At 40.2% G+C, this 72,089-nt stretch overlaps 2 protein-coding genes and 1 long non-coding RNA gene across 3 annotated transcripts in view; all 3 read left to right on the plus strand.

Annotated features, from left to right (window-relative positions):
- Positions 1-10,620, plus strand: part of LOC124292447 (innexin unc-9-like) — an 11,569-nt gene extending 949 nt beyond the window's left edge. Inside the window, exons 2-4 of the mRNA XM_046729529.1 lie at positions 4,560-4,755; positions 5,796-5,936; positions 6,969-10,620. Coding sequence (XP_046585485.1) covers positions 4,560-4,755; positions 5,796-5,936; positions 6,969-7,925 — 1,294 coding nt within the window. The 3' untranslated portion in view covers positions 7,926-10,620. The remainder of the gene's footprint in view (positions 1-4,559; positions 4,756-5,795; positions 5,937-6,968) is intronic.
- Positions 10,621-26,717: 16,097 nt separating this feature from the next.
- Positions 26,718-50,795, plus strand: LOC124292443 (innexin unc-9-like). Its single transcript, XM_046729522.1, has 3 exons — positions 26,718-26,797; positions 49,644-50,401; positions 50,623-50,795. The coding sequence occupies exons 1-3, from the start codon at positions 26,793-26,795 to the stop codon at positions 50,793-50,795; spliced, it is 936 nt and encodes a 311-aa protein (XP_046585478.1). The 5' UTR covers positions 26,718-26,792.
- Positions 50,796-71,758: 20,963 nt separating this feature from the next.
- Positions 71,759-72,089, plus strand: part of LOC124292446 — a 10,563-nt gene continuing 10,232 nt past the window's right edge. The window contains exon 1 of the long non-coding RNA XR_006902455.1: positions 71,759-71,771. This is a non-coding gene — a long non-coding RNA (uncharacterized LOC124292446). The remainder of the gene's footprint in view (positions 71,772-72,089) is intronic.

Here is a 72,089-nt window from a genome sequence, read left to right on the forward strand (position 1 = left end):
ATTACAGGCAAATGCACACTGTATGCGATATTTATTATGCTTAATAGGTCTCGTCATAGATATATTTTCTTAACAATTAGCAATCTGAATTGGCGACAAGTTTACTTCAATGAGATGAACTCTATGTATGTGTATGTATGTATGTATGTATGTATGTATGTATGTATGTATGTATGTATGTATGTATGTATGTATGTATGTATGTATGTATGTATGTATGTATGTATGTATGTATGTATGTATGTTACAGAGGCCCAGATAAGCTGCGTATCCGGGTAAAGTACGCATAGAAAATTTCCAATTACGCATTGAAAAACTAATTGTTGCGTACAAATTATGCATTTACAATGTCAGATACGCAAAAAGTTTAAAACAAATGCGTACGGAATATATTTATAAAAATCGCTTGCGTAATGAAAAAGACATCGCTTGCTATCAAGTTGTACAGTTAGTATAGGACTAGTGTTGTACTGTCAGTATAGGATGAGTGATTTTTTATGAAATCATTTCCATTATATACCTGCTTAGTAAACTTACTCAATGACATAATACTTAGGTGAGTAAAATGACTGAAATACGCACATATCTGAAAGCAGTGGGTAACGTATATGAAATACCCACTCAATATTCATAATACCCACTCCCCAAAAATACAGTGGGTACAGTACCCACATGAGCTAAATCTTATCTGGAGCTCTGTATGTATGTATGTATGTATGTATGTATGTATGTATGTATGTATGTATGTATGTATGTATGTATGTATGTATGTATGTGCTAAAGGCAGAGTCGATTGTACAATTCTGACTATATCATGTGTACGTGTTTGACGTCGCGTTCAGCAGTTTTTACAGCTGTATGACTGTATGACGCGGTCTGTAAACAATGGTGTCTGGACCAGACAATCAAGTGACTAACAACATGACAAGGATTCGCGATAAAAAAAGTGATGATACCAGGTGGATATAAGTTGTTATTTCCGTCGTATTGATTCCGGGTTTGAATTGGTCTTTAGCAACCCATGCATAGCGTAAGAGACGACTAACGGGATCGGGTGGTCATTTTCGCTGACTTGGTTGACACATGTCATCGTATCCCACTTGCAATTGTTGTTGATCACTGGGTTATCTAGTCCAGACTCGAATATTTACAGACCGTAGCCATATAGCTGGAATATTGCTGATTGCGGCGTTAAACAACAAACAAACAAAACACATTCTATTGTATGTGTTTTAACAAAGAGGCTTCCAGCTTCGTTTTAAAAAAACAGTCAAACTCGAACTTTGAAGTGTCGAAGTTGCTGTTGTCTCGGAGTGACTGCGTATTCCTGCTTAGTCAGCATTTTGAGTTGTGCCGAACCTCGGATAACTCAAAGTATTAACGTAGGTCCTTGAGTTTCTTGAGTGTTAGACTGTGATAGATAGATTTAATATTTATAATTTCACCCTATACGTTACAGCAATAATACAAAATATAATTCAAACATTGGCTACACCCTGTGGTGTTGAGAGAGACTATTCTAAAGAAGATTCACATATTCACAATACAGAATAAAACAAAAATGCATTACTGTATTAAACACTTGACTTTTTTGTGGAACATCACAACAGGTTTTGACATGAACTATCTGACAAAACAGAAGCTGGTTTGCATGTAGTGAATATGGCATTTGATTGTTTTAGGGAGATCACCATTTTTACAACGATAGTAGTTTTGTGTTAAAACTGAAATAGACACTGACACTGAAGCATTATTAGGATCGACCAAGCAGCTGACATACGCATGCGTTTGTGTGCGTTTGTGTGCGTTTGAGTGCGTGCATTCATCTTGAAGTACTTCCCACGTAAAAGCTTTTACAACAAAACGATTTCAGCCTGTATAGAGTTACATTTTAACATTTTACACCTTATGTGTACACGTTTCAATAAATTGTTAGTCTGTCTCACAGTCCCTGAACCACATTATTTTCCCCACTGCCAAGCCCTCTCTGCCGTGCTAAAGCCCTAAATAAAGCAAGTCTAGATTTCCTCAGGTTCAGGTTCTGAATCTCTGGTCTCCCTAGGGCTCCTTTTCAATATAAATGGGCTTGTTTGTTACTATCAAAATTATATATATTCAGAGACTAAGCCTTAGTCTAATAAATCGTAAACTTCAAATTCATTTTATCAAGGACTGACGGTAGTTTGGAGAGAGTGTTAGTCACAGAGGGCCCGGGGTTGTTTTCGAACACATTGACCTGTGTGAAAGTGGCATTGCTCTTAGTCACGTTTGCGATAACACTCCCGAAGTCCAACGGGGATTTCCGGAGACAGAAATCAGCGTCCGGGTCTGTTGCAATAACCGACTCAAATAACGAGGTCAAATGACAGTCGGCAAAGCTCGTATATTTCCGACAGGCGTTGGAAATTTCCTTCGCTGAAACATTCAAGCAGTTATGTCGTAATGCGTAACGGAGCGCGAGCGTTTCAGGAGTTATCTCCCGTGTATAAGCTTCAATCTGATGTTTGCATTAATGAACGTGATTGTGGTATCCCTACACACCGTGTATTTCTCATATTTCTGAATCTGTTTCAAGACATGCCGTGTTTTTTATTTGTTTCGTTATTGAAACAAGTGATAAGAAAATCATATTTATATTTTACACACTTTCATTTTCTACGCGTCTATATTTTCATGGAGTACTTTACTAAATTGGGGCAGTGGGGTAGCCTAATGGTTAAAGCGTCCGCTCGTCACGCTGAAGACCCGGGTTCGATTCCCTACATGAGTACAATGAGTGACGCCCATTTCTGGTGTTCCCCGCCGTGATGTTGCTGGAATATTGCTAAAAGAGGCGTAAAACCAGTCTCACTCACTTTACTAAATAAGTTTCTTGGTCGGGTGATCGAAATATTCTCGATTGCTTGTAACATTTCCGGTGTGTTTAATTTTAGTATACTAGTATTTCGAATTGAGATCCCTGCATAGCTCGTCTAGATCTGCGTATTTTTCTAATATTTAGAAATATCATAGGTTCCACATACTTTTCTGAAATTCATTTCCAACATTTCGACATTTCGGTGGAGACAGATACATTTACTAAGAATGTAATGACTCCCCAGTACAACAATGTATGGATTGCATTCTTTAGAGGATAAGAAAACGAAACACATTTACCTGAATCGATTTATATTTAATTCCGACTTGTTTCTAATGTTAGTCTCGTTCCACATGAAAACACGAAATTTAGATAGAATAACCATTTTGGCAAAATAGGTCGTACCTACGTTTGAATAACCAGGGTTCTCATTAACAATATATATTTTATATCTGCAATGTACATTGTCCATAATTTTAAGTGGTAAATTCTATTGTAGTTTATTTTTCTAACCGGTCTTGTCTTTCAATATTTAGTTGAAACTTGAATAAAAAAATGATGGTGTATTTTCAAATATGGGGAGATATTAAAGATGTTTTAAACATATTAATAGTGTTTATTGCGAATGAAGTAAATTCACCCAAAGTTATCTTGAATTCCTTTACCCGTGAAGGTCCGGGTTAGAATATTGATCTTCAGTAACCCATGCTTGTCGTAAGAGGCGACATACGGGATCGGGTGGTCAGGCTTGCTGACTTGTTCACACATGTCATCGGTTCCCAGTTGCGTAGATAGATGCTCATGGTGTTGATTACTGGATTGTCTGGTCCAGACTCGATTATTTACAGACCGCCGCCATATAGCTGGAATATTGCTGAGTGCGTCGTAAAACTAAATCCACTCACTCACTTGAATTCCTTTTCACGATACACGATCTATTATGAACAAAAGATCACAATACATAATATGTGGCAGTGTGTGGTGTGTGTGTGGTGTGTGTGCGTGGTGTGTGGTCCTGTGCATAGCACCCAGGGCCTAGATTTTCGAAGCTCTCTTAGCGCTAAGATAGTCGTAAGTTAATGTTAATGTACGGCACTTACGACTATCTCAGCGCTAAGAGAGCTTCGAAAATCTAGGCCCTTCACTTAAGTTAAGCAACGTTGGTCGGGTGACCGGTCCTTGGATGGGTGACCGTGTTTGGAGGCTTGACTCCTGAGAGTTTCTAAGACCTCTGTCCTGCCCCACAACTAACAAACTCACGTAACACATGTGGTCTCACCCGATGCTAGTGGGTTTGTTTATGAATTGCCTATGTTCGTCCGGCAGTGAATGGGTACCCGGTGGGACAAGTCAGATAACCCTCTAGTGCCTCAGACAGCTTGGTAATCTGGAATAATTATGGCTTTATCATGTACAAGTGTGTGGAAACAGGCGCTTTGGTTATTATCATATCGCATAGTGGGATAGTCGTATGACGACATCTAATTAATTAAGATGATAAACATCATGCCATATCGTATACAGCAGACATGTTGGCCTTCGAACATCATATGCATGTACCCCTCTCGAGTGTATCTTTTCAAAGTTCGAATTTCACCGAGATGAATGATTTATCGAAAAAGGTAATTTAAATGGATTCCTTAAGTGTATACGTCAGTAACAAAATGTGTTTCATACCCTTCTTTTGTTGACGGTTTACCAGGCTTAGTGTGCTCGGATCTTTATTCGGCTCTGCCTCAGAACTTGTGGGGATCGGCGTTCCCTGCGACGACGGCTTCTCCGACCGCCTCAACCACAACTGGACGACATTCCTCCTCACGTTTTTCTGCCTCGTCATCACCACTACTCAGATCGCCGGCAGCCCCATCAAATGTTGGATCTCCAAGGATACCGACCATGTACGTGGGTATAGATAACTGGCAGGGTGTGTGGGTGGATGTGGGGGGTGGGAGTCAGTTTGTACGGGTATGTTACATCAGTGGTGGTCAGTTTGTACGGGTGTATGACGTCAGAGGGGTCAGTTGTACGGGTATACGTCATCGGGAGGGGGGTGGGGGTTGGGGGTGGGGTGTGGGTGTGTGTGTGTGTGCAGTTTGTACGGGTATGCAACGTCAGTGGTGGTGACGTACGGGTGTATGACGTCAGTGGGGATCAGTTTGTACGGGTAAACGACATCAGGGCGGAGCAGTTTGTACGGATATACGACGTCAGTGGGTCAGTTTGTACGGCCATACGACGTCAGAGGGGTCAGTTGTACGGGTATACGTCGTCGGAGGGGTTCAATTTATACTGGCATATGCAATAAGAGCGGGTCAGTTTATACGGGTATACGACGTTAGAGGGGGTCATATACGGATATGTTTACGAATATACGAAGTCAGAGGGGTCAATTTGTAGTGATAACCGAAGTCAGATGGGAGAAGGGGTCCGTTTGTACGGGGGATCAGTTGTACGTATACAGATGGGCTGGGGGCATTTTTGTGATCGGCATACGCCATCGCAGGGTGTCAGTAAATACGTGTATTAATAGTAATAACGGCCAGTTGCACTACTGGCATTCCTCAGAGGTGATCGGTTGGTATGGGTATTCGACATGGGGAATAAGTTTTAAGTGAATATGTTATCAGCAGGTTCATTTAGTACGCAGACACACGTCTTAGCAGGTCAGTTGCATGGGCATAATGTGATTAGAGGGTATTCGACTTAAGTAATCTCATGGACAATCGGACGCACAGACAAACTCACTCACTCTCACACACATGCTCTCTCTCTCTCTCTCTCTCTCTCTCTCTCTCTCTCTCTCTCTCTCTCTCTCTCACACACACACACATACACACACAAAATAAATAAAAAATTAAAAACGTCGTGCAATAATCTTCATGCGACGGTAAGCCTAACTTCACCTCCCAATGTTAAATGCTATATTTCCCACTTTCAGGCGGACTACATCCACAATTCCTGCTGGGTGAAGAACACCTACAACGCCCCCATCAGCCACCCCCTCCCGGTGGAAGAGAAGGAACGTCAGAAGGCGGAACTCAAGTACTACCAATGGCTTCCTATTATCCTCTTAGTCCAGGTGAGTCCAGAGGCTTCTGTGGAATCTCTCTACTCTCTTTAACCGTGTCATCACACTTCGACACATCTTGTCATCGTATCCCAATTGCGTAGATCGATGCTCATTCTGTTGATCATTGGATTGTCTGGTCCAGACTCGATTATTTACAGACCGCCGCCATATATTAGGAATATTGCGGAGTGTGGCATTAAACAACATGCCTGCTTAATCAAGATCACATCAAGGCTAGAATAAACTTTGAGCAGTCGTCGTGAAATTAAATACGCCACGGTGTACCTCCGTCACAGTTAATGATAATACAAAGTCCTTAACGGAACGTCCCTGAAGCAATGCAGAGACACAGGCTACAGAAAATACCAATCGTCAGGCTCAAATTCATAAACACTGTAGGTCTGTAACAACACAAGAAACGCCCGGATAAGGTGAGGTGAGGTGAATTTGGGTTTAACGTCGTGCTTGAGAATATTTCGCTCATATGACGACGTGCATGCGTGTGTATGTGTATGTGCGGCTGCTTGTACTAGCCCAAACTTAAGCTGGTTTTATAGTGCTAGCCCACTGAGATACCACGCCGCAGTGAAGCATGAATACCCCACTCAGACGCATTATACTGACTCCGAGCCGACCAGTCCTTGATGTACCCATTAATGCCGAGCTCCAGGCAGGGACCAACAAGTACCATATTTTAACGTCTTTTGGTATGACGCGGTAGGGGATCGAACCCGCGACCTTCCACTCTCCGCTGGGACGCTCTAACCACTACACCACGGAGGCGGTCCCCGGATAAGGACACAAAATGAGTAATAAACAAATCTATGTCTTCATCGCTGATGACAAGCACATGATGATAATTGAGCTGATCAGATGATGGTGATGATTATGACGACGACCCCGACGCAGGTAGCAGTTAATGTACTCAATCTTGTCCTACCCAGGAAACAGTATAAGTAACGTTGTTATATACATGATGTTTATCGTAAAATCTCAATAGCACAGAATCATAAAGGTATAATAAATCGTTCATATTTTCAGGCTCTGATGTTTAAAATGCCGAACATGATTTGGAGCCTGTGCCAAGGCAACGGTGGAATCAACATTGAGAAGATTACCTCCCTTTCACAGAAAACACAGTATTCAAAGCCAAAGGAAAGAGCGACGACCGTAACAAATATTGCAGCCTATATTCACAGCTGGCTTATCTTTGAACGCGAACGTAGGTACACCATCTTCTCGCGCATGCGCCGGCGGATGTCCAGACTTAGCATCCTTTTCTTCCCTTTAGGATCCCGCAACGGAACGTATTTGGTTGGACTGTATTTCTTTTCCAAAATTCTTTATGTCGCTAACTCAGTTGGACAATATTTCCTCCTAAATGCGCTCCTCGGATTTGATTTCCTCAAGTTTGGCATTCTGGTGCTCAGCAATCTTCTGGAAAATGGCGAAATCACGGACACGACGGCTTTTCCAAGAGTCACCTACTGTGACGTCAAAATACGTCAACAACAGAACGTCAACACCTTCACCTACCAATGCGTCCTTTCAATCAACATGCTATCTGAAAAGATCTTTGCTATTCTGTGGTTCTGGTTTCTATTCCTTGCATGCGTGAACGCAGTGTCAACGCTCGTGTGGTCCTACAACCTCGTCTACAGACGCAACAGGGTGCGTTATGTCGAAAAATATCTGAGCAGGTTCGTCAACGTTGAAGATGAAAAGGAACTGTGTCGCAAATTCATTGACGACTACATCCGCGACGACGGTGTCTTGGTTCTGAGAGCCGTGGCCAACAACTCCAGCATCATGGTGCTAGGAGACATCGTGGAGGCGCTGTGGCACCTCTTCAACAAAAACAGAGAAGTAAGGAACGAAAGGAAAGAACAGAGAAAGAAGGAACTAGAAAACAGAGACAAGATGGAGTTGGAGGTGATTTCAGATGGGAAACATGGCGCTACAACGCACCTCAGGAAATTAAAAGAAGTTGACCTGTGAGTACACGGAGCTCAAACAGGAAGATCATTACTGTATTGACATATATTGAATATTTGTTACATATTTTTCATATTCTGAATGTCTGCAAATTAATAGAAGTTTATGTGCTAATGCAGGGAGGTCATGCACAATTGATGAAAAGGAAATGATATCACTGTATTTACAAACAGCACCAATCGTGTATATGTTTCATGCTCTATATGAATAACATAGTGGCCATGTTCTGGCCACTATAACCTGTAATTACAATATTTAACCCGGGCAATGAAATAATGTTTTCACTTGTTTAATACGACTAGGAGAAAGTCGACTGGCACATCCATTTGGATAAGAACATAAATGAACATGCTCCTGCAATATCAACTTGCCTATCTATTCGTATATTTCAAGAGATTTTTATCTTTCATTTATACCTTTGTAATCATTCGCTGTGTCTTTGATATAAGCAGTTGCAATTATTGGAATGATGTGGTTATTAAGGTCTAGTCTCCGTAATGTAGTTTCTCAAATAGATGACATGAATATGTTTTTCAAATGACACATTAATTGTTTTCGAGATAGTTTAATATATTTTATTATTCATATTCTTCTTACCATGTCAGTAATTAAATTGTGCTGATTCTTATTAACACGTATACGCTTGATGCTGAGCTTATAGAAGGCCGTTTAATGATCCGACCCTTTCCTTGCCAAGCATTTACAAAGTAGGCACAAGTGTGTCTGTGTTCAAACACATTTATAGAGAATCGAAAAATGAACAAAATGAATCTAATTTTTTAAGAACCTATTGCAATTGTTGTCCCGCTATAACCAAAGACTTTATTTTTTGTTGCTCCAAAACATCCATTTACCTTTTCTGCAACGCTTCACCACTGGCTGATACCAGGATGTAGTACATGTAGACCCACGTTTCTTTCATACATATTGTGCTGTTTCCATATCGAGATCGTCATCTTACTGTGATAGTGATTATTGTATTGCTGTCGTAAAACAGCAACATATCATTCAGTTACCCGTTTGCATCTTATATTGTGTTTCGAATGTTTAGGATTTAAAGGATTGTGTGCTTGCGGGGGTGACAGTCCCAGCAGATCTGGTTAAAAAGTAAGCCTTGTGGTTAAAGGGTTTGCTCGTCACACCGAAGGACCGGGTTCGATCCCCCGCAATGGTACAAAGTGTGAAGCCCATTTCTGGTGTCCATCGCCGTGATATTGCTGGAATATTGCTAAAAACGGCGTTAAACCATAGTCATTCACTCACTAATTAACCATCCTAGTACTGCCTTGTCTGGCTGCTACTTCAGATCGTATCTCATGTATCACCCTTACACTTTATGTTTACCCTCATTACCAGGATCCAGTGGCACATGTTCACTTTAGAAACCTCTTTCATATCTACGGCGATCGTAAAGCCCATACCTGTATATGTAGATTCACAATACTCGTACCGTATATGGACCCTGCTCAAAAGAATCTCAGTCATGTATGTGTAATATGTATCAGTTAGTGTATACTAAGTACCAATACAGTGATACCCTGTTAATCAGGAAACCCCCATTTCCGGACAGTTATTTGTCAGTACTTTCATACATATGTGTATAATTGGACAAAACCCCTAAATGCTGATGAATACCTGATGAGGAAATATGTCAATTCGGATAATTCCGATCTGAACTGTACAGTAACGGGGTTTTAGCTGAGCGATGCGTGTTCACGTTGAATCGATGTGTTCCACAATTTCTGCATTTCAACTGTCTAGAAAGATCACACGGTGCTGTTTTTGTTTTCGTTATCTTTTTGTTATTGCTTTTTGTTATTATATATAACCATATTTGTCTCAAAATGGAACGCTCGGAATTGTACGATGGATGTGCACGCAAATATATTCAGTTTTAATTTCCAGCTGATGATATCAAGAAAATGAGGTTCCTGTATATGTGGAGACCGAGCTCTCTTTGCAGAAACCTATGATCGTGGGTTTGAATCTTGTTTCGCCCTGATTATATTTAAGGTTTGTGAGGTCCAAACCACGCTGGGTTTCACCACTTTGGTAAACGTCTGAAACATGCGGGCTTTCCTCCTCATTGAGTGGGTGGTTTTGTAGCCTAGTGGTTAAAGCGTTCGCTCGTCACGCTGAAGACCCAGGTTCGATTCCCCACATGGGTACAAAATGTGAAGCCTATTTCTGGTGTCCCCCGCCGTGATATTTGAAAGCGGCGTAAAACTAAACTCACTCCTCATTCAGCTGAAACGCCGTTAGATAGCTGAAATACTGTGCAAAGCGGCGATAAAAGCACCTTCTTATCCATACTAAAATAACTGTACTCTCATAACTGTGATTAGACTGACTTGTAGTTTAGTTCGAACAATTTCAAGATGAAAGGGTTCTCTCACACCCGCAGGAACAAGAGTGCTTCCGTCAACAGACGTCGCTTGTAAATAATGACTCGCATTAATACTATACGTCAACGGCATTTATACCAATGTGCATTTTCTCTTGGAGCAATACCTCATCTAGTCATTTGCTATGTGAACAGAATTGAAAACAAACTCCAATTTCTATATCATTTGTATAGATGATACGACCTGTCAGTATTATTCCACAGATATGCTCAGATTTTGAGATGTATTTTATTCTTGTTGAGATGTATATGTATATTCTTTATACTTTCTTTACAATAAAACTTTTGCTTTTAGTTAACTGGTATTGTGTTGTTACTAAAATATGGGCATGGATTTACCCCGCTTTAAGCAACATTCCATCAAAAGAGTAATGAACACCATCTTGCACCTAGTTTGGTCTTATGTGATAATAACGTAAGGAATTGTGGTCTGGCTGTTAATTTTACAAATATTATCTGCAAAACATACTTTTTACTCAATGTATATTATTTGTCATAACTTTATTTTCATTAATTTGGTATTACTTACGTATTATTATCCAGCAATCGGTAAAATAAACAATTGAAGTGATACATTTTAAATTTCCGAAGCTTAACGGGTAAGCATAGAAAAACGAAGACACTACTAAACATTCAAGTAACGTTCAAAACACTGAACACTTTATACGAATCAAACTTGTATCCTCCGATCAACGAGTTTGATTTATTGTGGGTTTGATATATATGTAACAGCACGTCAACTTGAAAGGGGGGGGGGGGTGTTTAAAGAAATGATGCAGGTTTCAGGTTGACATTAAGTAGGGGTCAACTGTGCACTCAATTCACTCAACTACCGTTCATAAGCCAAGTGTTTTATGATCCACTTCCGTTTAGTTAAACACTCGGCCAAATTACAGCGAGTGAGTGAGTTGTACCCCGTCTACGGTGCATTTAAAGTATATAGTGTACAGTTAGCTTTGTATGGGAAAATAGACGTAACGTCTAGGTTTCCTCTCCGCCACGAGCACTCGAAGCAGCTTCAGCACAGCCAATACCAGCGGCTTCGTATCGCTAAATTGCATGAGTCTCTTCAGTTAGATGCAGATATAATTATATTTTATTTCTATTCTGACAAGAATAGGCACCTCATGGAGTGAGGAATAATCTCGCCGTTTTAAGTTTCAGCTTAGCTTAAAAGGCCATGATCGACGCCGCTTTTGAGTGACATCCAAAGCACAGGTACATGGTACCTGCTTGCCGTGTGTCATGTCTGCAAGTTAGATCCTAATGTAAACACACCGTTGTAACAGTGTCTGGAGCGAAGACATTATTTATATTTATTGACTCAATACGTATGTAACGGCGACAAGAGCAATGCAGGGACACAGAGATAATGAGATGGTTGCCTTCGTCTACAGAGACATTCCACGTATTAATGGCAACCTTAATGACAACCTTACCCCGACGTTTGAACACCAATGACGTTCTCGGTATTCGTGGTTCCATCAAACGACACCACTGGAATGCCGCCGTATGTTATTACTGCTCTATGGGACAATGCCAGTATTTCATGTGTTTGCCAATATGTATGTTTTACGTAGCAAATATGTTCAACAACTGTTATTACAATGTATGATACCATTTTCATGCTGGAATGGATAATGTTGTATAATACAACGAAAAGAGCTGCATTTTGCAAAGTTCGTTGCTATTTTATCATCTTATATTAATTAAAGGAGTATACACCTGTTACTCATGATGATGACTAGCCCATTTAGGGACGTCCTTGAGAAGGAGTGCTTGTAAACAGACATATGGGCATATGGGCTATAAAAACCAACAAGCTTGACATTGTATCTATTTTTTGGCACATCATAATGTCTCTGAGAGAATAATTAGCCGCGCACCATCATTGCTTAACATACCATGTTTAATGTAACGCTTTTACACAACGGAAAAAGCGGTTATTGATCAAGTCTAGATAATTTACTGATGTTATATCAATAATTATAATGTTAAACATCAGTGAAGAAGCAGAGTACAAATAGAACGCTACGTATACAATAAAAACTGGGAACATTTGAAACGGACATGGGGCCTGTATACGTACAAACACGACGTGCCCTATACAGTCGCTAAAGTGCCTAATACAAACGTACTATATCGCTAGTACAAACGTACCATGTGCTCAATACAAACGTACCATGTGTTCCATTCACGTTCGTAGTTCAGGTGGGGCAGTGGGGTAGCCTAATGGTTAAAGCGTTGGCTCGTCACGCCGAAGACCCGGGTTCGAATCCCCACATGGGTACAATGTGTGAAGCCAATTTCTGGTGTCCCCCGCCGTGATGTTGCTGGAATATTACTAAAAGCGGCGTAAAACCAAACTCAGTCAGTCAGTCGTAGTTCAGGTATGTCCAATCCACTCTCACCATGTTCCATTGCCCCACTTTCCACATGGCAAAGAACTATGCTTACCATGTGCCCAGTTTGAGCATTGCTGCATTGCTGCTACAAACTACAGCACGACAACCTTGTAAGTTAAATCATTTTTATAACTACAACATTCAAATGCACAGCCCGCAAAAATTGATGAACAAAGTTCAAGAGTAAGATCGCGACACAATAAAGTAGCCACGCTTATCTTCTTTAGCTAAGCAAACGTGTTGCATGCCCGACAACTGACTGAATTGAGTGTCTGACGACTGGTATGTCTGATCTAACTTATGACTTTTCTGACAACACGGTGTCTGACTAAAGTTATGTCTTCATGCGTGTCTTCATGTCGTTGTGTCTGACCACTGGAACGTCTGGCCTCTGGGTATCTGGCTACTGGTATGCATGTTAAATGGGCGTCTTATTACTGAAATGTCTGAAAACTGGATGTCTGATTACGGGTATTTCTGATATTCCTTACCTTTATGAATTAATTACATACACACATTTTCATAAGATTAGTATTTCCTTTTTTGTATTTTCACGCTTTTTCGTGTTATATTGTAATAAAGTCGTGACAGTTTTTCCGGTATGATTTCTTGACATATTTTTATGATTACACATATGCTGAGGTATAATGTTCTAAATCTTTGATCATCATGATTTCACAAGCGAGCATATAGGTATAGCGAAAAAACAAAACGTTATGAACAGGGCAGTTATTGTATTTGTAACTCAGGATCAACAAATTCTATCTTTCAAAATTGCCCTTGTTCACCAGCAGAAAATGGGTACCCGGTGGGATAAGTCAGGCGACAGCTTGGGTTATCCGGGGTTATAATAAGATTATGTTTGTGCGTTTTGAGCAGGATATGACGACTGAAATGCGCGTTATAAATATTCTACATTATTGTTTATTACTGCGAGGCAACTCTTCACGGCGGATTTTGACAGTATAAGGATCTAGGCAAACAAAGACATCCTGTTTGAGCCATAATAATAACTGATATTACGACATATTTTGACACGGGGAAAACCACTCTACCTTAAAGAGATCATGTTTCGGTTAACGTTGTTTGTACAAGATCAAGCTATTTCGATGACCTACGCAAGAGTGAGTAATTCCTGGGTCGTCGGTGACACGATTAAAAATATTTGAACTGTTCAGAAAAAAATCAATAGTTATAGTTTTTACGTTATAATAATATGATCAGTGTATATACATTCATTATTTATTACATTATCAGTGTATTTAATTTATTATTTATTATATTAAATTTATTCAAAGTTTTCCCTTAAGAGCGTATTCGCACTTGTAGACATGCACCAGGCTTTGACGTTGATACGAGATTGTATTGTATTGTCAGAGATGTACCACATTTTGAAATGGAATGACAATACGATGAAATGCATAGACCGACGCTCAGCTGGTATGAAAGAATGTGTGAGTGATTGAGTATTGTTTTAGGCCGCTTTTTGATATATTTCAGCAATATCACGGTGGTATGAAAGGGAAGGGAGAGAGGAAGGACGGAGAGAACAGAACAGGTTTAAGAGTGGCAATCTAATGTGAGTTTGGAAGAAAAATTAATAAATATACGTACATCATGTTTCAAAATACGGAGATCATTTTTTATGAATGTGTGGATTTTCGTTGTCACTAGCATGGGTATGCTTGAACCCTTTAATTTTTTTCTATTCACCTTTTTTAAGGTACAAAATCATGTCATCAAATGACAACCAAACATAAACCATACGTTTGTATGCAGAGTTTGGTACACTGACAAACATTTTAGATAGATAGATTGTAATGGTGGGTTTACTTCTTAGTTTAATACAGCAGAGAGGAATGAACTTATATGTGTTTAGATAATTTATGTTGTTGCAGGTGATTAAACGCACAAAGGTTTCAATTGTTGGAGGGTGGGTCTGGTAGGTTGTGAAACACTTCTTTCTTATTTCAGAATATTTGCCACAGATAAATAGGACATAGAGCTCGTCTTTAACATAGTTTGGGCCAACAGAGTGGCAGCAGAGGCAGAGACGTTGACCATAGGGTGTATTTGTACGTCATCCATATCCAGCCCCAAGGACGCCTGATTTTGAAACAGCTCGTATACTGTTTCCTTCTGATAAAAGAATTTCAATTTCTCAATACAAAAATATTACATTGACATTGTAGGAAAAATGGGCACGTTGTACGCTAACTGATGGCACAATCAGACCAGAATCCAACCAATTCGGTAGAATTACTAGCATGGGTATGCTTGAACATTTTAAAGACTGATAAAGAATTTAGATTCTTTATCTTACACCTACATTGGTATACTGTCACGGCGCCAACTACCGTCCAGGGAGACTGGAGGGAAAATGATCCAGACTAGTAAGCCAATACACAACCAGATTGTTGATACAACCATTTATTAAAGCTAAGTACCCGCTCAAGCATGAATGAGCTTGCACCTCAAGCACAACAACAGAGCCGCTAGAAACAACAGGCTAACTAGCTAAGTAAACTCGACTTAATAGACTAGCTAAGGGATCAGACCATATATAGACTTGTGACACCCAATGAGTGGGGGATAATAAGGACCTAACTACTGCCACTTACAGGGAGAGTGTCGGGCCAATAAACATTCAACACCCCAAGTGATCAATAGGTCAAACAGACCAGAACAAGATGTACCTTCACAAAAACGTCTTGAGCTCCAAAGTTCCGCCCTCAGGTCGCCCCACGATGCGTCGATTGACAACTGGTAGCAGGCCCAACTATCCCCAGGTATGTTGGATAACTGGTCACGTCCAGCTATAACGTAACCGCGCGGACGTCGGAGAGGACAATACCCGACGCGAGGAAAGTTTGCATCCAGCCTCTGTCCAGGAAAGAAGTGTGCTAATACTTGGGTACGACTATAACTAACTTGTAAGTGTATGTACAGTAAAGGGGAACACATGTATAAGAAGAGCCTGACCTCTACTACAATTAGATATAGGTGGATATTGAGACAATAGTTTGTACAAGTTTGTAGTTAACAAAACCCCTGATAAAATAAGAGGTATACATAAAGGTTGGAGTGGCATAAATGCTTATATCTCCCTTATAAAAACTGATACAGTGCGGGAGTCACATATACAAAAAGCTAGTAAACTCCTCTACAAGAGGGTACATACATGGGTGGTAAAAGGTGTTAATTACAATGCATAACTAGCAAAAAGTAGCAACAGGGGACGCACGGCTCAACTAGATGAGCTGAATAAACAAATGCGCAGGCACTGACGGCCATGTTGCATGACACACACCAGTCGCGTGACCTATACATCTATGGTATAGAAATATTTTCGTTATTAAATATCCATGATTTCGAAGAATACCTTTTGTAAGCGTCTTCGAGTAGAAAGGTTAATGGCTTAATTTCAGTTTTGAAATGATATTCCTGTTCATACCAAATTTTAAATGTTCCAGTGATAGATTGAACTATATAAATGCAATGGAAAGATAGATGGCGTCAAGCTATACTGATCCTGGTTGTACACAAGTGGTACTGAGACGGCTGACCAGTTTGTTATAAGCGATATTACACATATCATCATAGTTATTATATTTTCAATAATCAGTATATTGATGTGACGACAATAAATTTTGTCGTTGAGTGTAGTCACGACAGGTGAACGTTTATATAGCTTTACTGATATTCAGTCATAAATCGTATTGTAGTCTGAAAATATATCCTTGAAACATGACATACACTTCACACTTTAATATTTTATGGTTATGGTGTTGTGAACAAAATACAGGTAACTTCAATACAAACAATTCGTTCATTTAAGAGAAATGCTGTAACACTGTCAGGTGTTCGTCCCCTTATGTAATTGATGTGTAACTAAACAACACTGTACGTTTCAGCTCATTGATAAAATATCGAAGATGGGGACTGAACAGAAAACGAAGGCGTTGACGTTGATGTTGACGTTGTGGAATTTGGAAATCCAGAAAATACCCTTACTGCACAGCCATAGCTGTTTTGACTCCTCCTCTTAGACCCGTGAAGACCCGGGTTCTAATTGATCTTCAGCAACCCATGCTTGTCGTAAGAGGCGACTAACGGGATCGGGTGGTCATGCTCGCTGACTCGGATGACACATGTCATCTTATTGCAATTGCGTAGATCGATGCTCATGATGTTAATCACTGGATTGTATGGTCCATACATTGTATGGTATTGCCGAGTGTTGCTTTAAACAACAACTAAACAAAACCACGCCCTCATACTCCAACTTTTAAATTTGAATGTGAAGTATTGTACAATATCCTGTGTGTGTTTTGCAATTTAAAAAAATTATATATCTCTCTCATATTTGTGCATGTTTGCATTTTGTTTAAATTGTGGCTTAAAGAAAGGAGAACTAATTCTCTCTTCGTGTCTATGAGTATGCTCTTTTCATTAATATTCGTTCAAGCTTAAGAGCTGTCTGCACTTGTTTACATTCCGCCGCCGCAACTATTGGGGAAAAATGCTAAACTGAATACCCTGACAGATACACTCCTAGTAAAGTTTTACTTTCTCTAGTTATTTAGCTGTGGATGTTTCGTCAAATTATGCTGACTCATGACACAGTCACTTGTCATACTGGTCTGGTCTCATGAATATTCATACCTAAATCCCTGCAAAGAATTGTTGTATTTCGTGAAGTTTTAGTGTCAAAATATAGCACCAACTAAGACTCGGGGAATATAAACTAATACAGAGGGTACGCCAACCCCTAGAGCTCGAGGAATTATTGTTATTATTAAGGATTCTATGAACTAACACAGAGGGTACACCAACACTTAGGGATTAACGATTCGATTCAACACTTAGGGATTAACGATTCAGAGGGTACCAACACTTAGGGATTAACAGAGGGTACACCAACACTTAGGGATTAACGATTCTATGAACTAACACAGAGGGTACACCAACACTTAGGGATTAACGATTCTATGAACTAACAAGAGGGAACAGAGGGTACACCAACAACCCTTAGGGATTAACGATTCTATGAACCAACACAGAGGGAACAGCAACCCTTAGGGATTAAGAATTCTATAAACCAACAACGATTCTATGAACTAACACAGAGGGTACACCAACACTTACGGATTAGAATTCTAGAACCAACACAGAGGGTACAACCCTTAGGGATTAACGATTCTATGAACTAACAAAGAGGGTACACCAACACTTACGGATAAACGATTCTATGAACTAACACAGAGGGTACAGCAACACTTAGGGATTAGGGATTCTATGAACTAACACAGAGGGTACACCAACACTTAACGGGAATAACGATTCTATGAACTAACAGCAGAGGGTACACCAACTATGAACCCTTAGGGAATAACGATTCTATGAACTAACACAGAGGGTACACCAACGATTCTATTAACACAAGAGGGTACACCAACACTTAGGGATTAACGATTCTATGAACTAACACAGAGGACACCAACCCTTAGGGATTAAGAATTCTATAAACCAACACCGAGCTAGGACACACCAACCCATAGGGATTAACGATTTTATGAACTAACAAAGAGGGTACACCAACACTTACGGATAAACGATTCTATGAACTAACACAGAGGGTACACCAACACTTAGGGATTAACGATTCTATGAACTAACACAGAGGGTACACCAACACTTAGGGATTAACGATTCTATGAACTAACACAGAGGGTACACCAACACTTAGGGATTAACGATTCTATGAACTAACACAGAGGGTACACCAACACTTAGGGATTAACGATTCTATGAACTAACACAGAGGGTACACCAACACTTAGGGATTAACGATTCTATGAACTAACACAGAGGACACCAACCCTTAGGGATTAAGGATTCTATGAACCAACACAGAGGGAACAGCAACCCTTAGGGATTAACGATTCTATGAACTAACACAGAGGGTACACCAACCCTTAGGGATTAACGATTCTATGAACTAACACAGAGGGTACACCAATCCTGAGGGTACATTATTTGGGATTAACTAAGATTCTATGAATTAACACAGTGGGAACAACCCAAGAGGGTACGTCACAGGTTGCAACACTTAGGGATATAACTCGGATTCTGTAGCCGCCCCAGACCATGTTTCACGACAAATGATCTAACACTTTTCATAAACATACTCGCAGTTAGCAATCCCTATTATCAATCACTATTTTCAAGTATCTCCCACTTACTACTTCTGCTTCCTGATAAACCCGATGAGCAGCAGTAACACATACATCATTACCAATGTGGACATGCAGGTTCTCGCTTTCCATGGCGCCGGGACAACAGAAGATGCTATTTCCACAACAACTAATGATATGAGCAGATAGGTTTGCATAGCGGCGTGAAATGAACGTCACCATTATATCTGATTACCCTTGTTTTGTTACCCGTGACCGTTTTTGTTTCGATGACAGACTGTAAAATAAATAAACAAACAAAACACATCATGTGAGAAATATGCAGAATAATAATAACAGAATGTGTTGGCACCAACAATTAAACAACATATTAGTATATCACACACATGTGTGTCTCCCATCTCTCAACACGCACGAGCTAGGTAATATGAAGCCACTTTTTGACAACGGTAACGTCTTCGTCAGCAAATGAACAATACAAGACGCACTGTGTCTCGAGTCTTTGTAGCATATGACGATCGACATGGGTAATTGTCCGTGTCTATAATGCACAAAAAGCCATAATATTGGTTACACAAAACCTAATGTTTTTCCAAAGGATTCTGTCGCAACGTTAGATTTTTTTTAAAACGATAACCAAACTTCCCACAGCTATAACACGTGTGCACGTTCAATCTGCATCAAAACCAAGAATTTGACAAGCTTAACCAGTACATTTCCGAGTACGGATCGCAGGTTCCGCACCAAATGTCATCTCCTGAAAATATCTGTAGTCACAGCGAACATAGGTCATCATGTTCAAGACGACGGCACTATATACCGAAACACATGGACCGTTTTCGTTGCTTGATGGACGTATGAATACACAATGACATTCAGAAAGTGGTCAAATGTAATATACTGTGTATTATATCTAGGATTACACTTTCTCAGTCAAGTACCGATTCTAGTACTGTAGTTAGGTTGAGTCTCTGTGTCTAAAACCAACAAACTGTACATAAAGTAATCCAAACACAGCTGCCAGAATGTTTTAATCTTCACTGTTTCAACGCCTGATTCTGATTTGTAGAACCACTAACTAAAGGGCATCCTCATTAACACGGCCTGATTACAGGCTCGGGTACAGCCTTCCCATCAGTGAGCAGCTATTTGTGTCTCTGTCTGTGCTTCTACCCCTGTCTTCCCATCTGTCTACAGTCCCCTGTCTGTGCTTCTACCGCTGTCTTCCCATCTGTCTACAGTCCCCTGTCTGTGCTTCTACCCCTGTCTTCCCATCTGTCTGCAGTCCCCTGTCTGTGCTTCTACCGCTGTCTTCCCATCTGTCTGCAGTCCCCTGTCTGTGCTTCTACCACTGTCTTCCCATCTGTCTACAGTCCCCTATCTGTGCTTCTACCGCTGTCTTCCCATCTGTCTACAGTCCCCTGTCTGTGCTTCTACCGCTGTCTTCCCATCTGTCTACAGTTGTCTGTCTGTGTTTCTACTTCCGTCTACTCGTCTGTCTACAGTTGTCTGGGTTTCTACTCTATTTGTCCATCCGTCTACTTTGGGCTGCCTATGTCTATACCTATGTCTATCTCTGTCTTCCCATGAGGACCTGTCTACAGGTCTTTGTTTATGCTTCTACCTAGATCGTCCCATCTTTCTGCTGTTCTCTGTCTATGTTTCTACCGAGCTGTCTTTCCATCTGTCTAGTGCTGTCTATCTGTTCCTACCTTTGCCGTATCATCTTTCCACTGTACTCTGTCTGTTCCTACCTCTATCTCCCCATCTGTCTAATGTTCTCTGTCTGTTCCTACATCTGTCATCAAATCTTTTTAACTGTACTCTGTCTGTTCCTACCTATCTCTTCCCATCTGTCTACAGTTGTCTGTCTATGTTTCTACCCCTGTCTTCCCATCTGTCTACAGTTCTTTCATTCAATCTACACAGCTTTGTTTTAGATTTTGTTGTTTTGACTATCGTCCCAATTTGCTACTCCGTGGCATCCTTTACTCAACAAAGAAAACAATAAGGTGTTCTAATGATCGCATTAATGGTTATTGAGTGACACTGTCAGTGTCTTGCGTTAAAATGTCTACCTGAACGAATTTACGAATTAACGTTCCCGCTGTAGTAATAAACCATTACTTAAACCAGTAAACCATTTCTACCAGATCAAACAGAGAACACCGCAACAAAGTAACCTACTAACAGGGCACTAGTTGGTCATTGTTATTGAATATATAGAGAATTACATTCCTAGAAGGTATGAAACGAGAACACACTAAGGTCTGGTTTCTCAGGAACAGAGAAATTCGTTGAAATCCCTTTTCCACGAGAAATCCAACTATGCATCAAGTTCATATTGAACGCAGTGAAGTGTTGTATTTATTGTCGGTTAACGTTGCAATAACCCGGCTTTATGACGGTGGTCAATATTCGAACTCCATTTGCGACGACTGATCCACGTCATCAGGGTACGATGACACACATTGATCAATTAAACCATTCGATCCCTTTTCTCGCATCTTAAGAGAATCTAGAAACCTCGTGGTACCCACAATTCGTATTGAGATACTAGGTAGGGCGAGTGAGTGAGTTTCGTTTTACGGCACTTTTAGCAATATCCCAGCAATATCACGGCGGGGGATTCCACAAATGCACCACATTGTACCCATGTGGGGAATCGAACCCGGGTCTTCGGTATGATGAGCAGACGCTTTAACTGCTTGGCTATCCACCGTATAATACATGTGAACAGGTTGACGGAAACATTCCTTTAACGGTGCCAGGGTCGGTGGGGTGGCGTAGTGGTTGAAGCGTTCACCCCTCACACCAAAGGCCCTGGTTTAATTCCCTGAACAGGTATATCTGTTTGGCCCATTTCTAGTGTACCCAGTGATAATTCTTGATGTTTCAAAAAGCGGCGAAAATAAATCTCAAACCGATATACAAGAGCGCTCACACTAAACTGTATGCACAGCCTGATGTCCCTCCCCGACAAACCAACAACATAGCCCAGCCACTTTACCCCATCAATCAATACCCAGATACACAAAAACTCATAATCCATAGAAAACGCCCACAACAGGAATTGCTAACTTAAACAGACCTTAGAAAAATGAAAACGGTTGCCTTGAAGAGAAACTATTCACACTCGTTTTACCCGAAACTGCCATAGAAACCAACATGTATAAGGGTCGTCACATCCACGTGCAGCAGAAAACACGTCAAGTGCCCCTTTATATTACGACCAAACACATATAATGTCCTATTTCTGTGACACATTAACATGATATAGCTTGCTGCAAACCTTGATAGTCTTCGCAACATGTTTCTAACTCGTTTCCCATTCACATTCACCGACAATTCGCAAACTCTCCGTTGTTATTAAAATATATTCGGGGATTTTCTGAGGAGAACTATTCACCGCTACAAAGACGTAATTTTATGTGCATTGACTTTTCAGGGAAACGGCCTGTATTGAACAATCAGCGTTATTATGATATGACGTTCACCCAGACACTGATCGGTTCTATAAATATCAATTGTGATCGTGTGTGTATTCAACTGCTCAACTGGTTGATGCACATACAAAAAATCGATGAATATATTTTACTTTTTTTAACACACGGTTACTCAGTGGGTATGTTGAATCTTGCTCTGCTATAAACCTCATGATAACACAGAATGGAGTGTTTACGGTATACTCGACACAGTAGAACCGTTCGTTCTGGCGGATATATACAAAGACGGTACAGATCATGAAGTATTGGGTTCAAGAAGTTAAATAAATTTCAACGGTTCAACCCATTCTGTATCCACAGTTATACTAATCCAACAGGAACTTGAACTGGCTTGTCGAATACTTGACATAAATATGTAGGGAACCATGACAACGGTCATAAACAAACTTCTGTCACAAGGAGCGATTTGAATCCCATTTTAAAATATGTGTATTTCAGTTTTACTATCCAACGAATTCGAAGTTAAAGAACACCCGGTGTTTTGATATGTGAGTGGAGTTGATATGTCAAGACAAAGAAAGAGTAACGATGGTCATTTGAAAAAATAGGGTGTTCTTAACCCTTTTGTGAGTAACATACGTGCAACATTTTTAATGAATATTTCTACTTATGAGCATATTTCATTCGGACTTTCTTGAAATCGTTACCACACAACATAAAGTGTTGGTATATTCATGCGTTGTTCATTTTTTTCCATTTCATGTGATTTGCGTTAAGTTATAAATTTGAACGAGGTAAGCTAATATTTACTTGTATGTGCGTTTGTGTGTATGTATGTGTGTGAGAGAGAGAGTATGTGTATGTGTGTGAGGGTGCGTGCGTGTGTGTGTGTATGTGTGCGCGCGCGAGTGTGTGTGCACGTGCGTGCGTGTGTGTGTGCCGTTATACTCCAAGTTATCATCATATAAGGGATCGATAGCTATCGTGTTGGTATGGTAATCGCCACACAATAGCATCACTCTTGACATCGTGAATTTCGGCAACACTGTTAAAGTTTAGAAGAATGAAGCCAGTTGAAGGAAAACGTTTTGAAATAGTCAGCGGTACGTTAGGAGCATGGAGTTCATGATACAACACCTGTGAGTAATCAAATCATATACCGGGCAGGAAAATTGTCTGCATTTTGTTTCTGATTTAACATAGTTAGCGTTCAACAACAATCAAAACAAGAACTCCTATACAAATAAAGATGGCAGCCGTAGATACCCACCTCACGTGGGAGGGGATGTTAATACATGCATGTTTATATGCATTATATCGCTCTATGTATTGGCACGTGCATGGGTGTAGGTTGTGTGCATGCAAGGTTATAATGAACTTACACGTTCATGTCAATTGCACTACCATAACACTGTGTATAAACTATGCATTCGCAGATGCAGGGTTATTCAAACGAACAGGTAAAGGACTGTTTTACATAACATCTAAGGGGGCATGGCTATAAAACGAGTGCAGGGTTGTATTTTAGCATGTGCAGACTTCCAAGCATTAGGAAGCTCAGCGTTGTTTGTGTCAACACGTGCAGGGGTATACGTACTAACACATTGAGGGTTATATGTATTAGTACGTGGGGAGTTCGCTATATATATTAGTACGTGCAGATTTATATGCATTTGCACGTATCTCGTAATATGCATTAGCACATGTCTAGTTATGTGCATTAGTACGTGCAGAGTAATGTTCATTTGCACGTGTAGGGCTATATGCATTGACACGTATATCGTAATATGCATTAGCACATGTCTAGTTGTGTGCATTAGTACGTGCAGAGTAATGTTCATTTGCACGTGTAGGGCTATATGCATTGGCACGTATCTCGTAATATGCATTAGCAAATATGTAGTGATAAGCATTAGCAAGTGCAGCGTTATATGCAGTATTACGTGTAGGTTTATATGAACAACAACGTACTGGGTTATAGACAACTGCACGTGTATCACGACAGTAGAGTTGTATATATCAGCAAGTGTATCACGGCGGTAGAGTTGTATATATCAGCAAGTGTATCACGGAGGTAGAGTTGTATATATCAGCACGTGTATCACGATAGTAGAGTTGTATATATCAGCACGTGTATCACGGCGGTAGAGTTGTATATATCAGCAAGTGTATCACGGCGGTAGAGTTGTATATATCAGCAAGTGTATCACGGCGGTAGAGTTGTATATATCAGCACGTGTATCAAGGCGATAGAGTTGTATATATTAGCAAGTGTATCACGGCGGTAGAGTTGTATATATCAGCAAGTGTATCACGGCGGTAGAGTTGTATATATCAGCAAGTGTATCACGGCAGTAGAGTTGTATATATCAGCAAGTGTATCACGGCGGTAGAGTTGTATATATCAGCAAGTGTATCACGGCGGTAGAGTTGTATATATCAGCACGTGTATCACGGCGATAGAGTTGTATATATTAGCACGTACATATCTATAGTTGTATTAACACGTGGGGAGTTTTGTGTATTAACACGTGCGGAGTTATAAGTATTAACACTTCTAAGGTTATTCAGCTAGTGATGTTAACACGTGCTGAGGTGTATGCATGAGACCTTGCTGGGTTATATAACTCATGTACCAAACATGTGCAGTGCTGTCTTCTTAAACCGGGTCATGTGTATTAGCAGTGAAGGATTACAGGTATCAGTAAATACAGGATTGTATGCATGAACACAAGTAGGAATATATGCTTTGAGTGAGTGCGTGAGGTTCTACGCCGCTTATAGCAATATTCCAGCAATATCACAGCGGGGGACACTACAAATGGGCTTCACACATTGTACCCATGTGGAGAATCGAACCCTGGTCTTTGGTGTGAAGAGCCTACGCTTTAACCACTAGGCTACCCCATCGTCGATTGACATTTGGAGAGGTATTTGCATTAGTCGGGTCAACTTATAAATATTAGCTTGAAGTATGATATCAACACGGGTATGGATATATAAATGATATATAAAAGCCAGTATTCTTAAATTCTGCTGATATACACATACAAACAGGAAAATATTATATTAATTATATATCAACACACAAACTATTTCATTGCTAAGAGTTATTTAGCAGTACCCTACTACACTTTTTCAATTTACATTGCGCAATATTTCTTATACATTTCATTCATTCCTAAACTGAACATGGACAATTAAACATGCACAATGAAAAGGTGGAAAGTTGAATATTGTTCAACAACTATTGGCAGTGTACAAGGTCTTTCAGGATACAAACGGTTTTTTAGCAAGTTGTTTACTTAGCAGCTCTTAAGCAAGATAGTTAGTCCAAGGACATGGAGGGACAATAACATTATCTGAATGATCTTTGAATATGAGTATATAAAGGAGATTATGATTGCCACAAGTACTAGTAGCTCGATGTAAAACACGTTTCTGCTTTGGGACAAGTAACAACATGAACAGCATGTGTAGAGCATGATCGTCTCCGTTGTATTCCCAAAGAAACTAAACGAAATATAATGTACAGTTTGTACAAACTCACGTAAAAAGGTTACGTACAAACATGTGAATAGCGACTCAAGCATGAGGCTGTGTAATATAAAACTACATCCACAAAGAAGTGTAGTACGGAATTTCAGTTATGTCGTATACCTGATAAGGGGACAGCAGTTGATTGTAGGATTGGGGTATTTACTGCAAAATTCAAACCTTTGTTTTGACCGCCTTTAGGAAAAACTTGTGTACTTGCTGACTGAGAAAGTGAGTGAGTGAGTTTGGTTTTACGCCGCTTGTAGCAATAATCCCGTAATATCATGGCGGGGGACACCAGAAATGGGCTTCACTCATTGTACCCATGTGGGGAACCAAACCCGGGTCTTCAGCGTGACGAGCGGACTCTTCAACCATTAGGCTACCCCACCGCCCCGACTGAGAAAAATACACAGTTCTATATTTCTGTGTATTTAATAACAATAATCTCATCACTTGTCTGTGTTAGAAGCAATGGTTAAACTCCGTAACATTACAAATTTAATTTACGAAGTAACTTCCCGTTCACAATTTTAGGAAGTGTCTCGTAATATAATTCCACTCCATACAACCAGTTTTAAAGTGCCGTCCTCAAAACAAGTGAACATAGTTTTCGGTGAATGTTATCAGTTTCAAGTTGTTATCAGTTTCAAGTTCAGAAAACATACCCAGGTTTTTTGTATTGGCTGTCGTCCTTGATTGACAGGTGTCACCTGCAAATGAGTTGTCAATATACCAGTAAGGACATGTGGTCATGCTGCGCCTGAAAAGAGGGGAATCCCCTTCAGTGCTAAAAATAACCATGAAGCTTGCATTGAACGCCTGCCTCAGACTGGCTTATTGCTTGAAAGACCGTGAAACCGACAAGGGAAGGCTAAAACATGTCGTAAGTTGATTTCCGTAGTTTTTCTTACGTATTATTACTTTTGTCAAACTTGTTAAATTATTCTGCTTCTAAGATTTATAGGAAATGGTGAAGGAAGCGGTATTTGATCATGTTCAGTAGACAAAGAGCGTTGCCTCCTACTGCACGGGAGAAATGGTATATATTGCTTGTCATGTGGGAACGTGAATGCATGCTTGGATGTGGAGCCCCGCATTGCGGTTTAATACACGGGCACACGCCTTATCGCTCGAAGCGTTTTGACAGTAATGAAAGAAAATACAAGAATTATTTAACGTTGTCTGATATTGTTTAATTCCTTTTTTCTGTACGCTTTCGTTCATTTTATTTAACGCGAGTATCTTTATATATATTTTGATTGTTTAGTTTCATTTATTTAAATATTAGATATCGTTACATTGACGACATGTCATTTAGGGTAATGCATTTCCACATCCGAGCATATGTCATTTTATGCATTTCCTGCGATGTTAGCATCCTTTCAGGTGCATGCTCAAGCACTGAGTAAAATGCTGGGATTCATTACGTTGTCTATTCCCGTACTACATGAATAGCACATCTGCCCATGCGCACAATACACTGAGAAAATATACAAAAAAATTATTAATATATCTTCCATGTCATAAATTGGTTTTCTTGACATGTAGAACCATAGACTTATCATAGCAGCGTCTCCGTCCATGCGATTCTGTATTGAAAAAATTGATGCGAATGCTTACATAAAGAAAATATACTCATGCCAATAATGGTTGTCACCCCCCTCCCACCCCCCTCTCCAATTGAAAAAATTGAAGGGGGTGACAACCATTATTGGCATGAGTATATGTTCATGTTAAAACATGTATTTTGTTACATGCGCGTACAGTGATCGATCTATGTTATTGCATTTCCTCTCGATGTTTTATTTTTATATACATGTTAGTAATTTTTCACCTATGCTCTGTCCCTATGTGGTATTACGTTTGAGATGTGCTCTGAAGATGCTCCGGAATATGTCAAAGGTCTCGATAAATAACGAATCATGGGACTCGTCTCACGATAAAAATACGCAACCGTCCACAAAAAATCCTTTTTAACATCTGGAATCGTTCGTTTCCTGTTCGTTTCTGAATTTCTTACTCCTTCACCTTCTCTTACAATCTGTTAATAATTTAGAGTAATCTTTCAACATACATGTGCTATACTCATTACAACTTCCTACGTTTGTTAGCGAACATGTTACTATCCTCACGACAAATAACAACACCGACAGGCAAGAAAGATATTATCTTCACGACAACTCAACATTTAGTTGTCTCACCGAAGATGAGACAGACAACGGTAAATACACGTATGGTGTACAAAAAGATACCAGTGCTTGAAATAATGCATGTATCAAGTTACGTGTTGCAGATGAAAATGCAATTTCCTGTTTCCCCACAATACCTGAACACCTGGCTGAAACAGTTGAAAAAGAGCAACACACACAAAACACTGATATAACGATCAAAGTAGAATAACCTGACGAGGTAATGTGTTTACGTACAGGTAACATTATATCCTTTGAACTTAGTTCAATCCTACGTGTATTTGGAAGAGTTCCGTAAAAGAATATAACTTAAGCAGTAACTCGAATGTTATACATATAATTATTCCACCACCTTTATAACGAATAGACCCGTGAAGATCCGGGGTAGAATAGGTCTTCAGCAACCCATGCTTGCCACAAAAGGCGACTATGCTTGTCGTAAGAGGCTACTAACGGGATCGGGTGGTCAGGCTCGCTGACTTGGTTGACACATGTCATCGGTTCCCAATTGCGCAGATCGATGCTCATGCTGTTGATGACTGGATTGTCTGGTCCAGATTCGATTATTTACTGACCGCCGCCATATAGCTGGAATATTGCTGAGTGCGGCGTAAAACTAAACTCACTCACTTACGCACTCACTTATAACGAATAGAAGTGAACACGGCAAGAACGAATCGAGATAACCGGTTTTGATAATAGGGGGATGTAGAACGGCCTTGGATAACATTTAACACGTATTGGCTTCAATAGCTTGGACACTAAAGTGCAAAATGACGTACTGGTTTAGTCCGATAGTTAAAGTAGCTAAACTGGGCCCACGTCTTTGATGCGATCTCAGCCCGAAGTCGATCATTACTCTCCTTCACCGTTACAGTTACAGTAAGCTTTTAACATTACAACTGAACGTGTTCAGTGTGTTTTGATGGACACTTGCCGAGTCCCATGTCATAACCATTGGTCAGATAGAGATGCTGAAGCAGATGTATTCCCATCGCTAGGGACTACTTGGATCAATGTCGTTTGGTGGTCCAAACTGGGGATGTCAGTCTGTACTGTATTTTAAGCCATCGGTCAAAACTTAAGAAACAATGTATAATGCTGATTAAAAAAACAAATAAGAAATGGTCATTCATAGGCGATTTGATACAAGTATTATACATTAATTGTTTGTGTTTGGGTCATTAAGTCACTGTTTTGGAGACTATTTTCAGCCTTATTATGTTGGAAAGTTTTCAGTGAAATCCAAGTTTTACTTCTTTTTCCCTTGCAGTTTTGTCTAATGTGCATTCAAATGTAAGTTTTGGCATTCAAGAATTACTTTCGTTTTGGTATCAAAACTAACATTGTGTTTGCAAGACTCATGCTAGTTATGTAAAAAAAAAATTCAATACAAACGGAAGAAAATATTTCTTTTCTAATGATCATAGGGACGTCAAATTGACCTACATCCTGCTACCACGTGACCATTTGGCATTTGTGGAACAAATATTGCAATAATAAATGAAAGCAAATAAAGATCATATGAAAATACTACTGTTCTAAAAATGACATCCACACACGGCTTGACTGAAAACATTTCAATGGGCGGGTCTTTGAGGCTAACACGTTTACGTTGCGTAAACAAAAACACTCGTCTCTCGGAACCGAGTACGCCCTCAACAAGACGGAAGTTTTATCGTATTTTTTGAAATCTCATATTTCTGCTCATCTGTCCCTATCGTTGGAATCTGCCGTCAGGGGTCAGCACTCGGCACGTGCGCTAAGCCAGCTGTTACGTATGTTGCGCGACAGTGAGGATAACCACAGCAGTTATCTCCCTTTGTCTTACGTGTCTTAGTTATTAACCATTTAACGAGACGTATTTTGTAATGTTTTTAATAAGAACAATCTTATAAATGTAGCGTAACAACTCTTAACCTCCCGATATTGGAGTATCTAGTAAATTAAAACAAACGACATGGCGTCTCTTATTTGAGCCTAGCACCATCACGTTCAACATGGCCGTATCCGGTTTCAAGAGAAATGTCACTCTTCTGTGTGTACGACCATATTCTCCAGACGCGCGAGCCTGATTCAGTATCTCCAAGTCGGGGAGCCTAGGCATGTTATCGCAACAGAACATTCCGGTCTCAATGTTTACCCGTCCTCGGCGACACAGATTTACCAGAGAATAGTTTCCTGGTTTATAGTAGGCAAGCAAGACAAACCCATCTGAAGCATATGACATTGATACACGTAGGGTTGCATTGCAGTGAGGCAAAAGACTCAACATTATAAACATCTTTAGGAAACTTCACGTATCTTTATGACGTTTATCAACCTGGTCTTCTGTGTGCATGTTTGGAAATTACTATTATGAACTTTCCTTAGCTATCTGTCTGGGCGTGCCTTACGTTCAGAGTGTTGGGTTTCCAGTTACCATGCAATATGAGCACACTCTAGAGAAAGTCTAAAGCCGTACACTGTGCCTGTTCCTGCTGTTACATGGCAAGATACACAGATGTACAACAGGCGACCTTTTCTGGATCAGTATCAGGACGCACTGAGGGAGTAGTTGTCTCTTATTGTTGGGGTTCGTAGTTTATGGGTAGATGAAGTTAATTAGTAGGAGGGATTGCTGCTGCTACTGCTACTGCTACCAAAATCACAACATCCCATTACTACTTCGGCTACAGCTGCTACAACTACTACCAAACTAGTACAACTACTGTTGCTGTTTTAATATTACTCCCACTACGACTACTACTACTGCTGCTACTACTGCTGCTACTACTACTGCTGCTGCTACTACTACTACTGCTACTACAACTGCTACTGCTACTACTACTGCTACTACTACTATTACTACTACTACTGCTGCCGCTGCTGCTGCTGCTGCTACTACAACTGCTACTACTACAACTGCTACTAGTACTACTGCTGCTGCCGCACTGGTATTGCTGGTGTTTCTGCTACGACTACATACAAACGCTACTCCCCCTACTACTTCGGCTACCGCTGCAGGTACTACTATCATGCCCCTATTGCATCTAGTACTACTGCTGCCGCCGCTGCTTCTGCTACTACAACTTCTACTACTACGTACCAATGTTACTACCACAAATGTCACTGCTGCTACTACTACCAGATCGACTACCATCACTACTACCACTACAACAACGTTTTCATTTCTTCTACTTCCTTTCTTCGCCCGTCAGCATTGTAGGTTTACACCTTATATTTGTTCGTTGGCGAGACGCCATAACACAATTACGACATCAACGACAACTAACCCTTGACAAACGAACTCCAAGAAACCAGAAAATTAGTACGTGGTAACCACCTTGACACAAAACATTAATTTCAGCTGCTTTGGTTAGATTTACTTCCCTATACGAGCAGGGTTTACAGTTTGGACCAGTCCCAAGATTTGAACCCAGATCCTTTGTATGACGAGACCATTCTCTATCATGTCCTGACAGTCATTCAAAACACGTCATCATCTCATTAGGCTGCAGGTATGTGTTGTAGACCCGGGAACGCCTTGTATTGCTCTACGTGTAGCCTCTGTGTATTACTATCACCACGTGGTCAGTAACAACGTGACTGTTACGTTCTATATTTACACACACATCACCCATGGCGATGTTAAAGTAAGTGTGTATTCCCGAGAAATAGTAATCAAACACTGAAAGTTTTTTCTCTGTGATCCAAACACACACCACATAATACCTGAACTAACCTTGAACAAGATACTTGTATCTGGTATAGGTGCGTGTGTAATGCTAAAAAATACCCAGTTCGTCCACAATCAAAACAGTTCGAATACTTGTTCCGGGGGCAGGGTGTGCCGCTTATAAATGTATAGCTTTGCTAATATGATCCAACGATGGTGACTTGGAATACCGATTCCTGTTGATAGCTTGGTATGTTAGCGATAATTTCTGGTTCTCTCATGTGACAGACGTAAAATAGTTTCACCATTTCGGGTATTTTTTTAAACTGGCGTTAATCCAGGCTCACTCTTTAATACTGATGAATATGCATTCAACATATGCTGCAATCATATCCAAAAGATAGGTCAATGTATTTAATTCTTTCCGATACCATTATGAACTTGGCAGGTTTACCAGAGAATCACACAGAATTAGAAAAGACCTGTAACATAAGATGGCGGTACATCTACGTCCTTCACCTTGAGGTGACGTTATTTGATAGTATATGTAACTTTACTGTTATCTGAAATTAACTGGAATCATATCCAAAAGATAGGTCAATGTATTTAATTCTTTCCGACACCATTATGAACTTGGCAAGTTTACCAGAGAATCACACAGAATTAGAAAAGACCTGTAACATAAGATGGCGGTACATCTACGTCCTTCACCTTGAGGTGACGTTATTTGATAGTATGTGTAACGTTACTGTTATCTGAAATTAACTTGAAACATAAGACCAATATTGCACTGTAATGATCGTAATCTTAACATCTGAGAAAATTCCAAGTTCTAATATTATGATGATTTGGTAAAACCGCACCTTTGCGAATTTCTGTTACTCAATAAATTACTCGATCAACCATATTAGTAAAGTTAAAACTCATCAACCCGATCCTCACTGTGGTGAGTATAGTCTGTCTCACAGTCCCTGAACCACATTATTTTCCCTACTGCCAAGCCTTCCATGTAGTGCTAAAGACCTAAATAAAGCAAGTCTAGATTTCCTCAGGTTCAGGATCTGAATCTCTGGTCTCCCTGGAGCTCCTTTTCAATTTAAATGGACTTGTTTGTTGCTATCAAAATTATATATATTCAGAGACTAAGCATTAGTCTATGTTGAGTACTGTGTCTCGTCCATATTAAAGACCCGTTTCGGTACCACATGGCTACAATATACTTCATTTCAAATTGCCATTTCTCTCGAGAATAAATTGTAGCATTATGGATAAACGCCACGTAAGACCAACTGATGTCGTTCCTAGAAACAGTTTCCCGATTAACTCCGAGTGTTACGATGTTATCTGATGTATGTGAGTCTTCGTTAAGCCATGTCGCTTCAAGCCAAAATCAACATGTAGAACTGTTTCAATTAGCGCATCTTCGACGCTGTCAATTCCCCCTGGTATGCCATCTACCTTCCTTCTGGCACAGACAAGTATAAAATGATACTCCTGTATCTTTATGGGAACATCCTTATATTTATGTAGGTGGTGCACTGATAAGGGCTGCCAGAGAGACATCTGTGATGAAAAGAGCAAGGTTGTCTTCATGAAGTCCGATCGTGACTCTGTCTCACATACGTATACACAGGACATCTCGATATCTGTAACTCCATTTTATTTACATAATGATATCTCTCACAACATCTGGTTATCTGGAGCTCCACTTTCTCCATACATCTCTCACAAACCGTCTTTATCTGGAGCTCCACTATCTCCATACATCTCTCACAAACCATCTTTATCTCGAGCTCCACTATCTCCATATATGTCTTACAAACCGTCGTTATCTGAAGCTCCACTATCTCCATATATCTCTCACAAACCATCTTTATCTGGAGCTCCACTATCTCCATACATCTCTCACAAACCATCTTTATCTGGAGCTCCACTATCTTCATATATGTCTTACAAACCGTCGTTATCTGAAGCTCCACTATCTCCATATATCTCTCACAAACCATCTTTATCTGAAGCTCCACTATTTCCATATATCTCTCACATACCCTCGTTATCTGATGCTCCACTATCTCCATATCTCTCTCACATACCCTCGTTATCTGATGCTCCATTCTCTCCATATATCTCTCACATACCCTCGTTATCTGATGCTCCACTATTTCCATATATCCCTCACATACCCTCGTTATCTGAAGCTCCACTATCTCCATATATCTCTCACATTCCCTCGTTATCTGATGCTCCATTCTCTGCATATATCTCTCACATACCCTCGTTATCTGGAATTCCGTTATCTCCATATATCTCTCACATACCCTCGTTATCTGAAGCTCCACTATCTCCATATATCTCTCACATACCCTCGTTTTCTGAAGCTCCGTTATCTCCATATATCTCTCACATACCCTCGTTATCTGAAGCTCTACTATCTCCATATATCTCTCACATACCCTCGTTATCTGATGCTCTATTATCTCCATATATCTCTCACATACCCTCGTTATCTGGAATTCCGTTATCTCCATATATCTTTCACATACCCTCGTTATCTGAAGCTCCATTATCTCCATATATCTCTCGCATACCCTCGTTTTCTGAAGCTCCGTTATCTCCATATATCTCTCACATACCCTCGTTATCTGAAGCACTACTATCTCCATATATCTCTCACATACCCTCGTTATCTGAAGCTCTATTATCTCCATATATCTCTCACATACCCTCGTTATCTGAAGCTCCGTTATCTCCATATATCTCTCGTATACCCTCGTTATCTGATGCTCCATTATCTCCATATATCTCTCACATACCCTCGTTATCTGAAGCTCTATTATCTCCATATATCTCTCACATACCCTCGTTATCTGAAGCTCTACTATCTCCATATATCTCTCACATACCCTCGTTATCTGAAGCTCTATTATCTCCATATATCTCTCACATACCCTCGTTATCTGATGCTCCATTATCTCCATATATCTCTCCCATACCCTCGTTATCTGATGCTCCATTATCTCCATATATCTCTCACATACCCTCGTTATCTGAAGCTCTATTATCTCCATATATCTCTCACATACCCTCGTTATCTGATGCTCCATTATCTCCATATATCTCTCACATACCCTCGTTATCTGATGCTCCATTATCTCCATATATCTCTCACATACCCTCGTTATCTGATGCTCCATTATCTCCATATATCTCTCACATACCCTCGTTATCTGATGCTCCATTATCTCCATATATCTCTCACATACCCTCGTTATCTGAAGCTCCATTATCTCTACATATCGCCAACAAGCCATCATTATCTTAAAACTAAACTCACTCAATATCTCTATCCATAAAACATTTGGAAAGCTTTGCTGAGAGCTGTAGCGTAGTAATCATGATTGAACACATATTGACTTATATGACGCTCTTCGAAATCTTGGTAATAAGAGTGTGCTCGAGTTTTAATGACAAAGGTGTGAAACGTAAATACCCCCCAGCCTGGAGCTGTTTGAACATTACTCGACATAAAGTGAGTGAGTTTCGTTTTACGCCGCACTCAGCAATATTCCAGCAGTATGGCGGCGGTCTATAAATAATCGAGTCTGGACCAGACAATAGAGAAAGTTGACAACTGGGAAGCCGAAATCTTCCTTGTTGTCATACACAACCATGAGAAGAATTATTTGTCACTCTGAATCTTTATGCACAGATCGAAATATGAAACACATGAATGTTGTAACCCTTATCTTTAAAATCGTCAGTAAAAGAGCACTCTTGTTTGTACCTAAAACGTGGAATACATACGCCAATGACGCAACCTTATTCATAATCGATAACATCTCTGTCACAGAAACAGAGAAAGTGTGTTGAAATTCTATTCTACCAGAACAAGTCCAGCGAAAGTAAGCCACACCAAATGTTGACAACATGCATTCCTATGAAGTTTTAAACAATTGTCATCATATAGGGTGATATAGATATGAGTAAGTGTCAGACAAATCCAGTAAAGGAAATCCAGTAAAGGAATCCAGTAAAGGAAATCCAGTAAAGGAATCCAGTAAAGGAAATCCAGTAAAGGAATCCAGTAAAGGAAATCCAGTAAAGGAAATCCTGTAAAGGAAATCCTGTAAAGGAAATCCTGTAAAGATCGGACATGGCCGGAAATATTCTCTTTGTATATTTCTTGGTACTATTAACCCAAGAGAAGTACCTTCAAATCGCAGGTACACAAAGCTATGTCTGTTACAGACATGTCATCGTATCCCGTTTGGGTAGATCGATGCTCATGATGTTGATCACTGGATTGTCTGGTCCAGGCACGATTATTTACAAACCGCCGCCATACAACTGGGATATTGCTGATTGCGGCGTAAAACAACAAGCAAACAGACTATGTCAGGTATATATATATATATATATATTTCCTTTGGCACTGTTCCAGATAGTACGTTTACAATATATTCTGCCTTTGAAGTCATTGATATGTTGGACTTAACTAGTCGACAATACCACTTGTCAAGTTTTCCCAAGGAATGACTCTTTCGACATGTTTTAGCTTGCAACAAATGCCTCTTAATGGGCGTACAGGTCACAGTCATGAGTGCATGACTGTGGAAACATTGTCAGTTGTTCCCAATGCATCTGAGCCATAATAAGAGCTCATATGAGACGCTGTAATCTATGCATCAGAATCATTGTTTTGTATGCAACGTATGCATCTAATATACATAGAATGTATACCTTGTGGACATCTGAGACGCTGTCACAAGTGTCCCTGGGCAAATGGGATATTGTCAGTTGTGCCCCGTACATCTGAGACGTTGTCACAAGTGTACATGGGCAAATGGGAAATTGTCAGTTGTGCCCCTTGTACATCTGAGACGTTGTCACAAGTGTCCCTTGCCAAATGGGATATTGTCAGTTGTGCCCCTTGTATATCTGAGACGTTGTCACAAGTGTTCCTTGGACAAATGGGATATTGTTAGTTGTGCCCCTTGTATATCTGAGACGTTGTCACAAGTGTCCCTTTTGGCAAATGGGATATTGTCAGTTGTGCCTTGTATATCTGAGACGTTGTCACAAGTGTACCCTGGCAAATGGGATATTGTCAGTTGTGTCCCTTGTACATCTGAGACGTTGTCACAAGTGTACCTTGGCAAATGGGATATTGTCAGTTGCCCCTTGTACATCTTAGACGTTGTCACAAGTGTCCCTGGGCAAATGGTATATTGTTAGGTGTGCCCTTGTACATCTGAGACGTTGTCACAAGTGTCCCTGGGCAAAGAGACACTGTTAGATGTTTCTCGTGTACATCTAGAAAATCATGTGTGCAATATAACGGAAACATTCTGAATGTGCCGCGTCTCCTACATTGTTACGTGTGCCCCCGTATTCATCAGAGTCATTGTTACGTGTGCCCCGTATTCATCAGAGTCATTGTTATACGTTCATCGGAGACATTATACGTATTCACCCGCGGGCAACTGGCACATAGCAACCTGTGCCCCATGCTCATCTGTGAAATCGTTAGGTATGTATTCGATACGTAGTGCATGAAACCCGTAAGCATCTACGACAGTGTACGTGTGGTCTCTATGCATCTGACACATCGTTATGTGGGCCCAGAATGGATCTGAGAAAATTATTCGTGTCTGTTGTGACGTTTCGGTCGGAGAAGAACGGAAGAAACCTGTTGAAATAGACGAAAGAGCTTGGCCATTTGACTAACAAGATCCTATAAGACCTTAAAACTGTCAACGGCATCTTTAAAAGGTATCAGCCTACCACTGTTTCTGCCCAGGAAGTGGACATAGAGCGTGTACATCTCCTTGAAAATGCTTTTGCTGTACAAATTCCTTGCAAAGGATGACACTTTGTATGCATCAAAACTGATATCTCATCTTATACTAAACCGTGAAATACGCGAATCTCCACTTGTCCCAGCGAGTTACATTGTGCGATTTTCTGACAACTTCAAAACATCCAATGTTATAGGCACAATGCGTCTCGTCTGTAAATTCGTACAACGAAACATCCTTTGCTTTTCTGTGGTTCTGGTTCATCCTGGTGGTGATGTTTGGCTGCTGTACGTGTTTGAGAAGATCAAAGATCATAATACAAACGCAAATGAAGGAACGTTTACTCGAAACTATCCACCTACAGATGGTGTTTGTCCTGCAGATGCTTGACCATTAACATCGACATTGAGATGCTTGTGATGGACGTTCTGAAATCTCTGTGAAGGAAGTTCCAAAATTTTATAGACTAACAACGACGTTTAGTTAAACCTTGCTTCAGTTCATACAATATGAGTGAGTGAGTGAGTTTGGTTTTACTCCGCCTTTGGCAATATTCCAGCAATATCACGGCGGGAGACACCAGAAATGGGCTTCACACATTGTACCCATGTGGGGAATCGAACTCTGGTCTTCAGCGTGACGAGCCAACGCTTTAGCAACTGGGCTACCCCACCGCCCTCATATAAGATGATATATTATATCATTGAGCGAGGTTAGTGTGTGCACACATCTATAAATTACGCATATGATAGTTATGACACAGTGCTGTCTCTAATTTGAAGTTGAACATCCACAAAGCGGTTATCAAATAGCTATGTTTCGGCAGTTCACCCTTAAAGAGAATCGCATAATGGACCCCTTTAATTTCATGTGATTATGAAAGGGTTTAAACGATTGCATTCGTTATTATGTATCTGACAACAGTTACTGAGCGATTCATAATGGTAACGTTGTATGGTGACCATTGCAGGTAACGATCTAGGTTAAGTCAATTCAACATCACTGGTTCTTACTTCTAACCAATGGATATGACTATGACTATGGGTATCAGTTACGCAAACCCATACAATTATACCACAACAGCAATTAACCTTGATTTCGTTGAAAGAGGGTGTGCTTCAAGGAATTTACATGCATTGATATCCTGCTGTATGTATCTACATGTATCTCTTCATTCTCATGTAGGGGCGGTGGGGGTAGCCTAGTGGTTAAAGCGTTGGCTCGTCACGCCGAAGACCCGGGTACAATGTGTGAAGCCCATTTCCGGTGTCCCCGCCGTGATATTGCTGGAATATTGCAAAACTCATGCAGTCAGTCATTCTCATGTAAATTCAAGGTAATCGTGAGACTAAACAGGAATGCGTATTTCCGAAGAACACAAACTCACAATGAATACTTGGTGTAGTGTTTCTCTATGTTGCATAATCAGTGACACATTAATACATCACGCGGGAGGGTTTTAAGGAAACACTGAAACATTCATGTAAAAATAAAACGTAACACGAGGTGTGCCAAGGCCAGTATCATACACACCGCTCCTACTTCAGTTTATAGATGACTGGCGTCTTACCTAAATACAATGTCTCAATTGGTTGGCTGGTTGGTTTGACGCCGCACTCAGCGATATTAAAGCTATATGGCGGCGGTCTGTAAATATATGTAATCGAGTCTGGACTAGCCAATCTAGTGATCAACATCATAAGCATCGTTCTACGCAACTGGAATACGATGACATGTGTTAAACAGGTCATGGAGCCTGACCACCCGTTAGTCGCCTCTTACAACACGCATGGGTTGCTGAAGACCTATTTTACCCGGATCTTCACGGGCACAATGTCTCACTTGACAATGGTAGGCATGTAAACCACACCACCGTAGGAATAATGTGACCACAAGGTTTACGAATGCTAGTTTAGAAGTCTAGATTGAGTATTGGTCTTTGGAGGCCTTTCATGTTTGATTATACACGACTGGTCACCGTACTGACAATATCACGTTGCTAAATCACGTATTGCACCGGTGAATTATCAGATGGTATGAAGAGGGGGAATTCTGAATCTAGTTAGGGCGGTCATAAAAAGTGTTGGAATGGTGGGGTAGCCTAGTGGTTAACGCTTTCGCTCGTCACGCCGAAGATCCGGGCTCGATTCCCCACATGGTTACAATGTGTGAAGCCTATTTCTGGCGTCACCGCCGTGATATTGCTGGAATATTACTAAAATAGGCGTAAAGCTAAACTCACTCACTCACTGAATCTATCTGTTTTGATTATTACTAGGTTCGAGTTGGGTCTCATCACCCTTCCCAATATCGAGGTGTTCCCAGTATACTCTGATGATGACATCACAGACAGGCTATACCACAGATGGACGGTGATTCTACTGGTATTGTTATCCGTAGTGGTGATGCTTGTCAACCTCGTGGGGGACCCAATCCACTGCTGGTGTCCAGCAGAGTTCACGGACTCTCACTGCAACTACACCGAGGCTTTGTGTTGGATCCAAAACACGTATTTCGTCCCAGCTAACGATTACCTACCGGACAATGTCCTAGAAAGAGAAGAGTTGGAGATAAAATACTACCAATGGGTTTCTATCATCTTACTTTTCCTAGCGCTGTGTTTCAAAACTCCAAATATGTTTTGGAAGATGCTGAATGGGGAGGGTGGAATAAATCTGGAGAAGATGATTTGCTATTGCAATTCAAACCAGATTGGAGACAAGAGAGAAGAAAGTGTTCAGGTTGTTGGAAGGATTCTTGACCGTTGGCTGACGACATCAAAACGAGCTCATTATGGATTGGTACATACCATCATTGAAAAGACTTCCACCTGTTTCTGTTTCTGCCTCGGAGGACGTAATGGGACATATTTAGCAGGACTGTATTTGTGTGTCAAATTTAGCTACGTGTTTGTGTCCATTGGCATTTTGTTGTTACTCAACAAATTACTGGCAATGGAGTATACGGTCTTTGGAGTAGAAATGATTGATAATCTCATTAAAAATAAGGAAATGAGAGAATCTCCGCTGTTTCCCAGAGTCACGTTGTGTGATTTTGAGATACGCCGCCTTCAGAATATTCAACGATACACGGTGCAATGTGTTTTAGCAGTTAACCTATACAATGAGAAAATATTTGCTTTTCTTTGGTTTTGGTTAGTAATTATAACTTTAATTGACTCTACAGTTACATTACATGGATCAAGAAGTTAATGATTCCTTCGGGAAGGACCTTTTCGTTCACAAATACCTGCACTATGTCGACAGAAAGCTTCAGAAAAATCACGCTAGGGGTAAATTCATACGAGACTATCTTTCCACGGATGGTGTATTTGTGTTGAGGATGTTGGAGTACAACACAAGTGAAATGCTGGTGGTTGATATAGTGAAGGTCCTGTGGGACAGTTTTGGGGAGGGCGTCATGGTCTAACACTGGAAACGTTTGGGTTGATTGTTGTGATGTCGTGTCACGCCAACCTGAATAATCTGGATGTGAATTATTTTTTAAAGCTGTAAATGCATAGGGTAAGTGGTGACCGGGTGGAACTTTTAAAAGGCTCCTGATGTGGATTATTTTCTGTAAATTAACAAGAAGATTTTCAAAGAAGTGGTGACCGGGTGGAACTTTAAATGGCTCCTGATGTGAATTACTTTTAAAGCTGTAAATGAACATAGGGATTTTCAAAGAAGTGGTGACCGGGTGGAACTTTTAAATGGCTCCCGATGTGAATTATTTTAAAGCTGTAAATGAACATAGGGATTTTCAAAGAAGTGGTGGTGGAACTTTTAAAAGGCTCCTGATGTGAATTACTTTAAAGCTGTAAATGAACATAGGGATTTTCAAAGAAGTGGTGACCGGGTGGAACTTTTAAAAGGCTCCTGATGTGAATTTTTTTAAAGCTGTAAATGAACATAGGGATTTTCAAAGAAGTGGTGACCGGGTGGAACTTTTAAAAGGCTCCCGATTTTGATCACGTGAACCATTAGGCTACTATTTCATGGATAGGGTGAGTAAATATTGTTTTAAGCCGCATCATTAGTATTGCAGCTATCCGCAGCTTATCTAAGGATAGGGTATAGTTGGAATCGCACAGTGGACTCCACTTTCAGCAACGATTTCTGATAAAATTGATTTTGAGCACCTGAAAGGTATTTATTTGGGAATTGTATTAATGTGTTACTTGATGTTTCCTTCAGTTTGCAAGACACTGAGATGTATGTCAGTTTTCTGTTGGTGGTTTCTTAAGGACAAGAAATCGGAAATTAGATAAATTTAGAAAGCGTAAACGTTTTACATATCAATTGTTAATCCTATATATTTGTTTGTTTGCATTAATCCACGTCATATTACAAATTAACACTATTATAGACGTATCAAAATCTGTTTAAATGTTACGCACTACAGATTTAAGTTGAATAGATGTTTCTTTTATTCAAACGCTTAATCAGAACTATTGAAGCACTATGCTAACGCTCACCTGTGTCTGAGTAACAGACTCCCATAAATGTGTCAGTTGCGATATGCAGGTATATGTTTGATATTTATAGATGTAATGCATAAATCATGTATTAAAGTGATGAAATAGATTATATGTACATGCTCAAAGTGTAGAATGCTGTCGTTCGAACTTGAGCTGTTATATATATATTTAAAATGTTATGTTATATTTATTTAAAATGTTATATTTATGTTAGATTTATTTAAAATTTTATGTTCTGTCAAACGTGACACAAAATAAAAAAAACTTAATACAAAATACATTAGCCCATTGGCGGAACCCATATATGGTAAATATTCAATTATGGGGTATGGATTTGAGAAAAAGTTACAATAGCATTACCCACAGCTCAATCTGAAAGGTCCAGTTTAAGAATTCGTAGTCTTTTTTTAAGGTGTTCTCTGTCTCATATCTGTCTGTCAGATATATACCGCTAGCTTCTTTTCCGCATTCACTTCGGTACTAGTATTATATCTATAGCAGGACATGTTCCAGAGTGTGTTATTTCACACGAAGGTAGACGTCGCCGGATGGTTTATAAACTCTCAGTAGTGTCACATTATTTTGAGATAATACGGTTTTTGTTTCTCTCATGTATATATTAGCTGTAAAATCCAAATGGATGTTTTATAGCTTAATGATTAAGATGTGAAATATTTTTTCATTGGTCACATTCCAAGAATTCCATTTATTGAGTATGATACATTTGACGTGTCGCTCCAACACTGTTAAACATGTATTGTGAATTTTATAATAAATTATGCCGTCAAATATTTTGTTCTATCTCGGTAATCGTGTACATAGTGACTTAATATGACTTTTCTATATCAAATTGAATATTAATACAACTCTTCATCAGGTTAAGGCCTTCGGAATGGTCTTCAACACTCAAATATATACTCATGCCAATAATGGTTGCAGAGGGATGATGAGATGAACGGCGATAAACCATCTGTTCACAGTATCATCTGCATGATCACGTCATCGAGCGTGGACATATAACATTTAGCCGTCTTGCATGGAAGTGTGGTCTGGTTTCAATTGTTCCACATATCATTTAGCTGTCCAAAGTGTGGCTTGATGTATGACAGATGAAATGACTGACTGAGTTTAGTTTTACGCCGCTTTTAGCAATATTCCAGCAATATCACGGCGGGGGACACCAGAAATGGGCTTAACACATTGTGCCCATGTGTGGAATCGAACCCGGGCCTTCAGCGTGACGAGCCAACGCTTTAACCACTAGGCTACCCCACCGCCCCAGATGAAATGAGTCAACTGCACAATATGAGAGAATATATTAGCATGGTAAGAGCATGTTGAAAGAGCAATGAGATGGCAAAATCCTTTCCACTTTCGTAAGAAATCTCTGCTAAAAGCAGAGTCGATAGCACAATTGTTGCTCTTATCAGGTTGTGTTTGTTTGACGCCGCATTCAGCAGTATTACAAGTTTACGAGTCTGGACCAGACAATCTAGTGATTGACCAAATGAGCTGTGATGACTGAGCATGTTTCTATGAGTCACTATCAAATAGTGATGAAATCAGTTGTTCGCGAAAAAAGTGAGCGTATCGTGCCCCACCGGTGGCACCCATGTGTCTAAATCCTTGTTTTAAGACACGGCGTGTCTGTTTCATATCCTATACGAGATCAAACATGCTGGTCATTGACTTTTGTACCTGGCTGTGCAACAATTGAATTGCAAAGAGATGTACCTCTGCACAAAAGCATGTGGCAGTTTTGTATACATAATACCCGGTAGAGAGGGGGAGAGAATACGAAATATTGAAATGATAGCATAATGTTGCTGAGAGAGGAATAACCAAAACGCCTGGTAATGCAAGCATGTATTTATTTAGAGTGAGTGAGTGAGTTAATATTTAACGTCACTATTTATTTAGAATACAATATGCAAGGGCTCGTGGAGTCAATCAACAGTTGACATCCTTATGTGGTTAACTTGTTAAAGGGATCAACCACTCTGGTCATTTGGACAAGGCGTCCGACCTCGGATCTGAATCCCATCAGTGGTTCGAATCCTGTCATGGACTCGGACTTTTTATGACTGGTACATTGAAGCAAAATATGAATGTGTCTAGCCAATACTTCAGCGGTACGTTTTGAACATGGTACACTTCATTAAAATGTATCTGTTGATGATGATGAAAATGCTGATGATGATGTCAGAGATTTAGCGAACGTATTTTGTGGTCTACATCTGAACTCGACAAATGCAGGTTGTTTGTTTGTTGTGTAACGCCGCACTTCTATCCAAAGTAAGCGAACTAATCCTAAAGCCGTAGAGCGTGAGGAAATATGAGGGGTGAGTTTAGTTTTACGCAGCACTCAGCAATATGCCAGCTATATGGCGGCGATCTGTAAGTAATCGAATTTGGACCAGACAATCCAGTGACCAACAGCATGAGCGTCGATCTACGCAATTGGGATTTGATGCCTTGTGTCAACCAAGTCAGCGAACCTGACCGCCCGATCCCGTTAGTCGCCTTTAACGACAAGCATGGGTTACTGAAGACCAATTTCAACCCGATCTTTACGGGTACGAAAACGCTCCTGCTCAAGTGGTCAGCAGACGCGAGCAGCAATGGCATATTATTCTGTTTCTTTGTGTCACTAACGGTACATGTAGATGTAGTCAGTGCATGAACTAGACTAGAATGCATGCTGAACTTTTATTTTGATTATTATTAGGTTTGGTAACATCGATCCTCCTTCCATCCGTGTAACACCTCAAAACTCCGACGACGACATCGCCGACCGCCTCCACCACAGATGGACGGTTATGTTGCTGGCCCTGCTGGCCTTGCTGGTGACGTATCAGGAATATGTTGGCGACCCCATCCATTGTTGGTGCCCGGCTCAGTTCACCGATTCTCACTGTAACTACACCGAGTCTCTTTGCTGGATCCAGGAGAACTACTTCGTCCCCATTGATGAAAGTCTCCCGACAGACGAGGGCAATAAGAATGCTAAAGTCAAGTACTACCCATGGGTGCCCACGATTCTCCTCTTTCTGGCACTTTGCTACAAAGGTCCAAATATCATCTGGACAATGATGAAGACGGGCAAGTGGGGCTAACTTGTATAAGATGATCTGTCGTTGCAATGATTGCCAGATTGGTGACCAAAGGAAGTCGCTATAGAAGAAGTGGGAGACTTCTTACATCGTTGGTTGACGACATCTAAAAGAGCAACTTACGGAACTGTTCATACTATCATTGAAAAGATCTCTGCTTGCTTCTGTTTCTGTCTTGGGAAACGGACTGGAACGTACTTAGCAGGCCTGTATCTGGGAGTAAAGATCTGTTACTTGGCAGTGTCAGTTAGTATGATACTTCTGTTGAACAAATTCCTTGCCATCAAATATACGTTTTACGGATATGAAGTTTTAGAAAGCCTAGTTGCTAACAGAGAACTACCTGAATCGCCGAGATTTCCTACCGTGATATTGTGCGAGTTTGATATTCGTCAACTACAAAATATTCAACGGTTCACCGTTCAGTGTGTGTTGTCAGTGAACTTGTACAATGATAAAATATTTGCCTTTTTTGTGGTTCTGGTTTGTGATAATGATGATGTCTGGCCTCTACAGCTACATCATGTGGATGAAGAAAATACTCATCCCGTCAATCAGGCGTGACTTTGTGAATAAATACCTTGGTTACATTGATAAAGAGCTTCTGAAGAAAAAGAATTCGAAGGTCGTGGCAAAGTTTACTCGTGATTATCTCTCAACGGACGGTGTATTTGCTCTCAGAATGATTGAGTATAATACAAGTGAAATGGTGGTTATGGAACTCATGAGACTTCTTTGGGACAAATCACAGATTTCACTTAAGGCCTAGAAATAAGCGTCTGACAGAAACGGTTGACAAAAGATATGGATATATGGAGCCATTGTTCCAACTTTACCTTTTATTTGGAACATTACATTATGATGGAAATACCTGGTTACCGAAATTTGCGCAACAAGGAACCATGGTAAAACTTCCCCATAGACCTGCCAGACCGATCAGTACCGCACAGAGACCCGTTCATGCTAGAATCAGTTTATTATTATTTAAATAAATAATTCTCAACAGTACATTACAGATGAGGGCCGGTCGGATAGCTTTGTGGTTAAAGCATTCGTCCGTCACGCCGAAGACCCGGGTTCAATTACCAACATGGGTAGAATGTTTACAGCCCATTGCTGGTGTCCCCGACGTGATATTGCTGGACTATTGCTAAAAGAAGCGTAAAACTAAATTCACTCACTCATCATAGATGTGATATTATAATAAGTTCAGTTCATTATACATGACATGTTATATAAAGAACATGTCATGAATAATGTTCATATTACCAATTGTGGTTTATAGCGTCACTTTAATGTGAATTAGTTTATGTTACGTTTATGTTGTATTCAGATTTTCCTTATTTTTGTTTTATTTATATTTTGTTTACGTAGCAGCCTATTTTGGTAAATTAGTTTCTTCCAACGTTGTATTTCCATTCCCAATAGTAGTTTTACAATCAACATTCCACGTATTTCCCATGTTCATATGTAACACTAGCTGCCTACGTCATTGCCATCTATGTTAGGATCCCATGCATCAAGTATCTTAACGTTGCCATAAACAGGGAATAAAGACTGGACAATAGCAAATTTACGTCCTTGCAAATTTGATACGTATCAATCAAATAGCACACTGATTATCTCCAGTTTAATGATAGGCCATCAATCCATAATTAACTAAGATCTGAGTTACCTAAAGAATAAGATACTATGACATACGACATTAATGAGGTATATGCTTAAAGTGGGAACCAAAACATTCCTCAGTTCCTATTCATGTCGAAACTGATAAATCGTAACACGGTGGGCACCGCCTGTCAGCGTAAAACGTGTCAATCCAAAACTGCGCGCAGCCATAACGTATCTATTTAGAATTTTCACATTACCTTTTCTTGAAATGTTGACGATGACCCAGTAGGTTGAAGTCTATAACAAGAGGTCTCTCTGTATTTTTATGCACCCCACACCCCACACCCCACACACCCCACACCACACCCCATCGAAATATAAATCATGTAATCAACTGAAATGATTGAAATCAAATGGTCGTCACATGATCCGACATGATCTCTACAGCGTACTGTGATACTCTACAGATTTGTATGAAAAGTTATTTGAATTTTGGTTTGTTGTTGATTTAAAGCTGTGATACCATATCCGTCTATTGGATATTGGATATTTGAGGTGCGGCATTTTACGACTTTTGTGGAGTTACGCCCCTTGGGTATATCAGGAACCTATGATCGTGGGTCAAGGTCCCAGATTCGCACTGATATATTGCTTGGTATGCCGGCATGTTACTCAAGCATTTCCAAAGCATTAAGTAGGCCTGACTCATTTGGCGTGGTATAAATCACTGCATGAATAATACCGTTCAAAGTAACGTTAACACTAATTTTCTTATGTACATTCCATTACGTCACGCGTTAGAATTTCTTTTTTAGAAAGTACTGATAAATTGTGGTCCCTATATGATACTTGTTTTAGTTTTGGATATATTTACGTTTGTTTCATGGATCATTTTTGTGAATTATATTCATGAGTTACTGTTCATGGTTTATATTTTTATGAATAAACTTTAAGACAATTATTCGTTCATTTTGTCTGATATAAGGGAACCTCGGTACTCCAGACACCGTTTTACTAACCACACACACATAACCGAGGACATCCACTTCAGACGGGTCCGTCTCCGGGTTATGTTTCTGCATGTTTCATAAATAATAATTTGAACCTCGTGAAATCGAATTTAAAACAGATTATATATAAAACGGTACGATGAAATTACGATGCACATAAAAATACGATTTTGCGTTGTGTTGAAACTTAAAACGTTAACACTAGAAAATAACCAGATTGGAGTGTCTATCATTGGTTGTAAACAACAATTTAAGAAATGAAAGGAGACAATTAAATGAACCCGTAAAGACTTGGTTGACACATGTCATCGTATCCCAATTGCATAGATCGATGCTCAAGATATTGATCACTAGATTATCTGGTCGATTCACTCGATTATTACAGACCGCCGCCATATAGCTGGAATGTTGCTGATTGCGGCGTAAAACAACAAACAAACAAAACAAACAATTATACAGATCGTTCACTGAAAATCACTGATAATATCAGGTGTTCGAGAAATAGGTGGACATGTAACTCCTCATCATATTTACACAATTTGAATACAATGCAAACATACTAGTGATGGTTTGTTTGCTTTCTTACGTCACCCAGCATTTCTCACAATGTGTATGTACACAAACTTGGCCATGACATACATGTGTCCTATGCGCTTCCCGCGAAGTCGATCAAATTCCTTAAGAATAAATCTATTTATTACGCATAACAATCAATATTGTAAGTCTTATATAATCTTTATTAATAGATACAAAGAGAGTCACCAAGTATAAATAAACAAACAGTTTGGCCCTAGAAGGTCCTGCAAGTATGCATTGCGCTACTGAACTGGCCTTTCTTCGCGGACATTTCCACGTGAATAGTGTCCACGTGTCAAATTCTGTTTACAACATAATCCTTTCGTAAACAACTTTTTCCAGTTGTGGGTATAGAAATACAGCAGATATTAAAAATACAGGGTATTCATTGCATTGTGTCGTATTAATACTGAATGGACTTTTTTGCAATTTATTGTTCTCATTTAGAGACAAACGGATTATATGTGTATATCGTATACAAGTGTCATTGTACGTTCATGAAAGCTTTATTTGAACAAATTTTATGAGTGAGTATTCTCGTAGCTTCAAGGTATGGAACAACTGCAAAAAATACAACATTAACATATCTGCGTATATGTATATGTGTATGTGTACAATGACAACATAACACTTTATGATACAATTGCTATGATTTATTTTTGTGAGCGACTAAATATCCTTGTCACTACCAAACAATGGTGACACCAGGTGTTTGAGTGTTGTGTCTTGGCAACCATCACAGACACTTGCAAAGGCAAGTCAAATATACACCTGAAACAATGGTAAATGTGGTACATAATTAGGAATTGAATCATCTTTGTCGATGTGTCAAGTTTGAAAATGTCTTCTAAGCGCCCAACAAATTAAACAGTGTGGAAACTAAGCTCCTAGGCTTCGTGTTTCGTAAAGCTGAGCAAAAGCATTTTTAGACAAAGCCACGTGGATCTCTTTAAAATTTTCGTAAACCCCCAATAGCTAACTCTGTATGTGTAAATGTATACTTTGTTTCAACATTTAACCATGATGTTTCAGCCAGTTCTTGAAATAAACTGTGGCATTGCTAGCCTAGATGTGAAGTAGTCTTTGTATAACCATTTACATGTAAAGTCCCCATAAGCCTCTATACATTTATACTTATGCGGACTTCCAATATAGGAGGGGCGGTGGGGTAGCCTGTAGTTCGATTCCCCGCATGGGAACAATGTGTGAAGCTCCTGCCGTGATATTGCTGAAAGCAGCGTAAAACTAAACTCACTCCAATGGGAGATATATTGTAATATTTCTTTCTTTCCAGGTATGTGGTTGGAGCTGACCTTCCGTTACGGCTATTCCCTCCACATTCCGATGACGACATCTCCGACCGCCTTCACCACAGATGGACGGTACTGATGCTTGCCATCATGGCTATAGTGGTTGGCGTGACCGAGTACGTGGGAGACCCGATCCATTGTTGGTGTCCTGCAGAGTTCACTGACTCCCACTGTAACTACACCGAAGCCATCTGCTGGATCAAAGACACCTACTACATCCCCCAGACTGACTACGTACCCACCGACATACACCGACGGGAGGAGAAAGAAATCAAATATTATCAATGGGTTCCGATAATCCTGCTCTTCTTGGCTCTGTGTTTCAAAGCGCCTAACCTCTTCTGGAAGATGCTGAACACGAAGAGTGGTGTGAATCTTGAGAAGATGATCGCGCTCTGTGATGACTGCCAATTTGGATCCGAACGTGAGCATCACATTGAAATAGTAGGACATGTCATAGATCGCTGGCTCAGAGCATCAAAACGGGCAACGTTTGGTATCCTCCACGTCATCATTGAAAAACTCTCTGCATGCTGCTGCTGCTTTTGTCTTGGAAGAAGAACTGGAACCTACTTAGCTGGTCTCTACCTTGGCATCAAGATCCTCTACATGTTTGTTTCCGTTGGCATGCTGTTCCTGCTGAATAAATTCCTTGCGATGGACTATTGGGTATATGGAGCGGAGGTGATCGAACACCTGTTGACGAACAGCGAATTGAGGGAATCGCCAAGATTCCCAAAGGGTAACATTATGTGACTTCGAAATTCGTCAAATGCAAAACATTCAACGCTATACGGTACAATGCGTGCTGTCCATCAATTTGTTCAACGAAAAGATCTTCGCCTTTCTCTGGTTCTGGTTCGTAATCATGATATTCTTCGGGGTCTACAGCTACATCATGTGGCTCAAAAACGTCATCATCCCATCCAAGCGGATCTCATATGTACACAAATACCTATGCAGTATTGATCGTAAAATTGCAGAAGTCTCACGCTGAGGGTAAGTTCACGCGAGATTACCTTGCTACGGACGGGGTGTTTGCTCTGAGAATGTTGGAATACAACACGAATGAGATGGTAGTGTTGGACGTCATGAAGTTCCTGTGGGGAAAATTCGGAGAAAGTGTCGTCGTCTAATTGGTCACATGGAACTGGAATGGAAATCTTTCACCGGTGCTAATAAACTGTTCCCATGAAGTATTTTTGAATCATATATTGATTGAAATCATTGGATCATGGCATTTATACATTATATCGGTACATTCAGCTGGCACACCAGACATGATTTTACCCGTCCTCTAAGTCATCTACATCAATAAGTCGTGTATCAGATATTACGTCTTCTGTTCATCCAACTTTCTAGAGGGACGCCTACATACATGCAAAGAACTCATGCATTCCGTAACACATTCGATATATAGAAATCTAAATCTCTACACTTTTCACTATTCTTTTATCTGGAAAATAAATTGAATGTGATTCAAAAATTAAATCATATCATGACAGTGCAACGTCTTTATTGTACATTCTCTCTGTGACAATATTGCACATATACAGTCAATGTATCGTACTTTCATAAATATTAGTAATTGTTTTCTGTTACAGTTATGTTTTGTTAACATCTTTGTAATTATGTATACCTTCATTCTCAAACCTATAAAATTGCACAAATTATAGCACAAATATATAACGCTCAAATTGTCAGTGGAATAATTATTTTTTCATATTTATTTGACAAACACTTCGGCGTGTACGTTTGCGTGTACATAAAATATCATATAACATGTGGGGCGGTAGGAGGTGGGGTAGATGGTTAAAGCGTTGAAGACCCGTGTTCGATTCCCCACTTGGGTACAATGTGTAATGCCCATTTCGGGTGTGTCCAGCTGTGATATTGCTGGAATATTGCTAAAAGCGCCGTAAACCAAACTCACTCACTCATAAAACATCTTTGTCAGGGATCCAGAAGAACACTATAGAAGACTATCAATGCCACCCTGAGGATTACCAAAGACGTTGGACAGTAACCGAAACGGTTGTAAGAACTGCTGTCTTTTGGCAGCATGAACTCTTAAAAGTTTTTTCTTTGCCATGGGTTTTTCATTTACTGTCAGAACTGCATTATTATGACATTTATTCAAGAATTGATAGTTTTTCCCTGGTTGTGTTGCATTTTTAACAGTTTTTACCCCACTATATTTTGCTGTGGTAATTTTATAGTTCCATGTTTTTATGTTGTGATAGTGATGTTAACTGGTTGTGTGTTATTTACGTATTTTGATTCAACCCATTTTACTGTACATTAAGTTTTTCACCATGCCCCACTTTACGGGAAATATTCCAAATATTACGTCAAGTGCAACTGTACTTTACCCAAATTATAAAAAACAAAGGGCAGCGCTTACAAGGCAGCATTGAGCTCGAGGGACAGAAGGAAGTTATATTTTCGGGTAGAACGACTGGGGAAGAAATATACATATTAATGGTGCGGACTTCAAAGGAAATGTGTTGCACGTGTTATGCAACAATATTTGGGTTTTCATAGCATCTCTATTCCTGTTTCTAATTTGGACTTACTGGGAGGTATATAATCGCAGAGAGACACGTTTTCATCATATTTTTTGTTTATTTATAGCAATTATTCATGATTGTTGGGGTTTTTTTGCTTTTATTTTGGGGAAGGTATCTTTCAATGCTGGCATAGGTTGAACAAAACTCCAACCCCGCAGAAAAAAAGGTTTGAAGATAGTATCCTTATTTATGAGTGACGGGATTTTTATTTATCATATGATATATATTGTTTGCTCGTGTAATCGTGTCTTTTGCTATTATAGAAAATAATACAAGCATTATGATATATAATATATATGTTTACCTACATCTGTCTATTTTCATATTTATATCAGTCAGTGCTAATTTATCAACAAAACAATGAATAAATCGGTTTATATACGAATGTGTTTTATCTTTATTTGTATTTCCAATGGCACTTCACCGGTTAATGACTGGATAGGTAAATATCGTTAAGCACCCTCTCATGAGACCCGTGAAGATCCGGGTTGGAACTGGTCTTCAGCAACCCATGCTTGTCGTGACTAACGGGATCTAGGGGTCAGGCTCGCTGACTTGGTTGACACAATAACATCGTATCCCAGTTGCGTAGATCGATGCTCATACTGTTGATCACTGGATTGTATGGTCCAGACTCGGTTATTTATGACCGTCGCCATATAGCTTGAATATTACCTAGTGCGGCGTTAAACAACAAACTGTCATGAAACATCATGATTACTCTTACTTTGTAGTAGCATGAGTCATGTACGGGTAACGGAAACCAAGCTATGTTTATCACTATGTTTAACGACATTGGGGTGTATATAATCTCGTTTACTCACGTCATTTATAGCCAGTACATTGTGCAGACACTCTGAAAGAGAAAAAAATGAATCACGCTCATGAACCAGATCGTATGAATCTCTCCTGGGAAATGTTGTGTTCCTTGAGAATGAGACTACACATTGTGTACACGTAATAATAATCTACTAAACCTTTATTTGACTGCACTGAACGCTACTTAAAATTATGGACACTCTTGGTTTGGACAGGAGCCAGACTAGTTGTACCAAGTGACTTCATCGATCACCTACGCGTGATTACGCTCGAAGACAAAGATGAGAGTGTTGCATTCTGCTCTTACTCTCAATGTCAGTCACTTGATTAAATACACACAGGAATCTGCCATACAGCTTGATTATTCCTATTTTGCTTATTTTACGTCAAATATGTTTGGTGGAAAGGTTCCAACTGTTTCCTTACCCGTATGTCAGTGTATTTAAAAAGTAAACACATGTATTAAAATTTCAGTCACGTTAAGAACAGCATCTGGTCTACTAAAATGAGTTAAAAATCAGTTCAAGTAGTCTTAAAACCAGTCTTAACTATCTCAGAAACAAATTCCATTTGGCGTAAAAGGAAAACAAAGCTGTGAAAACTATTTGAATGGATCCCTGAACATCAGAGTTGGCATCAGGTGTTGACACCGGGTGTTCGCGAAAAGGGAAACTACCAACCGTTCTCAAAATGTTCCGAAAAATATCATGTTTATGCATGTGTGAGTGAGTGAGTTTAGATTTACGCCGCGCTCAGCAATATTCCAGCTGTATGGTGGCGGGCTGTAAATAATCGAGTCTGGACCAGACAATCCTGTCTGAGCATGAGCATGGATCTGCGCAATTGGGAACCGATGACATGTGTCAACCAAGTCGGCGAGCCTGACCACCCGATCCGTCCGCGGACGAGGAGTACAGGGTTATACAACGTCGGCAGACGCTTGCTATTAATGATACCGTTGTTTTTGTTATTGTACATTCATATGAGACTTTAATTAAGAAGGGTTATGAGGCCTTTTATTAACGGGGTTGGCGGGGTAACCTAGCGTTTAAGCGTTCGCTCGTCACGCTGGGTTCGATTCCCCACATGGGTACAATGTGTAAAGCCCATTTCTGATGTCCCTCGCCGTGATATTGCTTGAAGATTGCTAAAAGCGGCGTAAAACTAAACTCACTCATTCGATCATTTGATCAACAATAACGACTATGCTAACAACTCACCCACAAATGACCACTTTCGTAAGTGTCAAGAGAATTTTAGATCAGATCTTAATAGGCAGACCTATTGTAGCAAGGCATTTTTGGCAAAGTAACCCACCTTATAGTTTGAGGAGTCATTTAACATAGAACGTTTATGCAAAAGAATACCCAGTCGTGACGATCTCAGGACTAAAATGTTTATGGAGTAAGGGGTAAAAATAGTTGTGAAAACTAAATGAATGGATCACTTTCCCCACAGGAGCTTTGCCCACGAGGACCTTTCACCACACGAGCAAGTAACTCCCCACTGCCCACACGTACCTGATTCGGAGTTGAGCAGCAGACATGCGTATGAGGAAGTATTGCATAATCATATCTTATCATGATCCACACGTAAATACACCTACAGAAGCGTGCTTCCTCGAATTCAGCCAATACAACTTGCTGAACTGTCACTTAATACCTTCTCGCTTACACCTTACATTATTCCCATTGCTGTTGTCATGTAAGTACACATTTCATTCCTTTGCTCCGCCGTATATCTTTAAATGAACAGTGACTTAAAATGTACAGTTATATGAACATGGTGTAAACGTATTGATTTTCCTCGCCAAATTGGGAAATGGTATTTTCTAAATATATCAAAATTTCAATAATTGTGTAGGATAAAGTTATCTATGAATTCTTTTCCCTTGCATAACTTTGATAAGTGGTCACCGCTCACTTTCGTGGAATATGCAATATGCATCAATGCCAAATTCGTTAGGGGCATTTTCATTTAATTGTCGTGGTTCACTGGTCGACCTATTGCTGAAACAGTTTTATCGGAATTCTTTTCTTCCTTCTTTGCGTCGTTTTAAGCCGACAAGCATTTATGGATATTGGACATGCAATAATGTCCAAGTTAAGTGATTTCAATCTGTAACAGTAGAAATTTAATATAAATTCTCTTATAGCCTTGTGAAACTTTATATCCATTGTGACCCGTGAAGGTCCGGGTTAGAATTGATCTTCAGCAACTCATACTTGTCGTAAGAGGCGACTAACAGGATCGGGTGGTCAGGCTCGCTGACTTGGTAGACACGTGTAATCGTATACCAATTGCGTAGCTCGATGCTCATGATGTTGAACACTGGATTGTCTGGTCCAAGCTCGATTATTTACAGACCGCTGCCATATAACTGGAATATTGCTGAGTGCGGCGTAAAACTCACTCACCCACTCACTCATATCCATTGTGTGTGTATAAAATGATGTTTCATTTTAGGAACGTGCGGGGCATCAACACTGTATTCGCGTCGGTTATGTTTGCATTCCCCTTGCATGCATGTGTCAGAACACTCTGGCACCGTCTTCACTGTCAGTGTCCATCTGAATTCAGCGATGAGCAGTGCCTCTTCATGAAACACAGCTGCAACATGCATGGAACATTGGTCAGTGTGAACACATCTCTCTTGCATGGACATTTACTGGACAGCAAACAGAGAGCACAATATGTAACCGATAATAAAATAGACCTTCAGATGTTCACACTGTACTCAGTACTTAGTGTGTTGATTACTAGTACTTTCTGCATGGGGTACAGAGCTTCATTGCGTCATCCAACACGTATTACACTAGTGATGTCTGCGTTGTGTCTAGCAATCCTGATACTCCTACTAGGCTTCCAACCAATTATGGCATCACTGAATCCGTTTACGATCCCTGAATGGAAGTCCTTTCCCAACATGGTACTATGTCCATTCAATCATCCTGAACAGCACCAGACTCAGCTTGTCCTGTGTGTGATACCAGCTAGTGATGTCATACAAACAGCAACGCCTGTTGTTATTGTCATGTTAATTACCATCATGGTCTTGGACTGGAAACACATGTACTCCAGGCTTGTTAACCAACACACCGAATAAACGATTTACCTTTTACTGGTGCTATTGTGAGTGCATATGCATGAACAATATGTAAAAATAAGCCCCAAATCCGCAAATAGCAAAAGGCACCACCTCAGTATCTGTTTAATATATCTGCCAAGTTTTGTTGATAGATATTGAACGGTTTGTGTGTTTTGCTCCGGAAACGAAATCCACCACTTTTTGAGACTAAGTCCAAATTGTTTCCATGGAAATAAATACCAAAAATCTGTAAATAGCAAAAGGCACAACTTTAGGTTCTGTTAAATATATCTACCATTTTTTGTTGAAAAGTATTAAAAGGTTTTTGAGTTATGCTCCGGAAACGAAATGATTACGGACGGACGGACGAGGCGTTGACTTTATGCCCCCGCATTATATGCCGGGGGAATAACAGAATACATGTTTGTTGCAATTGGCTATAGTGGTAAACGTATGGTTAAATTACATAATAACTGGACAGTTAACATTGACATAGGCACACACCTGTATGATACTATACTTAAAGGCACAATATCACATATTTTCGACAATATTTTGGCCTATATTATACATATTGGGGCATATGCACTCACTTTAGCTTCTTATTGTTGCAATAAAAGACTTGCCTGAAATCTATAACTAAAACTTCGAGGCGAACAGCTCCCTAACAGAGAACACTAGCCATATATGGAATGTAAACAATTGCCGAACTCTCCAAGGGACATAACTCTATGGGATCGCTTGAAATAATGTTCGGACGGCAGAGGGCGCGAGAGTCGAGTTAATGCGACGTTGCATTAATTCATTCATAGTGCAGTGGCTTAAGAGGTCCGATTTTGAGGTTGATCGTTACATGCTGGACTAAAGCATGAAACTTTGCATAGTGCTGGGAAATATCATGATAAAACATATTTTTTGGGGGTGCCCGATTTTTGGGGCCACTTTCCGAAAAATTCAAGATGGCGTCCAAGATGGCCGCCAAATTTCAAGGATTTCCAATTTTAACACTATATGACTTTTCCCCCGCTGGTTTTATAGCAGAAAACCTTGCACAGTGTTTGGGAACATAATGATAAAACATATTGTTTAGGTGTGCACGAATTTTTTAGGCCAATTTTCCGAAAAATCCAAGATGGCGTCCAAGATGGCCTCCTAAAAGCAAGGATTTCCAATTCTAACACTATTGTGACTTTACCCCGCAGGATTGAAGCAGAAAACCTTGCACAGTGCTAGGGAACATCATGATAAAGCATATTTTTGGGATGTGCTCGAATGTTTGGGCCAATTTACCCCAAAATCCAAGATGGCCGCCAAAAATCAAAGAGTGCTGAAGTCCACCCAGAATGGTCGCCGACTATAAAAAAAATATTCATTTGTTGCAATATGTGAGATATATTCGCCGTTCAAAGGGCTATTTTTTATACTTTCAAGAAACAAGATTTATGTGTAGTAGTAAAATATATAATTCATCATCCAATTAATGAAAAAGTTACTGTTTTGATCTGTCACGTGACATCAATTTGTCAAACATCGATCTCTGTGATTCTGAAGTCTCCTTTAACAGTTCCCATTGAAGTTACAGAGCGATGTGCATAGAAGTTGAGAAGATATTCTCTTTGAACATAGAGGTTGAGACTTGTAGCCAAATTTTCAACAACTTCGTGAAGCTTCTGGCAGTGTCATCCACACCGGTAGCTATGGGTTGTTGTCCTTTGTCCAACCAAATAAATCTGGCTCTGATGCTTTCTGTCTGAGCAGTAAACAAGTAAGCCATATGCTGGCCTGGTACAAGCTCCTGTTTGTGTGCTGTAGCAGAGCATCCTGAGTGGGAGGAAGGTTCTGCATCAAACTTCATCTTGCGGCTTTGGCAGAACATCTCCTGTCGCAGTTCGTTGGCTGTGTTCACTGATGTAGTTTTGTCAGACAAGATGCATGTGAATCGCTCAACTTATGAAAACACTTCTGAGTCTTTGTCCACAGGTTGGAATGGATGCTGTGCAGGAAAAGGAAATCTCTCAGTCACATCCTCATAGGATATCCAAGTCTTCAAAGCAGTTGCCTTTTTGCCTTTTCCACTGAACTGTGATGTTGTGTCAGAACCAGTGAATGCATGGAAAAAGGGAAGCACCACTCATCTTCGACAGCCAAGATTTTGGAATATTCTGTTTATGTGATAACATCTGGCGTTTATCCCGTTTCCTAATGACACCCACAGCTGAACAGCAGACTTTAGTTCAACCAGTTTGGACAACAACATTTGTGTCGACAGTGCTAAACCATGATGTTTGTAGCATCTTTTTGCAAAGCATCTTTGACATGAAGGCAGATTCTGATATCCGCCTCTTCCTGATCAGTGCACTGCATATCCTCTTCACTTCCTACTGTAACCACTGACTCCACATCTGTTAACACAACCTTTCATGGTTTGTAAGAGCTGCTAGCCACATCATCTGTTATGAATGCAAATAGTTCTTCTTTGTCCTTTGATTCTTTTAGAAAAGCTGCAAAGATCATTGGTAGTCTAGTATGACGGGAAACTTTTCTTCTACTGCGTTTCTTCGCTTTTCTCGTGTTGTCTCGAGCAGAGTCATAACCAGGTGATGCAAGACAATCTAAGAGCTCTGATTTGCAGTTTGGTAAATGAAGTTTTCCATGAATTGATATGGATGGTGGCCACGGGTGGTTTTCATGAGAAAAGAATCGGTTTAAATTAGGTTGACGTACCTGACAATCAATGAACATCTGACTGAAGAGACTGTAGCCATTTTTCAGGTCATTCGTTTGCTGTATGATTTAGACTGAGGGTTTGTTTGTGGTGGCTTGAAAAAGGTGATTTTTCTTAATGGGGTTGTGAATTGACTCTGTCCTTTACAAACTTCTCATATTTGTATTTTCCTGTCTTCTCCATTGATTTCATAGATGCTACGACAGCTTCACCAACACATTGATGATCATCAAGGGTCATCAGTTCCGGAGACTCTTCCATGAAGGGATTTCCCATCGAAGCAACTGTGCCACATAAGTTGTTGACTTGAGTCTTAAATGTCTGCGGTGTAGCAAAATCTTGTTCATTGCTTCTAGTATCCACCTTGTCATCTTGCTTCTCAAACTCTTGCAGAATTATTACTTGTTCTGGTCCAAATATCATCCATCTAGTTAAGGCAACATTTTCTGTTAATGCAACTGCACCACCTGAGTGTTTTACAACTTTGCTGTTTTGCTCATGAGCTTGATCCAAATGCATGGCAGCAAATGTGTTTGATGTTTGGGGGGAAACCAAACCTCTGTGAATGGACTCTCTTCTGTCAATAGGAAAGGCTTTCATATCTCTGATGTAAACTGACAGCCTGCGTGCATAGTTGGTGTGATCAAGAGCAAAGAACCAAGGGACAAGTTGTTCCATTACCTGGATGTACAGAGACATGTTCTTTCGCGATGGGACCTCACACAGATTGGTATCGTTGTCTCGAGATGAAGAATCAAATCTCAGTATTTGAATGTTGGAATGAGACATGAGACGCTGAAATGAAAGATTCAGCTGTTCCACTTGGGCAATACCCGCTTCTGTTGGTGCTGAAGTCCATCCAGAATCTTCAAACAAGTCTCCAACCATTTTCCATAAGGCTATTTCAATGTGAAGACCTCCAAGCTTGATAGTGTACACAACTTCACCAAACACATTAGGCCATCTCCATTGAACATATTTTGCTAGCGCAAAATGTGGTTGGGCTATATCCATGACTGGGAGTTGTCCTGGATTGCAATGTTCTGTGACTGTCTTGATAATAGACATACCATGCCTAACCATGGCAAGACTTGCGGCTTTGTCCTTAAAGAAGAGGAAGAAGAGAACTTATTCCTGCTGCAACCTGTTCCTGGGATTGACGAGAAGCATGAAATGCACCAGGCAACTCAACCTTTTCCAAATGTTCTTCAGCAAGAAGTCCAATGCAGTGCTTGATCCAAGATTCTTCTTAGCTTTGGTGATCTTGTCTTCGACTTGATGATGAGTTATAGGCACATTAACTCTCTCCACATTGCAGGCTACTGCAGGAACTATACAACTGCCTGGAAGTGTAGGTTTGGAAGAGCTTGAAATAGTGTCTATTGAAATAGGTTTTCGCTGGTACCATTATCAACAACATTATCAAATGTGGCTGCAAGTCTCAACCTCTATGCTCAAAGAAGTGCATTTGTAAATCTTCTCAACTTCTGTGCACATCGCTCTGTAACTTCAATGGGAACTGTTAAAGGAGACTTCAGAATCACAGAGATCGATGTTTGACAAATTGATGTCACGTGACTGATCAAAACAGTAACTTTTCATTAATTGGATGATGAATTATATATTTTACTACTACACATAAATCTTGTTTGTTATATTTCTTGAAAGTATTAGAATAGCCCTTTGAACGGCGAATATATCTCACATATTGCAACAAATGAATATTTTTAATAGTCGGCGACCATTCTGGGTGGACTTCAGCACTCTTTGATTTTTGGCGGCCATCTTGGATTTTGGGGAAAATAGGCCCAAACATTCGAGCACACCCCAAAAATATGCTTTATCACGATGTTCCCTAGCACTGTGCAAGGTTTTCTGCTTTAATCCAGCGGGGTAAAGTCACAATAGTGTTAGAATTGGAAATCCTTGCTTTTAGGAGGCCATCTTGGACGCCATCTTGGATTTTTCGGAAAATTGGCCCATAAAACCGGGCACACCCAAACAATATGTTTTATCATTATGTTCCCAAGCATTGTGCAAGGTTTTCTGCTATAATCCAGCGGGGGAAAAGTCATATAGTGTTAAAATTGGAAATCCTTGATTTTTGGCGGCCATCTTGGACGCCATCTTGAATTTTTCGGAAAGTGGGCCCCAAAAATCGGGCACCCCCAAAAATATGTTTTATCATGATATTTCCCAGCACTATGCAAAGTTTCATGCTTTAGTCCGCCAAGTATCTATTTTCACCCTAAGCCACTGCACTAGCATCGTAAGGCATTGAAACACGACTTAGATCAGAGTTCTGGCCGGCAAAGCTGAACACAGTAAGTGAGCCGATATCCACGGCACTCACTGACAACAAGATCTCAGAGGAGGAATTTCGCTCAATCCCTCTGAACTCACAAAATATAACAAAATGAAACAAGAGATTCGCTCAAAGTCTCGTAAGTCTGCTATCAGCGAGGACGAGAAAAAAAAGTACATAGAACAAGGGGTGAAAAAAGCCCAGCAAGCCTTTATTACAAACACCAAAGAGATCATAGGCGATTCACATTAAACTGTTTCATCGAGGTAAACGTGACATAGTGCCACGTGGAGCTATCCCAGGATAGACCCGTTAAACCGACACACTTCAGCCATGTCCCCGGTGCGGGTTGTGAGGTGTACATATGGAGTTCGTATCCCGCTAGCGCCTCAAACTTTTTATAGTAGGGGAATGGGGTTTGAACAAAAGCCTTATTTACCAAATAAGGCTTTGCAGAGGCTTTTTGTTGGACTTGATCCAAAACCCCATTGTATATACTACTAGTGCTGGGAATTAGATGGTGGACCTAAATCAAAACAATGGAGAGGTTAGAATTGAATGAACGGTAACGCGAGCCCATAACACCATTTAGCTAAATATTGCTAAATGTCATTATGAGCTGACTGTTAAGGAAACCTGAGAGCGCCAACACAATAAATGAAGACAGAAAGCCAGTGTGGAATTCAAATGGGCACAGTGTGGATGGCAGGACGGAAACCGCGACCGGCATGGAAAGCCCACACGGCTAGCTGAAGATTTGCGGCGACCCACACAGGTGTGCACAAGTTGGTCCGGCGTGGCTGGGAAAACTGAACACTCCACCCGCGGAAGCAGCAGGTGGGAGCTTTGGGCTCCCGCTTTAACAGCGGGTACCGAGTATCCAGGTAGAGCAAGCAAGCAAGCTGTAATGTAGAGGTCCGGAGTCCCGCCGGTACCATGCCAAACAGCCCCGCGCCACGGATGGGTGAGGGCTGCAGAGGCGCGTGGCTGCCATCCACACTGCTTAATGTACATAGTGTGTGCTAAGTGTGTGTGTGCAGGGGGCAAGAGGGAAAGAGGGGTGGTGGTGTTGGGAAGAGACAAAGGAAGAGAGACAATGCGCAATACCAACAATTGCTAATGACATTTCTGAATGAGACAGGTTCTCCGCCACACTCAGATTCCAGCTATGTGGCGGCTATCAGCAAATAATGAGTGAGTTTAGTCTTACGCCACACTCCTTCCAGCTATATGGTGGCAGCCTGTAAGTAATCGAAGTCTGGGCCAGACAATCCCATGATCCAAGCATGAGCATCCGCCTGGGAACCAATGGCATGGCTCAACCAAGTCAGCGAGCCTGACCCACTGATCCCGTTAGTCGCCACTTCACGACAAGCACGGGTTACTGAAGGCACATTCTTACCCGGATCTTCAATGGACTAGACAATCCCTCTGAACATCAGTGCAAGCCATGATCTACACAATTGGCCTACAATGACTTGTGTCGGGCAAGTGAGTGAGTGTAACCACCCGAACCTGATAGTCGCCTCTAACAACAAGCATGGGTTACTGCATACAAACCAAACCTGGGTCTTAATTAGAAATACTTCGGGTAGCTCGCCAGCAATATGGCAGCTAACCTGAGGCGGTCTGTGGAGTTCGCAATTTTCACGCACAAATATGGCGGTCAACTCCACAATATCGTGTATCACTGGTAGGGAACTTGGTTACAGTGAGAGTGGAGTCTTTGTGAGTTTTGGGACAGAAACTTTATGATTTGTGACAGTGTCTTTGTGATTATAGCATCTGCAAGGCGAGGGTAAGGTACAATAAATGTCCTGTAGACGCCCTAAATCAACTTTATAAGGGAATTAATTCAACGCTTACCTCAATGCTATGTTCCTTCAGGAACTAATGTAGCCATATTACCCTGAAAACCCTTGATAATCATGTAAAGTAATAAATTAAGATTTTCTTGATTTCTTTATAATGAGTTGATATATTTGAAAAAATGATTGAATGAATTATTGTAGCATGCAAAGTCACAATTATGATTGGGTGTATTGCCCACTATAAAGAAGTATATGCTGTTTATTCAGCTAAAAGAGGACACATATCTAAAGCACTGAATAGCTCTGTAGTGACAGAAAATTTCCATGATTATGAAATTGATGTAACGGAAAATTCATTCTTTGTCACAGATAATTCACAATCCCAAAATGGAATTGAAGGAACACAATTTCTAAAATCTTGTTCATGAATCGGAATGTTTGAAGCTGTAATTCGAGGTGATTTAAACTGAATGTAAAATTTTCATATTTCGTCTCTCTACTGTTCCATGTCAGGACAATGTTGATTAGAACATCATAAGTGATCAAAATAATGTGGTGATATTTTCCCATGCTTTTAATTCCACGATGAAGCCGTATGAATATTGCGTGAATTACTTAAAATAGAATTGTGCAGAATCGGTTCACTTTGGTTGAAAATCTCCTGGCATAAATATTGTTGTAAGGCAGACCTGTCATACCTTCTTTTGGGGCATATTTTTCTCCATGCTTAGATTTACTTCAATATTCCCAAAATACATAGTTCAGTAAAATCCAATGTAATGAATCCACTTATGGAATTAAAAAAGCCATGAATCGCCACTTGAACAGGGATGTAACACTACAGTCTGTTCCTCAAGCCTGTAGTGTTTATTCATATTCACATATTGTGTTACATGAGACAACACTTTTCATTTTGAAGTCTATTTATGATTGACAGATAGTCATCAATAATTATTATCTACAACAGTGTGTAGATCACAATCATCATCACAATCATCATGTATATTGACTAAATTGTCTTCTTCTGAAAATAATTGTTTTATACAGACTACGTGAGTTAAGCGTTGTGAATGGGGCTTTGTACTATCTATTTGTATGGGTTCCATTTCGAGAGGTAATGATATTGTGACTTGCAAGCACTTGCAGGTACTCGTTAAAAATGTTATATTGACTGGAGAACTGTACATGATGCACACATCTTATCTAATGACTTGTTCATTTGGGCGTTATGAATATTTAATTCTCCGAGGGTTGATAATCTTGATGTTTTACTCATATTTATCATCAAAATGACTTCCATTGCAAATTATGATCAAAATGATATCTATGCTATTGCTATTTTTATTTAAGTAAATTATAAAGTTGCAAAATGATATTATTTGTTGATTAAGAAAATTATGGTCTTTAATAACACAAACTAAAGCTATAATTACCATTTAATCTTATTATAACACATATCATTGCAAATACTCTGTGACAAAGGGCTGACAAAGTAAGAATGAAACCTATCAATAAAAGGCATACAGATTTTATGAGCGAATTTAAGAGACTCAGGAAGATTAACATTTGACATTCATATGGTATACAACCAATTAGAGAAAAAAAATTCATATGGTATACAACCAATTAGAGAAACAACATTCATATGGTATACAACATAGCTACTGTCAGAGAACTGAAAGCTCTCGCAAAAAGTCGTGGACTGACTGGTTATTCTCGCATGAGGAAAGCTGAATTGCTGACCTTGCTGAACATGACACATGTGAAGCCCCCCACCGTCAAAGAGCTCCAAACTTTCGCGAAAAATCGCGGACTGAAACATTATTCTCGTATGGGAAAAGCCCAACTGCTCACCTTGCTGGAGGACACCGAGCCGGTCGAAATGCGATTCGTGCCGACAGACCACGCAGTGGGTAACTATCTTCGAGGATGGAACATGGGGATTGATTCTAATATCAATACCGATAAAATCAAACCCTTAATCGACAGTTAACTTCATGAAGAATTAAATGATTTGAAAAGTATCAAATTCCAACTGATGATGAAAAAATGGCGCCCAAAACCTCAGTCGGACGGTAGCGTGGAATACATCGAACCCTTTTTCAGAGGCAAGCAGGAAGTCCTAGCCCAACCAGAATCAATTGAATCCTCCATCAACACCTCATTCCAAAAAATACAAGCATCGTTGGAAAAATGGACGCATCAAGGTTCGGGATTGGTGATGGATACCGTCAACACCGTTTATCTCGACATAGCGAATTACAAACCACTCAAAGGTGGATCGTACCTCCCGGTGCTGAAGCATTTCAGAGATAAACTCGCCATCCTCAACCCCGAACCCAAAGGGGATGATGTTAATAATTATTGCGCGGTGGTGGCGGTCATAGCTGCCTCACATGAACTGAAAGGTAATCCATGCAGGCGTTCCAGCTACCCCACGATGGAGGCATCTGGGTTTCGACTTCACGGGTGTAGAACGTCTCACACCCATCTCCTACTGGACGCGATTCGAAAAGCAAAACAAGACGGCCGTCAACATGTTCGGTCACGAGGGCAATACAACGATCATGCACCGAATCAGCTCCATGCCCGATGATGTGCGCAGAATCAATTTATTCCTAGTCGAAAAAGGCGACCAGTATCACTACACGGCAATTAAAAGTTGTATGAACAATTGAACCACGCCAGAAAGAAACATTTCTCGCGAACGGTGCCTGCACGGCTTCACGCGAGCCGACCTGCTGGAATCGCACCGGGAGGATTGCCGAGGCGTGGGAGAGACCATTGTTCGAATCGACATGCCTAAGGAGAACGACAACATCTTAAAATTTATCAACCATCAAATGTCCGTAGCCTACGTCATCTCCCAGATAGCATTGGTATGCTGGCCCATAGTTGGCCCATAATCACCAGTTCGGTTGGCCCATTGTTGGCAAACTGACGATGGGCCCACTTGGATATGCTCATCGGGTCCACATTGGCCCATCATGTTGGCTGATTGTTGGGCCAACGAATGAAAATTCACATAAAACCATGGCCCATAGTTGGCCCAACGTAGTGATTTTGTTGGCCTTATGTTGGCTGGGCTATGAGTCAGTATCTACCCACCGGGGGATTCGAATGGTTTGAAGATGAGATCGATATCATGAGCATTGTTCCAGATTCGAACAAAGGCTACATCCTCAAAGTGGATTTGGAGTACCCCGCTGAATTGCAATTTAATTGCAACAACAGTTATCCGCTGGCTCCCTAATGATTAATTGTGAACCGAGACTGGATGTCCGACTATCAGCGAGAATTGTTGGGAGATAACACACTGGCTCAGGTGGAAAAACTCGTACCAAACTTGATGAACAAGAAAAAATATGTCGTGCACTATTGGAATCTGCAACTGTACTTATTGCTGGGCATGAAGCTTACCATAATACATTGGGTGCTGCAATTCGATCAAAGTCCCTAGATGGAACCTTACATCCGGTTGAACATGGATCTGAGAAAAAAAGGCCACGAACGACTTTGAGAAAAACCTGTATAAGTTAATGAATAACTCGGTATTCCGCAAAACCATGGAAAATTTAAGGAAACGGGGAACGTAAAACTAGTTAGATCACATGAAAAGGAAAATCTCATAGCCAGGAAACTCAAAGCCAGCCCGCATTCAATCAAGTAAAATATTCGATAATGACTTGGCAGCGCTTACACATGACAAAAAATAGGTCCTCGGCAAGATGAAAGACGAATGTGCTGGGACACCCATCGCGGAATACATCGGGTTAAGACCTAAATGTATTCCATCAAGAAAGCCGATAACAACGAAATCCAAAAGGCTAAGGGTGTGAAAAAGTACGTGGTGAAACAACACATCAAGCACACCCTCTTCAAACAGGCTCTCTTCAAGAATAAAACGTTCAAACACCAAATGAACATGTTGAGAAGCAACGGACACAGGATATATGGACTGAGAATCGACAAGACGTCACTGTCGCCCATGGATACCAAACGATGGATTTCTAACGATGGTATCCACACTTATATTATGTCTAGACCTCGACTCGCTGGGGAGTTTCTAAGACCCCTTATAAAGAAACTCCATTCGCACTTTGAGGCCTAGAAAAACAAAGGAGTCAAGAAATACGTCGTGCTATACAGATTTTTATAACTTACACAGACGGGAGAGACCAGTTCTATATTTAGCCTAGGGATTCCCTCGTCAGTTCAACGCTCTACCACCACACTGTCAGGACGGCTGACAGCCACAGTGCGAGTTTAACGGGTCTAGGCTAGCGAGCAAGTCGGTACATCGAATGATGTCTCCCGCTTGAAAATGACTATTTTTGACTGGACACTGGGAAAGGAATTAAGCCAAAATAAGCCCATAGGGTACCCTGTAATAGAACCATAATTATAATACTACTGCTGTAAAATGAATCAAACAGTTTAAATCTAAGGAATTCATGATTTTTTTAGACTCACGCGCCTTTCTTCAGGCAATTAAAAACCTAATGGCTGATGCAGCTACTAACGAAGCACTCAACATGACCTACTTGACTATTGATTTTTCACCCTTATTAAAACAGTCAAGGACCTTCTCAGTAAGTTTATTCTCATTTTATAAAGTGCTTTCTGAAAACAAAAGAATTAAGTCAAATTTTTCAATGTACAAAGTGTATTATTTCATGTATTGGTAGGATATGACTACCAATAGGGATAGTCAGAGGTCATGGCCTTGATTAGGGTGAAGTACTGTAAAATTACTGTCCCCCCTAAGAAGATATGTTCACACCTGAAATTCAAAGAATTGAAGAAACCTCAACAAGAAAACATGACATCTTTTTCAACTAGGGACAAATTGAGACCACACCTTAAACTTACAGCTAAGAACAGCTGTTCCAGTTTTCAAGTTTGATTACAGCAGAACAAGATAGATTTGCAGAAAGTGGGAAATATTTTCATTCCATTGCAGTGTTAACATTATGCCTGAGCTTCTGGCATAAAAACTTCTATCAGTTATGATTACTCAATGCCATTTTAGAAAGTGGTCAAATGTAACATATGTTATGTTTGAGATTACGGTTTCTTGGTAAAGTATGGATTCTAGTACTTGTGGAAGTTTCGGTGGCTGAGCGGGTTAGGCTGCTGACTTTGTGTGCTGGCAATTAGGTGCCTGAATCTAAGGGTGTGGGTTCGAATCCCAGATGGGACTTAACCCAAAAGTACTAGAATTTGTACTTTACTGAGAAAGTGTATATGACATATGTTATATTTTATCAGTTAGTTGTATGGATGCATAACAATTGTTAGTAGTAGCTTTAGCTGATGTCCTCTCCCCTTCTGTGTAACTTCCATTGTAAGAGGTATATTGGTTCTTTAGTTCATAAAATTCATGTTGAAAATATAATTGATTAGTTTCAGTCTTCCAAAATTTCATCCATCACAAGAAAAACCTCTCCGAAAATTAACCTCTTTGTCTGTTAACTGCCAAAGAGACTTGACATGGGTTAACTCTGATACTAACACACCATGTTGCTATGTAAACATGATTTAGTTCCGAGTAGTAAATGTTCCGGTTTGGAATAAATGCCGTGAAATTGAGAATGGATGACACGAATAAAAATTCCGAACATACGGCAAATATTCCATCGAACAGGAACAAATACCGTAGGCCTAACCTATTCCAGTCATTATTGAATGCAAAATGGACCCTCCAATTTGTCAACATCCGGGATGTCTACTAACTTCAACTTGGTAACATGTTGACTGTAACCTGGCTACTAACTGTAACTTGGTTACATGCTGACTGTAACCAGGCTACTGACTGTAACTTGGTTACATGTTGACTGTCACCTGGTTACATGTTGACTGTAACCTGGCTACTAACTGTAACTTGGTTGCATGCTGACTGTAACCAGGCTACTTACTGTAACTTGGTTACATGTTGACTGTAACCTGGTTACATGTTGACTGTAACCTGGCTACTGACTGTAACTTGGTAACATGTCGACTGTAACCTGGCTACTGACTGTAACTTGGTTACATGTTGACTGTAACCTGGCTACTAACTAACTTGGTTAGATGCTGACTGTAACCAGGCTACTGACTGTAACTTGGTTACATGTTGACTGTCACCTGGTTACATGTTGACTGTAACATGGCTACTAACTGTAACTTGGTTACATGCTGACTGTAACCAGGTTACATGTTCCGGTTCGGAATAAATGCCGTGAAATTGAGAATGGATGACACGAATAAAAATTCCGCACATACGGCAAATATTCCATCGAACAGGAACAAATACCGTAGGCCTAACCTATTCCAGTCATTATTGAATGCAAAATGGACCCTCCAATTTGTCAACATCCGGGATGTCTACTAACTTCAACTTGGTAACATGTTGACTGTAACCTGGCTACTAACTGTAACTTGGTTACATGCTGACTGTAACCAGGCTACTTACTGTAACTTGGTTACATGTTGACTGTCACCTGGTTACATGTTGACTGTAACCTGGCTACTAACTGTAACTTGGTTACATGCTGACTGTAACCAGGCTACTGACTGTAAGTTGGTTACATGTTGACTGTAACCTGGCTACTAACTAACTTGGTTAGATGCTGGCTGTAACCAGGCTACTGACTGTAACTTGGTTACATGTTGACTGTCACCTGGTTACATGTTGACTGTAACATGGCTACTAACTGTAACTTGGTTACATGTTGACTGTAACCAGGTTACATGTTGACTGTAACCTGGTTACATGTTGACTGTAACCTGACTACTGACTAACTTGGTTACATATCGACTGTAACCTGGCTACTGACTGTAACTTGGTTACATGTCGACTGTAACCTGGCTACTGACTGTAACTTCTGTTACATCGATCGTTACCTGGCTACTGACTGTAACTTGGTTACATGTTGACTGTAACCCTGGCTACTGACTGTAACTTGGTACACATGTCGACTGTAACCTGGCTACTGACTGTAACTTGGTTACATGTTGACTGTAACCTGGCTACTAACTAACTTGGTTAGATGCTGACTGTAACCAGGCTACTGACTGTAACTTGGTTACATGTTGACTGTCACCTGGTTACATGTTGACTGTAACATGGCTACTAACTGTAACTTGGTTACATGCTGACTGTAACCAGGTTACATGTTGACTGTAACCTGACTACTGACTGTAACTTGGTTACATATCGACTGTAACCTGGCTACTGACTGTCACTTGGTTACATGTCGACTGTAACCTGGCTACTGACTGTAGCTTTGTTACATGTCGACCGTTACCTGGCTACTGACTGTAACTTGGTTACATGTCGACTGTAACCAGGCTACTGACTGTAACTTTGTTACATGTCGACTGTAACCTGGCTACTGACTGTAACTTGGTTACATGTCGACTGTAATCTGGCTACTGACTAACTGTAACTTGGTTACATGTTCACTAACCTGGCTACTGACCGACTGTAACTTGGTTACATAGTGACTGTAACCTGGCTACCGACTAACTGTAACTTGTTACATGTTGACTGTAATCCGGCTACTGACTGACTGTTAATTGGTTACATTTTGACTGTAACCCGGCTACTGACTAACTTGGTAACATGTTGACTGTAACCTGGCTACTGACTAACTGTAACTTGGTAACATGTTGACTGTAACTCCTGGCTACTGACCAACTGTAACTTGGTCACATAATGACTGTAACCTGGCTACTGACTGACTGTAACTTGGTTACATGTTGACTGTAACCTGGCTACTGACTGTAACCTGATTAATGAAGGTAACTTGGTTACATAATAACTGAACTCTTTTAACACAAGATTCATTTATAATCATCAGTCTCGCATTCTGGGAATCTACAATGTATTTTCATAAAAAAAATTAAGTAACTTTCACACATGATAATTGCTTCTTGATAGCCACATGATTTGTTCCATATGGAACAAATACCGTGAGGGAAAAATCTTTTTCCCTTCCGCTCCCCCTTCAATTTTTAAGACCACCCCAACAAACAAAACCCTCTTTTAGACACTTTATGATGTGTGTGGAAGTTCCTCTTTACCCGAATAAATTCTGTGTGTGTGAACGAAATAATTGTTCGGCATGCACTATTACAGGAACAAATGTTGAATGAAAAGTTCCACCGAACTTTTACTATGGGGAACCAAATCTTTTTACAGCTACACCCAAACTTGCAGCAACTCTTTGTCATGGTCTTCTGGAACATCTGATTTCAAGGGTTCTTTTTTCTGTGTTATTCAGGTCGCTGACAGAAAGATTGACCCTGATGTATATCAACTAATCAAGCACCTGGGTATCAGCCTCTACGAGGGGTAGCCGAGGTGGACGACGCAAACAAAGAACAATCAATCAACAAGTGCTGTGTTCAGTAATTTGGATAAGTCAATGAACCGCTTTCAATCCATGTCCCTGGAATTCAGTCAAGTGGTAATTCAAAACCTTCTGATTTGATTAAAGTTCATCTATTTTATTCCCAATCTTGCAAAAACACCAGTTGAAATATACGATTATATGTTGGATCATGACATCGATTTGCTCTTTTCTCACTGAAACTTGGCTAGCTGTCGCCGGTGATGAGTCAAATGCCATGAAATTACCCCACCAGGCTACAAACTGTTTAATGTACCTAGACCAAACAGGAGAGGAGGTGGTGATGCACTGATCTACAGGAAGGATTTGATTATTGAAAAGTCAAACCTACATACTGACTTTGTTTCATTTTAATATTTGCTTGTCACTGTCACTTGTGGTAAAAATCTTTTAAAATTGTGTGTCTCTATAGGCTCCCACCATCAAAAGTGAATAACGCCACTAACTCAAACTTCTGCGATGACTTGTATTCACTCTTGTGACTTACTAAGTCCCAAACTTGGATCCTGTGTAATCATGGGTGACTTTAATGTCCATAATGATGTCAAACATTATTCCTTAACTAAGCAAGTGCTCAACGCACTTGAATCCCACAGCCTCAAACAACATGTCAACTGTTCCACATATTGCTTGGGTCATGTGCTTGACTGGGTCTCTCTCAGGATCTGATGATCTGGTAACAGACCTAGAAGTCAATGATTCGCAGATATCCGATC

Source organism: Haliotis rubra, unplaced genomic scaffold (assembly GCF_003918875.1).
Source record: "Haliotis rubra isolate DU_JTF1 unplaced genomic scaffold, ASM391887v1 Scf518, whole genome shotgun sequence".
In the NCBI taxonomy this organism is placed as follows: Eukaryota; Metazoa; Mollusca; class Gastropoda; order Lepetellida; family Haliotidae; genus Haliotis; species Haliotis rubra.

Coding starts and splice junctions, on each gene's coding strand:
- LOC124292443 (XM_046729522.1), top strand. Junction 50,402..50,622: donor ATCGCCAAGATTCCCAAAGG/GTAACATTATGT, acceptor ATACCTATGCAG/TATTGATCGTAAAATTGCAG.